The sequence below is a fragment of the Lolium rigidum genome, chromosome 4 (assembly GCF_022539505.1).
Source record: "Lolium rigidum isolate FL_2022 chromosome 4, APGP_CSIRO_Lrig_0.1, whole genome shotgun sequence".
Taxonomy (NCBI): Eukaryota; Viridiplantae; Streptophyta; class Magnoliopsida; order Poales; family Poaceae; genus Lolium; species Lolium rigidum.
Window position 1 is genome coordinate 46775684 of NC_061511.1, and position 54364 is coordinate 46830047.

Sequence of the window (54364 nt, forward strand, 5' to 3'; positions counted from 1 at the left end):
GTCCTAATGCTAGTGCTATAAATTTGGCTTTTACACATCATATTACAAATGCTCTTATAAAAGCTAGAGAAGAGAAACTAGAGCGCGAAGCCTCTATTCCTAAAAAGTTAGAGGATGGTTGGGAGCCCATCATTAAGATGAAGATTAAAGATTTTGATTGTAATGCTTTATGTGATCTTGGTGCAAGTATTTCTGTTATGCCTAAGAAAATTTATAATATGCTTGACTTGCCACCGCTGAAAAATTGTTATTTGGATGTTAATCTTGCTGATCATTCTACAAAGAAACCTTTGGGGAAAGTTGATAATGTTCGCATTACCGTTAACAATAACCTTGTTCCCGTTGATTTTGTTGTCTTGGATATTGAATGCAATGCATCTTGTCCCATTATATTGGGAAGACCTTTTCTTCGAACTGTTGGTGCTTGTTATTGATATGAAGGAAGGTAATATAAAATATCAATTTCCTCTCAAGAAAGGTATGGAACACTTCCCTAGAAAGAGAATGAAGGTACCTTTTGACTCTATTATGAGAACAAATTATGATGTTGACACTTCGTCTCTTGATAATACTTGATACACACTTTTCGCGCCTAGCTGAAAGGCGTTAAAGAAAAGCGCTTATGGGAGACAACCCATGTTTTTACCTACAGTACTTTGTTTTTATTTTGTGTCTTGGAAGTTGTTTACTACTGTAGCAACCTCTCCTTATCTTAGTTTTGTGTTTTGTTGTGCCAAGTTAAGCCGTTGATAGAAAAGTAAGTACTAGATTTGGATTACTGCACAGTTCCAGATTTCTTTGCTGTCACGAATCTGGGTCCACCTCCCTGTAGGTAGCTCAGAAAATTAAGCCAATTTACGTGCATGATCCTCAGATATGTACGCAAATTTCATTCAATTTGAGCATTTTCATTTGAGCAAGTCTGGTGCCATTTTAAAATTCGTCAATACGAACTGTTCTGTTTTGACAGATTCTGCCTTTTATTTCGCATTGCCTCTTTCGCTATGTTGGATGAATTTCTTTGATCCATTAATGTCCAGTAGCATTATGCAATGTCCAGAAGTGTTAAGAATGATTGTGTCACCTCTGAATATGTCAATTTATATTGTGCACTAACCCTCTAATGAGTTGTTTCGAGTTTGGTGTGGAGGAAGTTTTCAAGGATCAAGAGAGGAGTATGATGCAACATGATCAAGGAGAGTGAAAGCTCTAAGCTTGGGGATGCACCCGGTGGTTCACCCCTGCATATATCAAGAAGACTCAAGCGTCTAAGCTTGGGGATGCCCAAGGCATCCCCTTCTTCATCGACAACATTATCAGGTTCCTCCCCTGAAACTATATTTTTATTCCATCACATCTTATGTTCTTTTTCTTGGAGCGTCGGTTTGTTTTTGTTTTTGTTTTGTTTGAATAAAATGGATCCTAGCATTCACTTTATGGGAGAGAGACACGCTCCGCTGTAGCATATGGACAAGTATGTCCTTGGTTTCTACTCATAGTATTCATGGCGAAGTTTCTCCTTCGTTAAATTGTTATATGGTTGGAATTGGAAAATGATACATGTAGTAATTGCTATAAATGTCTTGGGTAATGTGATACTTGGCAATTGTTGTGCTCATGTTTAAGCTCTTGCATCATATGCTTTGCACCCATTAATGAAGAAATACATAGAGCATGCTAAAATTTGGTTTGCATATTTGGTTTCTCTAAGGTCTAGATAATTTCTAGTATTGAGTTTGAACAACAAGGAAGACGGTGTAGAGTCTTATAATGTTTTCGATATGTCTTTTATGTGAGTTTTGCTGCACCGGTTCATCCTTGTGTTTGTTTCAAATAAGCCTTGCTAGCCTAAACCTTGTATCGAGAGGGAATACTTCTCATGCATCCAAAATACTTGAGCCAACCACTATGCCATTTGTGTCCACCATACCTACCTATACTACATGGTATTTTCCGCCATTCCAAAGTAAATTGCTTGAGTGCTACCTTTAAAATTCCATCATTCACCTTTGCAATATATAGCTCATGGGACAAATAGCTTAAAAACTATTGTGGTATTGAATATGTAATTATGCACTTTATCTCTTATTAAGTTGCTTGTTGTGCGATAACCATGTTCATCGGGGACGCCATCAACTTTTCGTTGTTGAATTTCATGTGAGTTGCTATGCATGTTCGTCTTGTCTCGAAGTAAGAGAGATCTACCACCATATGGTTAAGCATGCATATGTTAGAGAAGAACATTGGGCCGCTAACTAAAGCCATGATCCATGGTGGAAGTTTCAGTTTTGGACAACAATCCTCAAATCTCAAATGAGAAAATTATTAATTGTTGTTATATGCTTATGCATAAAAGAGGAGTCCATTATCTGTTGTCTATGTTGTCCCGGTATGGATGTCTAAGTTGAAGAATAATCAATAGCGAGAAATCCAATGCGAGCTTTCTCCTTAGACCTTTGTACAGGGCGGCATAGAGGTACCCCTTTGTGACACTTGGTAAAAACAATGCATTGTGATGACCCGGTAGTCCAAGCTAATTAGGACAAGGTGCGGGCACTATTAGTACGCTATGCATGAGGCTTGCAACTTATAAGATATAATTTACATGATGCATATGCTTTATTACTACCGTTGACAAAATTGTTTCATGTTTTCAAAATCAAAGCTCTAGCACAAATATAGCAATCGATGCTTTTCCTCTATGGAGGACCATTCTTTTACTTTCAATGTTGAGTCGGTTCACCTATCTCTCTCCACCTCAAGAAGCAAACACTTGTGTGAACTGTGCATTGATTCCTACATACTTGCTTATTGCACTTATTATATTACTCTATGTTGACAATATCCATGAGATATACATGTTACAAGTTGAAAGCAACCGCTGAAACTTAATCTTCTTTTGTGTTGCTTCAATATCTTTACTTTGAATTGTTGCTTTATGAGTTAACTCTTATGCAAGACTTATTGATGCTTGTCTTGAAGTGCTATTCATGAAAAGTCTTTGCTATATGATTCACTTGTTTACTCATGTCATAAACATTGTTTTGATCGCTGCATTCACTACATATGATTTACAAATAGTATGATCAAGATTATGATGGCATGTCACTCCAGAAATTATCTGTGTTATCGTTTTACCTGCTCGGGACGAGCAGAACTAAGCTTGGGGATGCTGATACGTCTCCGACGTATCGATAATTTCTTATGTTCCATGCCACATTATTGATGTTATCTACATGTTTTATGCACACTTTATGTCATATTCGTGCATTTTACTGGAACTAACCTATTAACAAGATGCCGAAGTGCCGATTCTTTGTTTTCTCGCTGTTTTTGGTTTCAGAAATCCTAGTAAGGAAATATTCTCGGAATTGGACGAAATCAAAGCCCGGGGGCCTATTTTCTCACGAAGCTTCCAGAAGTCCGAAGGAGAGACGAAGAGGGGCCACGGAGGGGCCACACCCTAGGGCGGCGCGGCCCCCCTTGGCCGCGCGGCCCTGTGGTGTGGGGCCCCCGTGCCGCCTCTTGACCTGCCCTTCCGCCTATAAAAAGTCTCCGTGACGAAACCCCCGCATCGAGAACCACGATACGGAAAACCTTCCGGAGACGCCGCCGCCGCCGATCCCATCTCGGGGGATCCAGGAGATCGCCTCCGGCACCCTGCCGGAGAGGGGAATCATCTCCCGGAGGACTCTACGCCGCCATGGTCGCCTCCGGTGTGATGTGTGAGTAGTCTACCCCTGGACTATGGGTCCATAGCAGTAGCTAGATGGTTGTCTTCTCCCCATTGTGCTATCATTGTCGGATCTTGTGAGCTGCCTAACATGATCAAGATCATCTATCCGTAATTCTATATGTTGCGTTTGTTGGGATCCGATGAATAGAGAATACTTGTTATGTTGATTATCAAAGTTATGCTTATGTGTTGTTTATGATCTTGCATGCTCTCCGTTACTAGTAGATGCTCGGCCAAGTAGATGCTTGTAACTCCAAGAGGGAGTACTTATGCTCGATAGTGGGTTCATGCTCGCATTGACACCGGGACGAGTGACGAAAGTTCTAAGGTTGTGTTGTGTCTGTTGCCACTAGGGATAAAACATTAGTGCTATGTTCAAGGATGTAGTCACTAGTTACATTACGCACCATACTTAATGCAATTGTCCGTTGTTTGCAACTTAATACTGGAGGGGTTCGGATGATAACTCTGAAGGTGGACTTTTTAGGCATAGATGCGGTTGGATGACGGTCTATGTACTTTGTCGTAATGCCCAATTAAATCTCACAATACTCATCATGATATGTATGTGCATGGTCATGCCCTCTTTATTTGTCAATTGCCCAACTCGTAATTTGTTCACCCAACATGCTGTTCGTCTTATGGGAGAGACACCTCTAGTGAACTGTGGACCCCGGTCCAATTCTCTTTACTGAAATACAATCTACTGCAATACTGTTCTACTGTTTTCTGCAAACAATCATCTTCCACACAATACGGTTAACTCTTTGTTACAGCAAGCCGGTGAGATTGACAACCTCACTGTTTCGTTGGGGCAAAGTACTTTGGTTGTGTTGTGCAGGTTCCACGTTGGCGCCGGAATCCCCGGTGTTGCGCCGCACTACATCCCGCCGCCATCAACCTTCAACGTGCTTCTTGGCTCCTCCTGGTTCGATAAACCTTGGTTTCTTTCTGAGGGAAAACTTGCTGCTGTGCGCATCATACCTTCCTCTTGGGGTTGCCCAACGAACGTGTGAAATACACGCCATCAAGGAGGTCAAGGGGGTACTAGGGGACATGGTGGCTAGGGTTGGAGGTGAGTGGAGAGAGGGGAGGCATGTCTATGGGAACATGGCCGGCATGGCTAGGGTTTGGCCATGCTTGCCCTCCTCCTAGGGTTGCTATGCGGGGGTTAGGGTTAGAGAGGACCGGGGAACATAGTAGACGCAAATGGTGAGTAGGGTTTGGCCAGCACTATTGAGAATAGTGAATTTGGTTTGAATTTGAATTGGATCACCAAGTTTTTGTCCAATTGCTTTGTGCATGTAAATTTGAAAAATGGTGATAGGGATGGATTGGACTTGCTTCAGATGATCCACAACACACATTGGTGGTGGTGGCAATCAAAAATAAAAAGAATTGCAAAATTGCAAAAGTCTTAGTTTGCCTTCAAAGTCTCATCTTGGCTTGAGCATAACTTTTGATCTAGGATGAATTGGTACTGGTGATCTTTACCAAAGTTGTTCACCTTGATGTGTACTTGGATGAGGTGCAAACATTTGGAATTGTTTGGTTTGAAAATCTCTAAATACAGAGGCTCAAAATAGTGATCAGATTACAAATGGCAGATTTGACCCTTATTGTATGTGAGCAAAATTTGATTTCAAAGTTGCTTTAATTTGAGTTTCTTTGATTCCAAAAGGGTTTATAAGTGTTTAGTAACATAATCCAACTAATGGCACAAGCCAAAGTGGCCTAGGTTAAAGTTTTGCAAAATGTCCATAAGCACATGTGTGTGTTGAATTGGATTTTTTCTTATTTTTCCATTTTGGTTCACTTGATCCAAATTGGGCATGGGTTAGGGTCTATTTAGGGTTGTATTGAGTTTGATAAAGGTTTTCAACTATTTGGGTAAGGTATGAGGGCATGGGTCAAGATTTGCCATTATGGCTAAGTGCCACATATGTCTCCATATCTAATTTTATTTTCCTTTTTGTTTCACCAAGGACTTGGTTGGTAAGTGGTGGGTTGGTTTTGTTGAGGTATTCCAAACCATCTACAAAAAGTAGACAAGGCAAAGTTTATTATTTGCAAGAATAGCCATAGGCTTACTTAGGCCTTTTCTTTTCTTTTTAATTTAATTTCTTTTATTTTGTTTTATCTTGGAGGGTAAAATGAAGAGTGAGGTTTAGGGTTTTGGAACATTGTAAAAGGGTACAAACACTCATCATGGCAATAACACAAAGATTAATTATGAGCACTATGCATAGCACATGATTTAATAAAAGTTTTTGTTGGTTCTCATTTTTTGGAAAAAGGAAATTCATTTTCTTCTTTGTTTGAAAATTTGGGATGTTACAAACCCTTCCCCCTTAAACAAATCTCGTCCCGAGATTTTAAGAAAAGTTAGGTTCCTAGGAGAGATTGAGCGATTGGATTGACAGGAAAACATACTCTGCATGGTCTGGGGTGCTTCCTGGGCTTCAGTGGCATTCATGTGGTAGAGACGGCCGTTGCGGTTGTTCGGGTTCCTTTTTGCTGCAAAGCGGCGTTGTTGCTGGGCAGGTGCAGCGGTGTTGGCGGCAATCTTGGCTAACCTTTTGGGGCACTCATTGGAGTAGTGTCCCACAATTCCACATTCATAACAAGTTATGGTTGACTTGTCCTTGGGGTTGACGGGAACTGCGTTGCTTCCAGTCCTTGGGGCAGTATTGGGGTTGTTATTGTTGCCATTCGGGTGGTTGTTGTTGTTGTTCTTATTGTTGTAGTTGCTGTTGTTGCCTCCGGGCTTCGGGGGTCCTCCGTGGTTGTTGGTGGGGTAGTTTGGGCGGTACGTCTGAGCAGGGGGTTTGTTGTATCTTGGGGCAAATCCCCCAGATGAATTATTGCGGTACTTCTGGGCACTGTTGGGTCCATGCTGGGGCATCATACGGCGCTTGCGGTTCTCGTTGGCTTGGTGAAGCTTCCCTTCCATCTGGATGGCTGAGTCCACCAGGGCTTCAAGGTCAGCAAAGGGAATGTTGACCAGCACGGTCTGCATCTCATCGTGTAGTCCATTCAGAAATCTCTCCTTCCGCTTCTCATTGGTGTCGGTTTCGTCCGGGGCGTACCTTGACAGAGTGAGGAATCTGTCGCGGTATTCCACTACCGACATCCTTCCTTGCTTGAGTTCGCGGAACTCGTCTCTCATCTTCTTGATCAGTCCTTGGGGTACATGGTATTTGCTGAACTTGAGTTTGAAATCCTCCCAGGTCATCATCTGTCCCGCATTCATTGCCCGGGCGCTTGTCCAACAGGCTCTTGCATGTCCTGACAGGTAGTGGGTGGCGAACAGTACTTTCTCTACGGCTTCGACTCTCGCAACTTCAAGGTTGTTCTCCATTGTCTGGAGCCAGTCATCTGCGTCGAGTGGCTCTTCGGTCTTGCTGAACATAGGAGGGTTGGTGTTACGAAAGTTCTTGAGTTTTGACCCTGGGTGATCATGGTTCCCATGGCCTTGATTGTTCTGAGCTATCTGTTGCAGTGCAGCTATGTTGGCTTGTCGTTCAGCTCTCTCGGCTTCGCGGTCTGCCATCATCATCTGGATCATTTGCATCATTGCGTCTTGGTTGGCGCTGCGGGTTGGTGGGGCCATCTGATCATTGAGGTAGATGATAAGATAAGAGGGAACTTTCTATGGTTTGTTTGGTTTAAAGTTTAGAAAGTTTCAAAACTTGAGTAGTGTTGAGGGGGTACAACCAACAACACGTTTTCATTCATACCAAACATCACACATTACAAAACTAACACACCGTTGGTTTTAAGAACTATTCCTTCGCTCTACGATACAAGGGGATCCTGATACAAACTCACCTACTCAAGTGATCAAGTGAAACTACTACTCATCATCACTCAGGAAGGCTGCTCCTCTTTGAATGTCTTCACCCTCTTCACGCTAGCTCCATCAGCTGGTCCTCTTGGGCCTTGACAGTTGCCTCCAAGGATACTATCTTTGCGCGGAGGTGCGCAATCGTAGCGTCCTTCTTGGCACGCTGCTGGCGGAGTGTCTTGCGCTCATGGGCAAGGATCCTGACGGTATCGGTCTGTTGTGCTAGGTGGGCGTGAGTCTGGTTGGCGTAGACGCGACAGTTGTCCAAATCCTTCTGGGTCTCGTGCAGCATCAAGTCCAGGTGTTCCACGAGATTCTTTAGCTCCGGGTGGGGTGACAGTGCCCTGGGTCCTCCGATGGAGTCATGCCTTGCAAGGTGAGCAAAGCGAGTCCCATAAAGCTCAGTCACATGCTGCCCACACAGCCGGGCAAGTGCTTCCTGCATGGCTCTAGCTAGTCCATCTAGCCAGTTGCTTTCCATGACAGAGAAATGGATCCTCATAGAAATAGGAGGCTCCTGCTTGCCTCTCAGGTCCGCAGTGATAACCCACTACAGTTCCCTTCCGGGCTGGTCGTCCATTTGAGTTCCGAGGAACTTAGGGTGCGGGCGTCCGAGATACTCAGACAAAGCGTCTAAGTCCTTCTCGAAGATCATGTTCCCACCATTCCCCAACCAGTAAAACTTGGTGTTGTGGGGCAACGCCATCTGAAAGAGAATTGGATAAGTAAGTTAGAGAAGTGCTAGTGTGGCAAATTTTATGTGTAATTTCAAGAAAAGTATAGCATGAGTTTCTCTTTTTTGAAAAAGATCTCAAAGGTAAGAGTGTGAATAGGTTTTCATAAATATTCACTTCATTGGTTTTGAAACTAAGTTTTTCAGACGTCCATTCTAACTAGGGTCTCCTAAGGTCAAACAATGGCTCTGATACCAACTTGTCAACACCCGGATTTTTAAGTCCAGATGCCTATTATGCCATACATCGCAATCCCAGGAAGATTGTTGTTGCGAGACATAATAGTTGAATATCATAAGTCATCATTCATTACAAACCATAATCGTCTTACAAAAGTAGATCACATGATCCAATATTACAACAATAGTTGATCTATTGATCAACGAACATCACAAATAGCGGAAGCGAAGTAGTAACGGACTTTCTAGTCCACAGGCCAACGCTTGACGTCAGGAGTAGTCCTAGTTGTCGTAGACGTCCTGCTGTCCATCATCTTGATACTGCTGCTCCTCTTCGTAGTCTGGCCATTTGAATTGGCAGGGACACAGCCGTGTGTACTTTTAAAGTACTCGCAAACTAATACTAATGTAAGTACTTATCAATTTTATTCAAGGGGTTCTAAGCTCTAGGTTTATTTGCATAAAGCCAATTTTAGTGCATAAGCATTTAGTAAGAGACTCATCAATTGCTAACTAGCTCAAGTGGGAACATTAGTGTCATTCCCACAACTTGGTTGTGATTCAATTCAAGTTCACCATTCATGTCACTATTCACCCTTCAGTTCATAAACATCTGACAACGGAACAATATGGCCTTTCCAATTGTCCGTAACCGTGGACACGGCTATTCGAATAGATTTACACTCTGCAGAGGTTATACACTTGTGCCACAACATTTGATTACATCCGTCAGGGGTAACCCTGAATAATCGTAACTCAGTACGCGGATCATCAACCATAACCTTTCACTGACATATCCTAGTATAGGCACCTCTCCCCATGAGCTTGGTCTCCCAGTAAAGACAAACCGTCAGCCTGGGAACTGCACAGGGCTTGGGCCGGACATTCACCTCATTTCACGTCATTTCACATCTTTTCACTTTCAACGGAGGCAGCCTCGGCATAACCCCTATGACGTTTGTTTAGAGGGAACCCATACTAAGACACATAAATTTCTAGTTAAGCCCTACCCATAATCAGGTATTGTGGGGGTACTTGTAAATTGCAAAGGTATCGCATTCAAACCCACCATCAGTTTTTATCAAATTCACCAAGTCATATTCACCTTCAAAACTTTCAAAGTCATTTCACTTCACCAGTTCCCATCTAGAGTAGTCAATTTTAGTTGTTAGCACTAGCCACTAGTCATGAGGGGTGCTACTTAACTCATAAGCTTTTTAGGCTAAGTTTGATACTCTTGCTCTATTCTATACTTAGACCAAAGTTAACTATAAAAGTAAGCTTTGATAAACAAAGTAAAAGATTGAAGGGTAAAACTTGGGATGGGATCATTGCACATAAAGTAAAGGAAATGGGCCTTGCTCAAGAGAGCTTTGCACTTGCAAGAATATTAGCTTGCCTTGGTTGGTGTACTAGTCAAAATGGTCCTCCTCCTCCTGGTAGTAGACCTCCTCCTCTTGGTACTCCTCGGTACTAGCGTCTAAAAACGGATAAGAGGTAACAATCACCAAACAAGCTTAAGATCTAGTCTAAGCACACAAAGAGGTTCACACCAACTATCCTAGCATCATCACATTGCTATTATGTTGGTTGACTTTGTTTTCTTCTTAAGAAAAAATAATTTCCTCTCATTACAAATATTGAATTAGGGTTTCTATTTAGTTCCTTGAGGAAATAATTTTCTCTGATTAAATCTTGTTATTTAATCTCCTCAAATGAATAACATATGAACCTATGTTGACCAAGGTCAACCATTCATAATCATCATTTGGGAAAAATGATTTAAATGAGGTATAGCACCTCATGCAATTTAACACTACCATACTTATGATTTAACATCACCAAATAATTCAATATGAGATTATATAGACCATGGTCACTACCTCATATTAAGTTACTTGGGACAAGATTTAGATGAGGGAAAACATCTCATATGATTTATTAAATAGTTTTGGACAATATCAATTGACTAGAAATAACCATAGAGCCCCTTTATTTCAACTAGGCCATGATCACACAAAGTAACCATGTCATATTTTTGCATAAACCTGTAGAGTATGTGAAATGTGATTTAGGAGAGTTGGAATCAACTCAAAAGCATTTTTGGTTTATTTTTAATAATTGTTTGAAGTTGCAAAAGTCCCTGTCTTGTTATTTTTGTCACATTAATTCTACAAAGAATTTCATGATGAGGCCAGTCTAATTGTGTAGATAATTTGATAAGCTTTCCAATTATATAAAATTTGTCAAATTTGGTTTGGTGGATTTTATTCTATTTAAATTTGAAAATAGCATCTGTGAGTAAATTGAATAATTCGAAAATTCGATTTTTGAATTAAACGGGCCTGGCGGGAAACGATACTGGGCTAACAGACGAAAAATTAAACGGGCCGGCCCAGCTAGCGTGTCTCGCACGCCGTGGGCCGCCTGACAGTGGGAGCCACATGTCAGTCTGTTTTAAAACCCGAAACGGTAAGTGCTATCGTGGACCGCACGATTAGATCGTGATCGAACGGCCGAGGGCCTTCGTCGTCGACAGTGAGAGAGAGAGGCTCTGGCGCGGCGACGGTGGGGGGTGGGAGGCTCACCGGCGGCGCGGCGATGGTCGGCGACGGGCTGCGGCAAGGTTGTCGACGACGGGGAAGCAGCTGGTACCGGCGGCGTCTCCAACAGTGGACGAAATCGGCGGCGCGCTTCTTAGCACCTCCGCGGGCTCCGGCGATGAAATTGGACGGCTCCGGTGGTGAATCGAGCAAGGGCAGTGGTCGAGGAGGTCGAGGGAGATTAGGGGAGTGAGATGGTGTGGAGAAACGAACGGGAGAGGGTCTTCTTTTATAGGGGCGGAAGGGGACTGAGGTGTTGCGGCAATGTCGACAGGGGCGCGGGCGTTCCAGCGAGCTAGCGAGCTAGGCGTGGGCGGCGTCCTGTTCCACACGTCATGGCGGTCCTCCTGGTGTCAACGGTGTGGCAGGGCGGTGCTTACATTGGTCGGGCGCGTGCGAGTACTGGCGCGGCCGTGGCGGACGGGTTCGTCCTCTCCGGCGACGGCGGGCGCGGGTAGGCGACCAAACAGTGTCTGGCGTGTCCGCGGTGCTGTGACGAGGCGCTAGGCGAGAGAGGGGGTCCGGGGGTGTGGCGATGCGGCGAGGCGATGCGTGCCCGTGGCGCGCGCGGCCGTGCACACGGCGACGTGGCCGTGAACGTCCTGTCGCGCAGGGCGTCATGGGCGCGCGCGTGTCTGGTGCGTGTCGTCGTCCTCTCGACCAACGGCGGGTACCAATGTGTTCAGGAGGTCAAGGGGGTACTGGGGGACATGGTGGCTAGGGTTGGAGGTGAGTGGAGAGAGGGGAGACATGTCTATGGGGACATGGCCGGCATGGCTAGGGTTTGGCCATGCTTGCCCTCCTCCTAGGGTTTCTATGCAGGGGTTAGGGATAGAGAGGACCAGGGAACATAGTAGAGGCAAATGGTGAGTAGGGTTTGGCCAGCACTATTGAGAATAGTGAATTTGGTTTGAATTTGAATTGGATCACCAAGTTTTTGTCCAATTGCTTTGTGCATGTAAATTTGAAAAATGGTGATAGGGATGGATTGGACTTGCTTCAGATGATCCACAACACACATTGGTGGTGGTGGCAATCAAAAATAAAAAGAATTGCAAAATTGCAAAAGGGGATGATCTTAGTTTTGCTTCAAAGTCTCATCTTGGCTTGAGAATAACTTTTGATCTAGGATGAATTGGTACTGGTGGTCTTTACCAAAGTTATTCACCTTGATGTGTACTTGGATGAGGTGCAAAGAGTTGGAATTTTTTTGTTTGAAAATCTCTAAATACAGAGGCTCAAAGTAGTGATCAGATTACAAATGGCAGATTTGACCCTTATTGTATGTGAGCAAAATTTGATTTCAAAGTTGCTTTAATTTGAGTTTCTTTGATTCCAAAAGGGTTTATAAGTGTTTAGTAACATAATCCAACTAATGGCACAAGCCAAAGTGGCCTAGGTTAAAGTTTTGCAAAATGTCCATAAGCACATGTGTGTGTTGAATTGGATTTTTTCTTATTTTTCCATTTTGGTTCACTTGATACAAATTGGGCATGGGTCAAGATTTGCCATTATGGCTAAGTGCCACATATGTCTCCATATCTAATTTTATTTTCCTTTTTGTTTCACCAAGGACTTGGTTGGTAAGTGGTGGGTTGGTTTTGTTGAGGTATGCCAAACCATCTACACAAAGTAGACAAGGCAAAGTTTATTATTTGCAAGAATAGCCATAGGCTTACTTAGGCCTTTTATTTTTAATTTAATTTCTTTTTATTTTGTTTTATCTTGGAGGGTAAAATGAAGAGTGAGGTTTAGGGTTTTGGAACATTGTAAAAGGGTACAAACACTCATCATGGCAATAACACAAAGATTAATTATGAGCACTATGCATAGCACATGATTTAATAAAAGTTTTTGTTGGTTCTCATTTTTGGAAAAAGGAAATTCATTTTCTTCTTTGTTTGAAAATTTTGGATGTTACACACTAAGGGAATTCCTCGAGGCGGAAATCGGGCCTTTACAAGGTTCTTGGGGCACACATCCACAATCAAATTGGAGGCTCCCAAATCTGTAACAACAAAAAGAACAAGAACAATATCAATTACAAACAACTAGGGTTTCTCAAAAGAGGAACACTAGCAAATGGGCCCTCAAGCATATGAGGGAGAAATGCAAATCGCTTCGGTGAAGATGTAGATCGGGGTCTTCTCCTTCGAATCTCCAAAGATCAAGAGCTTTGGTTGGGTGGAGGAGGAGATCTTGTGATTCTTCTGTTTCTTGTGGTGGATCTAATGGTGATGAACTTGTGGAATGATTGAGCAGGTTGGAAGGAGGAAGAAGGGGGGTATAAATACCCCCTTCCAAAATCCAGCCGTTGGCACTCTTCGAGGGCCGGATTATCCGGTGTAAGTTGGGGCTGGATTATCCGGTGTAAGTTGGGGCCGGATAATCCGCCCCCCCCCCCCCGAAAAATCCGGCCTTCGGGAAAATCCAGCCAAAAGTCCGGCCCCCTATCCAGGGGTTACTGAGCCGCATTGCCAAAAGTCCTTAGCCGATTTTGGGGGGCCGTATATTTTGCAAATATCCGGCCCGGAAAATCCGGCCTGGTGAAACACAACCTGCATCTTTTTGTCTCGTTTTTTCACACAAAACATCCATATACATGTATATATATATTCTCTGCACCACTTCATCAAACATTAGTGTATCACATATATTGACATCAAACAATCCAAAACATAATGTGAGAGATGTTCTTTCAAGTGCCTTATGGAGTAAATACACATGGTCGGGACGGCATGGGTCTTTGAAACCCGGGGGTTGAGCCACATATGCAGTTTCTTTTAGGGGACCATTCAAAAATGTACTTTTCACATCCATTTGGTATAAATTGAAATTATGAAAAGATGCAAATGCAAACAAAAGACGAATAGCCAAGCTCATGCGCCACTAACCGGCGCAAAGGTGTCCTCATAATCCATACCTTCTATTTGGGCAAACCCTTGCGCCACTAACCTTGCTTTATTTCTTATGACAATGTCATTCACATCTTGCTTGTTCTTGAACACCCATTTGGTCCCAATGACATTGATGCGATGATCTTTGGGTCTCTCAACTAGAGACCATACTTCATTGCGGGTGAAACTTTCCAATTCTTCTTGCATGGCAATTACCCAATCCGGATCAACCAAGGCTTCATGTACTTTGAGTGGATCAAAACTAGACACAAAAGCATGATGTTGACAATAAGTGATAAGTAATGCATGGTGTCTACGAGTTACCACTTCTCTTGAGATGCTACCAAGGACTTGATCTACTTTCATGTCACTTACCCTTGAAGCAGCCTTGATCTTCCGAATGGTTTCTGATACGTCCAAAACGTATCTACTTTCCCGATTTGCCCTTAAACTTGTGTGTTTTGAATGCAACTAACGCGGACTAACGCTGTTTTCAGCAGAATTTCCCTGGTGTATTGTTTTTGTGCAAAAAATCAACTTTTGGGAAGAATCCCAGAAATATACCCAAATGCCTTATTTTCCCGGGAACTCACGGAGCCGGAAGGTGAAGAGCAGGGGGCTCGGAGCCGGGAATACATGGCCCGAGCGCGGCCTAGGCTTGGCCGCGCCCGGGGGTGTATTCCCGACCCCTTCGTCGTTTCGGCCTCCCCTTTCGGCTATAAGATCCTCGTCACGAGAAAACCCCAGGGGGTTCGAAGTTATTCCAGAGAAAAGTCTGTAGCGCTGCCGCCTCGCGAAACCCTATTTCAGAGGCACGAACTCGTTCTAGCACCCTGCCGGGACGGGGAATTGGAGGAGATCGTCGCCATCGCCATCACCGACGCCTCTCCATTAACCATCCATGATTCCCCCATCCATGTGTGAGTAGTTCCCTCGCTGTAGGCTGAAGGGGATGGTCGGGATTGGATGAGTTCGTTAATGTAATAGCATTAGAATTGTTTCAATTCATTTCACCACGACGGGATGACTTTATTTCTCCAACAAAATTATATTTTAGTTAGTGATGTGTTTATTTAAGATTAGCATTTGTTTCAATTCATTTCACCACGACGGGATGACTTTAATAAGCAAGACAACACGAACTTCTTTTTTAGAATAGCATGAAGTATGAAAATGGTACGTACAAAAACTACACGCACACACAACACATATACCATCAGTAGGATGTTGATGGCCGTAGTGTTTTGGTTTTGGAGGGACGATAGCGTACACTCTTTCTCACTGTGGTCTTACTCTTATATTCCTCTCCTTATTTTCTGAAGGGACATGACATAGTAAAAAAGGAAGAGAGCAGTGCGAAATTGCATGGGTGAACCTGGGAGCAAGCGCACCCTATATGGAAAAAAAATATAATAATTCAGAAAAAGGTCAAAAAAATTCAAATGTTTTTGGGAATCAAAGATGATCATGTATTGTACTCACATACGAAAGATTCACCATGGAATAACTTCTCTTGTTTCCTGGGTGAAAATAACAGACTTGAAGGTCCTATATTAAAATACTATTCACGCTATATTCGTCATAGATTTGATTTTTTTTGCCTGAAGTCAATGTGAAACATTTTTTGGCCAAACAAATTTATACGAGTACAATACTTGATTATCTTTGATTCCCAAAAGGATTTGAATTTTTTTTAACTTTATTTGAAATTACTACATTTTTTAGATTATATAGGGTGCGCCTGCACCCGAGAGCCAAAAGTCCGGGTCAGAGAGCAGTGAGACATATGCTTTCCTCCTCGACTCCACGACCAAGGGAAAAAGTAATCGTCGTCACATTTGTGGCATGGGAGACACAGATCACGACACGATTTCAGTACCCAAGAAAACCCTCTACATGCTTCTAGATGTAGTCATCCATGTAAATTGTATGCACACCGATGAGTATATAGCATAAAACTACCACTTTCTATGCAAAATTTCGAAAAACTACTATTTTTCGTTCCAATCGCCATGAGAAAATTACAAAAACCCACCACAATTGCGGCTAGGGTTTTCAAAAAACCACCACCTTTCATATTTTTGACAGAAAACCACCGGTTTAGTGTAACAGCGTGACAAATACCCACCACTTCGTGAAATGAAGACGGTTTAGCGGGTTAAGCACCAAATTGATAGGTGGGGCCCACTATCAGGCTGATGTGGCAAGTGTTGGAGATCTCTGTACTGTAAAGTGGTGGTTTTCTGTCATCTCTGTACTGTAAAGTGGTGGTTTTCTGTCATCTTCGACACTTGCCACGTCAGCCTAACAATGGGCCCTACCTGTCAATTTGGTGCTTAACCCGCTAAACCGTCCTCATTTCACGAAGTGGTGGGTATTTGTCACGCTGTTACACCAAACCGGTAGTTTTCTGTCAAAAATATGAAAGGTGGTGGTTTTTTGAAACCCTAGCCACAATTGTGGTGGGTTTTTGTAATTAGAACTACCACATTTGATGGATGTTGTCTCACATAGCACTAATCCTGAATTGAACACGAATTGATAGCCGTTCCGACAACGCTGGCCCACTGGCAGGCATGACGTGGCACCCTAGAGTCCGTCGTTTTGTAGATAGGTCCTTAAGTTTTGAAGGCAAATTACGCAGGGTCCCTCGTGTCTCGCAGTTTTCAAATAATCACATATTTATTTTTGAAACCTTCATATCTTTTAAATACTAATTCAAATCGAAAAACTTTTAATATGAAAAGTGCTCAGAAATGTTTGAATATTTCAAATATAACTTTTTGAAACCTTCATATCTTTTGAATACTAATTCAAATGGAAAAACCTATAATACGAAAAGTGCTTAGAAATGTCTGAATATTTCAAATATAAACTTTATGAAACCTTCATATCTTTTAAATACTAATTCGAATCGAAAAACTTCTAATATGAAAAGTGCTCAGAAATGTTTGAATATTTCAAATATAACTTTTGAAACCTTCATATCTTTTGAGAATGTGGATTTTGTACACGCACACATGGGTATGGAAGTAATCTGTACCGTCCAGAACGTTGGTTGCTTTGAGATCTGGAAAAAAGAGAAGGAGGAGGATTTCATTCATGTGTTGCGTTGTTTGCTGCTTCCCCCGTCATGGCCCATCGTTCGCTCCGCTCGACACGGAGATTCTGTCCCGGACGGTCGGACCAGACAAGAGCGACTGCCCTCATCGCTCCTCAATTTTTTCATGTCCCCTCAAGATTTCTCACTCCAAATCCTCAGTCGTCACCGCTGGCGCGCCTCCTCTGTATCTTGTCTCCCAGCCTCGCGCCCCTTGTTCTGGCTGGCGCGGCTACTCCACCGGCACGCCCTCTCCGCCACCCATCCTCTCCGTCGAGCTGCTGGCCTTGGGCCGCTTGCAGGCAATGTACGGTGGGGCAAGTACAGGGAGAACCCCTCCCCCCCAGATCTTGGAAGGGGCCATATCCACCGATGATTTCTACCCGCTGCCCGAGTACGTGGCCTCCTTGATCCCCCTGCCGACCCGCGGGTATCCTTTGACCGGTTTGTGGCAGAGCATGGGGTTGGAGATGAACGGGAAGCCTCCTACATCGTCGGGCCCCAAGAAGGCAGCAACTTCGGCGTCGACGAAGGAGGCGACCAAGGGCTTGGAAGCAGCATGGAGGACGGCGGCGCAGACGAAAGGGCAGCACCGTCGACGATTGCTGCGCCCAGTTGGGAAGCGTCGCCGGCGGCGCAGACAATTTGGATAGCGGCTTCGGCAACGATGTCGCCCAAGAAGGGAGCCTCGGCGTCAGCGACGCTGGTGTCAGATACAAGAAAAGGTACGCTGGTGTCCAACTAGCTTTTGGAATATCGTCTTTCAATTATAATTACGATTGCCTCTTAGAGGGATGAAAAGTCTAATTTAGATGGTGGCATTGCCTCTCTCTCCAGTTCGTTTGGCCATTGTTGTTGCAAAACCAACCGATTCTATCTTGGTTCCTCTACTTGCTAGCCTGAATCCACTTGTTTTCTCCATACGTGGTGTGTAGGTTTAGAGGCCGGAAATGATCGGATGTTCGAGTTCGGCCGCCAAGGGAGTTAGGAGCAGTGGAATTAGCCTTGAGGAATTCGTCGACAAGGAAGACAAAATACATTTTGGAGCTAGTTGTTGGCACTTCTTTCGACTCTCCGGTGGAAGCCTATGAGTTCTACAACCTGTACTCATGGGAGGTCGGTGTTGGTATTAGATATAGGAAAAACTACACAAACGGGAAAAACTACCGGTCATCGCAAGAACTGATCTGTCAGTTGCAGGTAAACATTTTTGCTGCTCCATTAGTATTACATGTTTGCATTTACCGGAGAGTAGCAGGTGTTATTTGTCCACACAGTAAAGAAATCCAAACTTGATTTCCCTTTTTTGTTCAAAATGGAGGCTCATGGTTTCTTCTCTCCAGGGGTTTGACAAAAGGGACAAGAATGACTCCCCTCGTTGTGGATGCAAGGCGATGATTCGTCTGCACAAATCAGATGATCATGGCTGGTTTGTGGAGACGAACCGTCCTGATCACAACCACCTACTGTTCGACAATTATGGTGAGAAGATGTAGTGGAACTCACACAAGAAGATTGATCAGGCAATGAAGGATAATGTTCGCTACCTCAGAGAGAATAATGTGAGCCTAAGTAAGGTGCACCGCATTCTGGGCAGCATGCATCAGTCAGGTGACAGATTCCCCTTTACAAAGAAGTCGTTGCGCACAATCTTCCAACAGATAGCATTTGATCAGAAAAATGATGATATCAGAAAGATGGTGGATGCTACCCTGCTCCGCCATCTCTACCTCCCTGCAGATGAGTGCTTCACTCTTCAACTCCGGCCAGCTCCATCCGTGTGGCTGCAAGCTCCTTTTCTAGAATCTCCAAATATCTTTTCTGGAAATTGACAAACTGCTCAACATAGTCACGCACGAGATCAACCCATATCCATGTTTTGCATGAGTATGGCGCCTGGGGCAAGATAGATAAGAAAATGCGGGGGATTAAAACGAATTCAACCACAAAAACCAGATCGAAAAGGCCAATCTACAAAAAATGTAAACGAAAAAGACGCCGATCGAAACACAAAAATCGAAGTGGGAAAATCCTTACGTTTGTTCCTATTCTACTACAGGAGTAGTAATCTCGGTTAGGGTTCCTGGTGGTATTGGATCTTTTTTGGCATAGAGGGATTTTGCAGGCGCAGTGTAGCTGGGGTGGGGAGATCGGATCGGAGAGTTCTTCCTCCATACTGCGGGTCTAGGACCATGGGGAGCCGGAGCCACCGCTGCTGCGGCGATGGGCAGTACCACCGCTGCTACGCATGGACGCTTTGCTCGACATCGTCAGAAAATGGGGGAGAGAAATTATGGGAGGCGACTAGGCAAGAGATGACATAGAAAGGGGATGGAGGAAGGAGAAGACACGGGAGAAAAGAATGTCCCGGGAATCCCGTGTTCTTGCCTGCTGTCCAGGAATCTCCATGCCTACCTGCCTGCCTTTATGTCGTTTCCTACTCTTCTGCATTGCTGAGACAAATGCAAGAAAGGGACACGTAGGGATTCTTCCGCATGTTACCTTCTCCGGATCTCAAAGCAACTAGCTGTTCGGAACGGTGACGATAGCTTCCTTACCCATACCTACGTGTACAAAGTTATTTCCGTATCTTTTGAATACTAATTCAAATGGAAAAACTTATAATACGAAAAGTGCTCATAAATGTTTGAATATTTCAAATTTAAACTTTTTAAAATCTTCATAACTTTTGAATACCAATTCAAATGGAAAAACTTATAACATGAAAAGTGCTTAGAAATATTTGAATATTTCAAATATATAAATTCAGTTCACTATTTCAGATAATTAAAATTTACAAACAAATAAATTACTTCTATTCATAATGTAAACTTTGGAAATTCATAACTTCAATTCTATAACTCCAAATAATATAAATAATATGTCTAAATTTATTAGAAAAATCCAAGGAATCAATTTCTAACATCCATAACCTCAGATTGTGCTTCTCGTGCGCATGCGTCTTTGCTACACGTCAGTTACCTGAAGTACGTCGGTCCCTGTCGCAATTGTGGTTCCCCGTCAATGACAAGTGGAAGAGCCTTATTGCCGGCAGATCCGGGCAACACACAACCGCCCTCGCCGGGGTGGGCCGCTGCGCCACCGCCCGACCCGTCAAAGACATATTATTTATATTATTTGGTGTTATAGAATTGAAGTTATGAATTTCCAAAGTTTACATTATGAATAGAACTAATTTATTTGTTTGTAAATTTTAATTATCTGAAATAGTGAACTGAATTTATATATTTGAAATATTCAAACATTTCGAGCCCTTTTCATGTTATAACTTTTTCCATTTGAATTAGTATTTAAAAGATATGAAGGTTTCAAAAAGTTTAAATTTGAAATATTCAAACATTTCCGAGCACTTTTCGTATTATAAGTTTTTCCATTTGAATTAGTATTCAAAAGATATGAAGGTTTCAAAAAATTATATTTGAAATATTCAAACATTTCGAGCACTTTTCATATTATAAGTTTTTCCATTTGAATTAGTATTTAAAAGATATGAAGGTTTCAAAAAAATTATGTTTGAAATATTTAAACATTTCTGAGCACTTTTCGTATTATAACTTTTTCCATTTGAATTAGTATTCAAAAGATATGAATGTTTCAAAAAGTTATATTTGAAATATTCAAACATTTCTGAGCACTTTTCATATTAAAAGTTTTTCGATTTGAATTAGTATTTAAAAGATATGAAGGTTTCAAAAATAAATATGCGATTATTTCAAAACTGCGAGACATGAGGGACCCTGCGTAATTTGCCTTCAAAACTTAAGGACCTATCTTCAAAACGATGGACTCTAGGGTGCCACGTCATGCCTGCTAGTGGGCCAGCGTTGTCGGAACGGCTATCAATTCGTGTTCAATTCAGGATTAGTGCTATCCGAGACAACCTCCGTCAAATGTGGTAGTTCTATGCAATTGGAACGGAAAGTAGTAGTTTTCCGAAATTTTGCATAGAAAGTGGTAGTTTTATGCTATTACTCCACACGATAAATGAGATTTAGAAAATGAAAACAAGTAAGCATTTATAGTAGTGTGGATGACAACTATCTCGCGAGATGGTTTTCCTACGGAGGAAAACGTAACATTTTTCTTGGCCATATCCATCGTCGTTTTCAAACATGTGTATCCTTCTTATTGGCTTGCAGCGATGCTTACCTGCGTGAACTTGTGCCGAGCGTTTCTGTGTCTATTGACTTGCAGCGCCTCTAACTAGCACAACGCGATGAAAACATTCTACTACTACTACATCATTGTCGCCTTTTTAGTTGGTTTTAATGTTTCACTAGATGACCCGCTGCGCTATCGCGCAGGCATAATCAAGTCCGAATTTAAACCATAAGGATCATCTTATTGTAAGCTCGGAGCGAAGCTCTGCCCCTATCGTCGCCGCTATGGTGAAGGGAGGGCCGCTGGGTTGGCTGGCCATCCAGGCTGAGCTCCATTAGAATCCAACGGCATGCACTGGAGGAAATGTCCTCGACAGCACCTTTGCCCTCCTTTGGCTACTCCCTCTACCCCTATTCGACAGTTCCTTCCGCCTCTCGTACGTCGTCCTCTTCCTCTTCTGACCCCTTAGACCCACCCAATATCCTTACTGTTAGGGGTGTGGACCGAACATATATTAAGCAAACTAAAGAACATTTATTTGATACAAGCGAAAGAAATATTAAATAGAATAGCAAACATTTATCAAGCATAGTAACAAAACAGATGTCGATTTTATACATATACATTCAACCATTTTTCTTACTCAGTGAATAGTCGTGGCAGCAAGTACGAACTAATTTATACATAAATAAAGTAGACCAGCAATATCATGGGTACAAAACATTACTTAAGCATATTACTACCATAGGTACATTATAGAACTCAAATGATGGTACTTATGTGTGCATTCTCTGAAAATGTTCTCAAATTTATAATGGAACATTGAAACCCTTCTGGAACGATTCTGCAGGAATTTGCTAATCATCCACTTCCAGATTAACACATGTGTTGTAGCGTTCCATCACTGTGAGTGGCCCAAACTCTTCTGCCTCTGGATCCATCACCGGTTAACAAAAGGCTGGAGCTACATACAATAATAATTGAAGGAACAAATCTTTTTTGGTGAGTCCAAATAACACTTCTATACTCAACATCTGCCGATGATCCTGGATGGTAACCATCTGTATCAAACATGCCGAAAGGGGTAAGCAAATCTTCAAGCAGGCAAACAAAAAACTATATCCATCAACTTACGAAGATGGTTTGAGAAGGTGTCCCTTTAGCCCAGCATAAACTGACAGTAACATGTGTATCTAAACAGAGAAGTCATGTCCTAACCACTATAATATGTAATTCTATAGACAAAGAAATATGAAATACAAAACTAAGATATTTCATCTCAAATAGATGCTAAAACAATTCAAATAGTCAACATGATTTATAGTGCGCCTTGGCGCACGATCCCGTGAATCCCGTGTATAAGCGAGAAACTGTTAATAATCTTTTTATGTATTACAAATCATTGCGAACCGTAGTAAATTATAAACATAGAAACAAACCAACCAGGAAAATAGGAGAAATAGGTATTATAGCAATTAACTATTGTTTGTCTGTACGATAGCAACAAAAGCATGGAAGCAATGCTAAAATTTACAAATGTCTGTCTCCTAGGCTAGGCATGAGTCTACTAAAAGCTAGCTGCACACGGACAATACCCGCACAACTCAACAAAAGTGACACAATAATCTGCATAGTCATGGACATGGCAACATAGGAGAAACATCCAGGAAGAATCGGATAGCACAAAGACCGAATTTCCTATAAAATCGAGAGGTATATCATGTTATTATTGTGTTAGCCAAGAACAAACGAAGCATAAATTGTGTAAATAAATATTTATATGATACTACTACCATATTAAGAGGCCTACATCAGATACTATTGTAGAAAATAAGACATGAGCATTTGGATTTCAAATGGGTGGTAAAGCATATTGTCAATTGTCATTAGTACACTACTGATAATTGATAATTTATTATGTTTAAAGAGTCCAGTACCAAGAAAAAGTTCGTAAGCAGATCATGCATGCACATTCAAAATAAAAATAAGAGTAACATAAAACATGAATGAGAACCTGGCTTAGTCGGACAACTTTCAAGAATTTAATAGGACTCATATATGGCTACGGCCTAAGTGGAGAAGTGTAGTTCATGTCAATTTCACCATTGTAGCCAAGTAAATATCATTTTGCATCAGCATCTTGCAAATATATTTCATATTTCAACTAAGAAAGGACCAAAAAAGCTATCAAATAGGAATGCTTATATGTTTCGCTGCAACAATACCATTGCGGTCTGCTAGTTTCTTGAGTTCTGATCAGCCTAAGACATAAGGTTGCATCCAGTTCCACCATCCTGATATATCTGAAAAATGTACCTGTATTACAAAATTGACATTTTCTCAATGAACATATCTGTGTAGAATGGTAGACTTAGTTTAACCGTGCAAATTCGAGAAGCTAAAACATAGACTTAGTTTAACTATGCAAATGCGAGAAGCAAAGGGATACACTTGGAGTAAAAAATGCGAGACGAGATCTAAAAAGGGTGTAATGACATTTTCTAAAGGAACATATCTTGTGTAGAATGATAATCTCTAGTTTAACAGTTCAAATTCGAGAAGCAAAGGCATACACTTACAGTAAAATATACAGACCGGTCTAAAAGGGTGTTAGATGATTTTTCAAATGCTAGACCTGCATTGAAAGTACTGATATGTCCCCACACATGGATACTCATGGTTCGCCTAATTCTGTAGCTAATTCTCGTTTTGGAGAATCCTTTCACTAAATTTTGAGAGTGGCACAGGGAGTAGAGAAGTGCATATACATTTTTATTTTGCTCTCTCTGATTTACTTCCTGCAGTTCTACCATGCCATATTTTCTGGTACACTCAACATCTCTATGGAAGGGAATTTGATCACAGACCTTCTAAAAATCATCAATTGGTAATTGCAAACCACCAGTCCACCAAGAAGAGAATAACCCAACATGAAATATCAGAGTGTGAAGTCAATTGATATATTCAGTAAGGCGTGAAAAATTACTGATAATAAACAGAGCTAAGATGATAATAACTTCATCAAACCATGAAGTAAAATCAAAGCAAAATAATGCAAGAAATATACGCACACCCCCCTTGTCATTTGCTAAACTATTGAATTGTACACTCAGGCTGTAGCTAACCTTATCATTCAACTAAACATATATTAGCACCATGAGGCAGTTCTAATGTACCTGAAGATGAACTTTGGAATAGCGAAAAGAGATTGTATACCTGCAAATTTAAGCAAGAATATGAGCTGCAAAGAAGTGTTCATCAGCTCCAACAATATATGGAGAAACAAAGGGTGAACAAAACACCCAATACCTGTGTTTCATCAAATGGCAGTGGGCATTAGAAATGTCCCTCTGCTACTGGTCACTTTTTATCGAATAAAAAAATCCGCTGCGAAATTTTGCACCAAGGTAAATAACTTTCAATGTAAAACTAACTCAAATAGTCACAAAACCTGTCGTAATAGCATACTTTATTTTATAGGGATAAATCTTCTTCCGGTAATTGTTTCACAAAAATAGAATGCAGAAAAAACTTGAATAGACCAGAACCATCTCTCTTTCTTTGGTTAGTTAGTAGTAACCTCACCCTGAATACTGAAGTAATACATCTAGAATGCACGAATAACACAGTGAGAAGGACTGGAAACATGCATAGCTCAATTTTGAATCATCGTGGGGAAAATAATTCGTTACGCATATTATATATATAAGAAGGTTCCCTTTTTTCTCTAGCCGAAATTGTGTCACTTATACACTAACCACAATTTATTCATCTCCTGTGAAAGTCTACATTTATTTAGTTCCCTAGATCTATCTCAAAGTCTCACATTAACATGACACTACCTACTGCCACGGTCTGATGACACTATAACTGAAACCGTGTGAGCTCGTATGCCCATAATCTGAGAAGAGCGTGAACAATTGTCCATGAACACCTGATGAAAAATGATACTTGGACTAATAACTCCATTTCCTCATTCACATCACAAGGCAAATATATAATAGCAAAAATAGTCCATTCCTCACTGGACTCTTTTGGCTGCATCAGAGTCGTATACAAGAACTACATTAGTAACTCTATACAGAACTCGTACATAATCTAGAAGGCTACACTATTATGAGTAAACAGAGGAACCAACTATGAGAAAATATGATCCATGGTTAACCAAGAACATACACATGGTTATCCAAGAAAACGAACCTCGGAGAAAATATGAAGGATGCACTTTAGTGCTCAAAGGCTGGAATATTTCTACTTGGTAACAACAATGAACAAAAGGTAACTCAAAAAAGCAGGAGTCCAACAGAGGTGGACTCGATCAATCCATATATCATTTGTTGGCTGAACCATATAACTCAACATACTTCTTGTTGGCTGAAACATATAACTTTTGTCGAAACGGTTTAAAATATACCTTTAAACTAAGATATTTTTTTATGTCGAGGTTTTATCTGTCGACATTTCTCAATGGTAATTTTGATTGTCTGGCTTACAGACATAGTGATAATGTGTGAAAATAGATCTTTGTTTCACAAGCCATCCAAAAATATGGCAGAAGAAAAGAGCGATGCCTTCAGATTATTTAGTGTGTATTGCAATAACATAGATTGAAGAACTTCTCGAAGCAAATGTAATGGCAAACAACAGGTCAAGTGACAAACTGAAATTTGAGGAGCACAGGAATATTAGAGGTGCACATTTTATTTTAATAAGAGCAAAAGTGATAAACATCGAAACAAAGTGATTGAAATGATACTCACAAATAAGAGGCAAAGATAGCTCCGATAGATGCTCTGGATCATCACCGTCTTTCAAGGAACCTCCGCCGCACCACCTCGCCCTTGTCAATCAGCCTTTAAGGGGAAACAGAGAAAATAAGGAGCATCATAGATTCATCAGTAAAAGAATTTACCAAAGATATATAAACAACTCAATAGGCAGATAAGGATATATGTAATCTTTGTTGAATCAAAATCGGCACAAACCTTCCTCATAAACGACGGCCACCCTGGCTGGCGCAAGTGGTAGTGAAGAAGCCACGAAGGCAGAAGTCAAGGCCGTCGCTATTGGCCGCATCGCCACTGGAAGAGGAATCATGCACCCGTGTCGAGGGCATGGAAGAAAATCAGCATCTTGAAGAACACATGCGGTATCCTCGCCTGCCGCATCACGGCGTCGGCATCCTCTCCTCAGAGTCGCAACAGTCTCCGTTCTCCATGTCCCTCATCCACCCTTCGCTTCCTGCAACCATCGACAACACACATACCCTTGATCAGTCAAGGGACACTGACCAATTCCAGATACAATACCACGGCCTAATTAGATCATCATAGTAGTACCTTATTGTTGACCTGCAGCGATATCTGCGTGTACACTTCATACGCTGCAACGAACTGTTACCCAAAGAGAGATTTGTCCAGGATGTTGTAATATCCTGCATCTACATCCTGATGGCCTTCAAGGCCTCAAATACAACCACATTCAGGCTCAACTTCACGAAATCTTAGGTACAAACAAACCAAGGTAAACTCTGATGAATTATACCTCTGTTTTTTAGGGGGAAATCACCAAACTTGAGTCAGGTTGCTGCTCGTGCTCTTTCCTTCATTACCAGGCAAAAAATTCCACTATACTGCTGGGAGCAAAGCACAACGATTAGACACTCACTGATATCTGTATCATGACCCAAAAATCCGGCCATGTCTGGCCAAGTCATTAACCAATGCCACCATGGTGGTGCCACAAGAGTGAGACGAATACATAGATACTCCAACGGTTGTCTCCTATTTGTAGCCATCTGTAGAGGATAAAAGAGCTATGAAACAGAATGAAGAATAATTAAAGCATGAAGGTGGTAAGGATAAGCAACTACAAATAATAGGTTAAATACTGTGACAAAGAATGCGTATATTCTGTAGTCAATCTTAGATGGAAAGACTATCCGTAAGTAGGAATATCTACATGTAATTTGATTAAGGTCTTCTTATAAGATGTAGAATAACATGCGCATACAAGATAGAGGCAGAAATGCTATCACAAAACAGACTGCTAATAGAATAGTACAGAGATGAAACACAAATATCCAAAAATTAAATTCTTCCTAGCTTTGTAAGACTGCTAATAGCATAGTACAGAGATGAAACACAACTATCCAAAAATTAAATTCTTCCTAGCTTTGTAAGACATGTAAGATATGCAGGACCATAATTCCGTTCAAATTATAGAAGAAACTCTACCTTTTCCAAAGAATAACAACATACCTCTGAGGCCATTAAGTTTGTGTACATTTCTGCAGCATAGGAAGCACACATTCGTGGATTGGCATTATCTTTTCAATATCTATAATGCTTAAACCAACATAATTCCCTGGAACAAAAATACAGATTCTTCAGCTGATTCCCCACTAAACAGAACACACAAAGGTAATATACAGGTTTGTAGGAAATTAGCAGAGCATTAGGTATGAAACAACCATTTCTAATAACATGACATACCACAAAGTTCCCAAATAACCAAAAATACGAACCATTTATGTTGATTTGATAGACCTGCCATATATGCAGGTAAAGAGAACTGGCAACAAAACCCAATCGACAAGGTATCTGCTACAGGAAAAACAATTTCACTAAGCCAAAAAGAGAAAAGCAATCATATAAAAGTGAGCACTAAGGACTGGTCAAACTCAAAATAGGATGTACGTCGTGGAAGTACATTAAGAAGGCTAGGCTATCCTTATTTTTGTTTGTTGCATCTGTTATCCACGAACAGTAATAGACAGTACCAAAAGGATCTTTTATTCAATTTGAGTCTCTAGAGAGCGAAATCACATTGCTCCTATTTTAAAAAAAATAGTAAAACAGCGCTGAAGAGCCGGTACTCAGAATCTGGGTGCTCACCTAGGATTGGGAGAAGATCCATAGCATCCTCTCAAAGTTTCGGGCTATTCATCTATCCCAGTAACATCTGAACTGATCTCAAAGTTCCAAGCATCATCAAATATGTTAAGTCCCATGCTACAAAGTTGCAGGTTAAAGGGAGAAAGAACCGGTTAGAAAGAAGATTCAAATTGCTTGACAATATAATGTGCATGTTAAATAGAATATTGTTAGTGATATTGCTATAAATGCACTTATAAATTATTAGCCAGAGTATAAATTTAAGTAAGAGATCATCCAGAATACATGGAGCAACATTATCTGACAAAGGATTTAGAGCATCACGAATCTGAACTGTTTTGACGAATATACAACATATTTGAGAATTTTAAAATTATGGATATTCAGCTACACAATTAACAACAAGAGTATCATGTGAGGTCTCCATACCCAATAGTGTTTGCAAGACATATTTAGATGCAACTCTTGATACTGTTGCATATGCTCACCTTCATGTGAAATTGTCAAGGGTCAAATTTTCATCTATGTGATCCCCCGTAACTCATCAATGGACCAAGACCACCTAAATACCCTTCATGTTGCTGAATGCACCTTGCAATTTACTCTGTGACCTGGATGTCATACCTCAAATAGTAAGATTATTTCCATGGATGATAAAACAAGGGTAAAACATTAAATGATAAACCGCAAGGAGGTTTCTTTACAACCCTCTTGAGGGCCATAAACTGTCCCACTGACAAAAGCAACCATTGAGAGGAGGAGGAAGGCCGCAACCTTCAAGCTGAAAAAGAGCATGTCGTTGAAGCAAAGCTAAGCCGTGTATTTAAGGTTTTTAAGTCGCTGAGAAAAATCGAGTGACCGACCATGCAATTCAGCAATGAGTCTACGAAAGCCATTGTGTAATTGCCATAAGTCGTTGTACGATCGCAAGTATCCCCAATTTTGGAAAATTGGTTGAAGATTAGCCGGCGATTACATCGACATTCTAATCAGCGACTCAAAAATTACTGGTGCCTTGTTGTTGGCGAGCGAAGAGAGGCCTAGTTGGGAGGTAAAACAGTTTGCTATGGTTAAGGTACTGTCACAGCAGAGTAACTAACTGTCTTGCTACATTGATTTGAGATGGAGGTGGGGAAACCTGCAAGGGAAAGAGTGAGGATGAGTACCTGCAGCAGCCATGCAGGTCATGAACACAAATGGTGGTGCTCGCTATTAGTGAATCTGCTAGACATCCAACCGTAGCTGCAAAATAAAAATTAAACAAGGCAGAACGAGTAAAAATGTGGAGCTCGTGTGAGGAGGACAAACCGAGAAGAAAGAAGTGTGTAGTGCTCCGGCGGAGGCGCCATGCATGGTCATTGGAGTCGTCCTGGTCGCGCAGCTCCTCCTGCTCCTCTTTCTCTACCAGAGCAATGCGGCGGCGCGTCCAGACGGGTGGGAGGCACTGCAGCCTGTGGCTGAACGGGGGATGCCAAGCTTCTAGGCATCAAAACAAATCATGCTCGATTGAGACTTCTCCATAGATTTGCAAACAAATATGCACGAATTGAGAAAACAAGGTGATGCAAACGGATTTAACAAGACCCACCGGAGCTGCGGCGAGAGAAGGAGCTCGCAGTGGCGCTGCTGCTAGCCTCCTCCGTGTTGCTGCTGTGCATCGTGGCCTCCACCCACCTCCGTCCCTCTCCTCTTCACGAGCTTCGAGCCCGGTGCCGTGCTGCCTCCACCCGCCCCTTCTGTAGGGTCTCGCGTGCTGCTAGTGGGGAGAGAACTCCACCAAGGATCTTGGCGGGGAAGATGCAGACCACGCCGGGGAGAAACCCCAAGAACAGCGCGGCGGCGTCCTCGTCGGGTGCTGAGGCAGGGGAGGACGAGGCGGGGAAGGCGCCGTTTACCGGAAATCCCAAGCCCCGCCGGCGCGGAGATGGTGGCGGGTCGCCGCTGCCTGCGCCCGTGCGCTCGTGTGCATCGCCTCCTCGAGCATACCACCGTGGCCATCCCCGAACGGCTCCATGCCGGGGAGAGGCGGCGCAAGGCGGTGCGCCGCCGCCGCGCCTCCTCTGGCCCGCCACCGCGGCGCGCGACCTGGTGCTGCTGCTCGCCTCCACAAGCTCCTCCTGTTGCGGCCGCGCGGGCAACGGCGGCTGGACGAACTCGAGGGCGCACACGGCCACCTGGGCAGGCCGGCGCAGCTCCGCCTCCCTCTTCCTCCTGCACGCCATCGTCGCCGCCACAACCAGGCGGGGGATTTTTTCACCACGGATCCGATCTAGGGTTTTCACCCACCAGCACGCGCACAGGAAAAAAAAGGGAAGAAAGGCGACCTGAACGAGCGCTCTCGCTACCTCTGCTCGCCGACCCCACGCACGCAAGGGCCCATCCGTCATGGACTCCATGAAAAGCTGAACGAGTGAGAAAAAAAACTACCGATCGAACGGCTGTAGTGAAAAGTGGGATGTGGCTAGGCAAAACCAACGACCCAGATTCATTTGCCCCCTTCAGACCCCCTGGTTGAGAGGGTAGTCTAGGGACATTTATAGGAGAAATATATATGCAAATAAGTGTATACTAATGTTTTGATTCTTCTTTTTTTTAAGAATAATATTTTGATTCTTCTTTATTGTAGTATAATATAGTAGCTTAGTTTGACTCTCGTGAGAAAATAGCCGTGTTTTCATAATAATACTCCTATATGAATGTGGCGTGCGGAATCGCTAGACTCACACAGGCCCGTACACGCGTTGTGGGGAGGAGAGCGCGCACTCTGCCGGTTATTACTGTCTTTTTCCTTCATATTTCCCGAAGCGGCAGGCCGCAATAAAGAAGAACGAGAGCAGTGAGGGGAGCAGCCTTCCTCCTCAACTCCGGCCAAGGCATCCGGGCGAGCCCCACCGCCGCCACATCCGCCGCATGGGAGTGGGCGACACAGATCGGTAGCGTAGGTAAGCACCGCACTACTCCTCTATCCCCTTTCATCCCTGATTCGCGCGTGATCCGTGTTTTAAGTCAGGATTATTAAAGCAACTTGACTTGTTTGCTTGGGGCGGCAAGGTAAGCCAAGGCGAGGCGAGGTTGCTTGCAGTGAGGAAGAAGGTGGGATTTGTGTTGTGTAATTTGTGGGCTTGGAATCGCGTAGGCGCAGGCGCAGGCTGGCTTTGCCTTGCTCCTCAGCTTATCCCTCTCCTCGGGCTAGGCGAGGTTGGCTTACGGCGAGGGAGAAGCAACCGGCACGGCTGCTCCTCTCCTCCCTGCTTAGGTTAGCTCTCGTCTCATCCTATTTCAGGACTTCATATAAGCTTCTGCGTCTGCATGCTTACCCTCCACACCCACATTAGTCCAATCCCATCGACCCTACTCTGCTTTGGGTCTAGCTTCATCCCTCTTCTTGTTCTTGGTGGCAGGTGGTGGTGGTGAGTTGCTTTAATTCCCATTTCTTTTTCTTCTTCCTCCAGTCCGTGTCCGTCGTTTTCAATTATATTTCATGCCCAAATGTATCATCTCCCAAACTCTTTTCAAGGAAATATATTTGGGAACTAGAAGCATTTCAGGGGGGACTCTGTTCATCTTCTTGCTCGCAGTTTCTTCCTTGTTTCTCCCCCTTCCCCAGTCCGATTTGCGGCTTCTGTTTCTAATTTCCCATCTATGCCGGCGTCGGCCATGGACGGAGCAGCTCGTTATTTTACTCTCTCCGAGCCCGACCATGTTGTCTACAATTTGGGGATCTTTTGTCCATCTTACTCAGGGGACTAGTACTTGCTCAATCCTGTAATAAAGCTTCCTTAAAAATCTCTCCAGTAATAAAATAGTTGGACCTCTGGCTACCAGGCACAACAAGACGAGCATAATTTTATCGACCCTGTCTTGTTTTTTCCCCAAAAGCGACCGATTTTTTTTACGACTAATAAAGGGGGGAACTTTAATTTTGCTGTGGCGCCGCCACCGCTGCTGACCGACCCTTTTGGCCCTTTTCTCCCATCGAGCCTTTTCTCGCTAGACTAGATTGCGCCTAGAAAAGCATGGCGGTTTCCATTTCTTGAGGGAGGGAGCGGTTCCAGTTCTTGCTTCCCCTTTATTGGTTAGTAGGCCCTGCCCATCGATAGATTCAGAACTGTTTCCGTGGGTTTTTTCTGTTTGGGCCCTAAAATTTGAAAAAGAGAGGGGTTTATGTTTTACTTTCGGGTGAATTCAGATGCAAAAATGGTGCCCAATCCTTGTGTGATGTAGGTTAACAGCACCCTGATAGTTGAACACCAAACCAGTACCGCGTTTCTTCGCCCAATTTATTTCCTCGAAGCAACTGTGTTTTGCCCATCCAGATTTAAGCATGTCCAATAAACGTGCAGTTGCTGAAGTAGCCAGGCTTTCTGTTTCAGGGTACAGCATTCCCTACCTGTTTCTTTCACCTTACTGTTCACTAACTAATTCCTGATCAGGCAGTTGAGGTGAAGAAACAAGAACAAAGCAAGAAACAAGGATAAAAAAGTTCCGGCCCAGCACCGCCTATGGTGATAGCATCCGGGGTCATCGACAGGGGGCACCTGTCCCCGTTTGGCGGCGCGCCCGCGGACTCCTCGTCCTCGTTCTTCTCTGAGGATCTTGTTGTCCCACCAGAGGTTAGCAGATAAGGAAAAATAAAGAGATGCCGTTAGTCTGATTGATCACTGTTGATGACTAAATAATGTGGCATAGTAGTAGCAGTTGCACCACATGATTGGTTCTCCATGTTTTTTATCAATGCAGAGGCAGGTCGGGTTTTGGAAATCGGAGTCAATGGTGGATCCGAGAGGTGTGTATCATGTTCCTTCATTTGAATACTCTGTGATTATTGTTCATCTCGTGGCTGTTGCTTCTTGCATGTATGTAGTTAGGTGTCATCTTCGCAATTCATGCTGGCTGTAGCCTAATAAATTGTTCCAGTTTAACTTCATGCTCAGTGTTGGTAGTTGGTAGAGTGCTGGAATTATTGATGCTCTGATAAAATCCACTACTAAAACAGATAGGGATGCATGCCTAACTTGCCTTATCCAGCTCATGCTCTGGAGAACTGTCTGAAAACCGCTGTTTCATGTTGCTAGGGAGATATCCTGCCAGCAGTTCTTTGCGGCTATTCAAAGTAACTAGCTAAAACCAGAAGATAAGGCTGTTGTACCAATTTACTTCGGAAGTTTTTCTTTCCAAGGACTTCCAGTCTGAACTAGATAGGGTACCAAATTGTGTAAGCATCCAATTTTTAGTAAGCAAATAAGCATTTTCGTAGATAAAAGATATCAGTGGCACGACTGGGCAGAGAATGAGTGGGCACTTTTCTTACAGTGGAGTAGTTCTTATGGATTTTTTGCTGAAGACGGGTTGTTAGGAATTAGTTGGAAGGCTAACTAGACAGTTAGCAAATAAATGCCATGATCAACTTGCCATTCAACACATGCTCTGTAGCTTTGTAGCATGCTGATAGATTGGATGGCCCTTCAAGAACTGAGTGCTTCCATTGATGGCAGGGAGCAAGTCGGTTTTTGCTTCTCCACTTGAAAAGATCAATCCAATGGGAGCAAATCCTGAAGGCGGTCTGGGACGCCCACGAGGTCAAGGCTTCAAGGGCCTAGATATCCTTCGTGTCAGTAAATTGACGGGGCAAGGAAATGGTTCCACTTTACCGTCAATATCTTGGGGTGATATGATCACGGCTCCTGGATCTAGGCCTGGAGAGACAACCATTGCTGAATCAGCTAGTGGCAACTGTGAGTTTGCTTTGCTCTCAACTAGACCCTTTTTTCTTCCATGAAACCTGCTTCTGTTACTACATTTTGAAGGTACTATACATCCAAGAAGGTGTATGAATTATTTTTACCTTGATGACCTTTTTCCTTGCGGTTTTGCAGCGAAAATAATGGCAAGTGGCGTCCACAGTCAGTCTGCCGATACACTTGGCTTCATCTATGATGGAAATGAAGCTCTAGGGTCCATGGAAGAAGTTGAAGCTCAAACTATTGGAGATCTTCTACCAACCGACGATGATTTGATATCGGGCGTTGTCGATGGCTTTGATTTTGCTGGCCTGTCCATCAACCAAGATGATGCCGATGAAGATATATTCGGCACTGGAGGAGGGATGGAGCTTGAGAGTGACGATTCCATTAATAAAGGCACAAAAAATCTGGAAGGATCCTTGAAGTGCCAATTCTCTGGGGAGAACTATATCAATAAATGCCCTTCCAGAACTCTTTTTATCAGAAACGTTAACGCCAACATTGCTGATTCTGACCTAAGAGCTCTATTTCAGGTTTTCAACCTTTTTCCATTATTACATTTAAAGTTTGTTTACTTTATGAAACACTACCTTTAAACTCATATATTTTTGCTCCAGCAATATGGGGATGTGCATAAGCTTTATGCCTGCAAGGACCAGGGGTATGTGACAGTCTCTTACTATGACATAAGAGCTGCCCAAAACGCAATGAGAGCACTTCATAGCAAGCCTCTGGGCCTGATGAAGCTTGATGTGCAATTTTCCTTTCCTAAGGTAAACAGTTATCAGATATTCCCTGATGTCAATGTGTGCCTTTGATGTTACATGCTGGTTATGCAATGCTGTTCTCTCAAGCTAACTTCCACAAAGTCATTGGAACTGTTCATGTTTGTGTTGCTCATTTTATCTGTGAAATTACCCTGCTAGTATGCAAGAATCTATTTAATTACATGACATGTGCTGACAGTAACGTGGGGATTTTGATGTCTTTCACCTCAAAGTTAACTTGTTGCAATGTTCATTTGTAAGTCAAGAAACCTGATTATATGTCATATTATTGTAACTAAGTTGTTTGTAATTTCTGTATCTACTGTTTATATATCATAATCACCTTGTTGTCTAGAAATTGGTATAGAAGTTATTCTCATTTTCCTCGATTTGCTTAGCATCTTTGTGTGTTGTCCCCTTCAACATATGGTTAGGTGTCTGATTATATAGGAAATATGTGCATGCTTGATGTGGTGTTAATGTTGAAGATATGTGACTATTTTAGCACATGCTTAGTACTGCTATCATATGCTAGAAGATACCTAAAGTTCTATTCACTTTATGACTTGAATTTTCAGTTAGCACTGGACATCTATACAAATGTTTTTGATGCTGTTATGTCTGCTACTTCTCTAGGAAAATGTCTCAGATAATGATATGGACAGGGGGATTTTCAGTCCAGTTAGTCTGCAGTTTGATAGATCACCCCATGGCATCTGTACAAGTGGTCCTCAGAAGCTGTCGTCACCTATCAGAATAGAACCCGCGCGTCAGTACAATAATCAAGCTGCTATCAGCGAACTTGGTGGGTCACTTGGTCAAGGAAACTTTGGACGTGGAATGCAGATGTTCCACCCACACTCACTGCCGGAGTGTCACAACAGCATCTGTAATAGCTCCAAGTCGATGACATCAAGTGGCAGGAGCGCTAGCTTCAGAGGAGATGGAGTGGATTACAGTCATCCCCAGAAAGTGGGTTCCAGTAGCCTTCATGGTCATTCCTTCGATCCAAATAATGAAGGTAAAACTTCTTGGCTTGGACTGCTTTTTTATTATCCCCCATAAACCTTTGTTTTTACCTGTTCAGAGTGGATTTGTATAATCACTGCTTTCTATCTATAGTGACAGGTAGTTTTGTTACTTTTTGAAGACTTTTCATTTCTTTTTGAAAGTTCATAACATAAAATTTAACTTTGCAGCGTCTGGGGTTACTGGAGTTGGAAGCTTCCCCTTCATGGACAGCACTACAGTTGGAATAATTCAAATGCTTTTCCTCAAAGCCCCTCCTCTCCGATGATGTGGCCAAATGTGCAGCACCCACTGCGCACACACGGTGGTTATCTAGGTGTGTCACCTCACACACTGAACACCGGTGCTTATCCAATTGATCAACACCACATGGGTTCAGCTCCAAACAATGGAGGCGGTTTTGGAAATGTTCATCCAGGGTCCCTTGGAAGTGTAGGGTTCCCTGGTAGCCCTCGCCTGTATCCATCAGATCTCAGTGTCTTCCCACCTGCCAGAGGAAACTACAGGGAGACCATGTTCTCCCTGGTCAGCACTGCTGGATTTCCATCGCTGCGGCAGATGATCAACGGGAGGAACCCGATGGCCCAGGTCTCCGCCTCTTACGACGCTACGAATGATCGGATGAAGAGCCGCAAGCACGATGGAAACAATGTCCAGCCAGAGAACAAGAGGCAGTTTGAGCTTGACATTGAACGCATAGCAAGGGCGAAGACTCGCGCACGACACTGATGATCAAAAACATTCCTAACAAGTACGTTTGCACCTCTTTTTTTTCATTTTACCAAGGGATCTTTTTTCTTGTGGACTCAGCTGATGTGCTCAACAGGTATAATTGTAAGCTGCTTCTGGCCGTCATTGACGAGAACCACCGCGGAACCTATGATTTTGTCTACCTTCCGATTGACTTTAAGGTATGTTTATTTTTGTCTTAGTGTGAGGTTTAGAATTCGCGCAGAGTTTCTAGGCACTGACAAATGCGATGTATATTCTTTCTTCAGAACAAATGCAATGTGGGCTATGCTTTCATCAATATGACTGATCCACAGCACATAATTCCATTTTACAAGGTATATACCCCCTGACTTTACTAGCTAACAGTAAGAGTAATTTCCAGTTTTCCAATTTATTATACCTTCCAACAGACCATGACATCTTATACACTTGAACAATATTCTTAATTATTGCATAGTATTTAGCTCTGTGCATTTTTATGTCTTGCTTCTATCCTTTAGAGAAGATTTCCTACTTTCCCTTGCTCTTTCCAAATGAGAGTATGTTGACAACTAACTGAAGACAAACTTTTTATGCAGACGTTTAATGGCAAGAGGTGGGAGAAATTCAACAGCGAAAAGGTGGCATCGCTTGCATATGCCAGAATCCAGGGCAGGAGTGATTTGATCTCTCATTTCCGGAATTCTAGTCTGATGAACGAGGACAAATGGTGCCGTCCTATACTTTTCCACAAAGACGGTCCAAATGCAGGGGATCAGGTATGAACACAGCTTAATGTCTACAAACATGTTTTATGGATCTGTTCATGGTGTAGAATGACTGACATGGAGTTTCATCATTTTTGCCAGGAACCTTTCCCTGTTGGGAACAATATCCGGCCCAGGACTGGCCGCAACAGGCCGCTCCACAGCTCGGACACTAGAGGCGACGACGCGAGCCTGTCAACCTCGCCTAACCAGGAGAACTCTAACCACAGAGCGAACACTGTCGAGGGCGAGCACTCGATTTTCGTTCACTAACCGTGGACCGAGGAAAGCTGCAATAAACCGTCCCCAGTTTTGCTATTTATTTTTCTCCTCGGCAATGTCGATGGGCGTTTTTGCCTGTTAGTTTGGAGAATAGCGAGATGGTCGAAGACGCAGAGGTGACTTGTGTTTTGGGCGTGTTGGAACAAACTTGTACAGTGGAGTTGTGAGGGGTGTTTGAATGCTAATTGACTTGAATGTTTGGAAACTTGTTTGTTTTGCTCAGATTAGCTTGATCTTGTTCTGTATAATTGTCAACATTTTCTGCAATGAGTGTCTGAAAACTACTGTTGGTGACAAATGGTATGTCGGCAATGTTAACTACCTGCACCTAGTTGTAACTTCAGTTGTACTCGTAACTTATTAATAAAAGACCGTGTGCATCATCACGATGCAGAAGCCGGGGTTTTAATCCTCATTTCGAAAAAAACCCAGTTGTAACTTCAGTTTGTAATAAAACCCTCGTTAGCGGCAACAATATTTTCTCGCGAACGCAGTTTTTCTCCATACATGTGGGTGTTCCTAGCTTATCCTAAGGCTACAGTTGCTTCAATATTCGTGTTTGCACATTTACATCTACATCCTAGACATTGTGCATCTTCTCACCCTTATAGGAACCGAACTGGACATGTACACTTCATTTTCCATCTCGTGACTATCTGATAATGTCTCCCTCTGCCTCTCCTCATCCACCTCACATGCGCCGCCTCCAATGCCCCCGAGCTCGAGCCAATGACCCCTGGATGGCTCCGGTCGAGATCAGGGTGGAGCTGTTCTCCTCCGGCCGGACAACTAGCTCGCCGTCCATGGCCACCGTTGGCTACCTCGGCCAGGATATGTCCATGGAGGGCTATTTTGGTTTTCTTTTTTGTTTCGATTCGAATCCTATTGGATCAGATGTTCCAGATTTGTTTCCAATTCCTAAGTATGGAATTTTGTGTGATTCTTCCAAATATGTATGGATCTAGTCATGCGATTTGTTCCAGATTTGTTTCCAATTCCTATTCATAGTTGATTTGGTGTGGTTCTGGATGGGATTTGCTCCAAATTTGTTCCCTGATGGAAACGAAGTGGGATTCTGTGTATTCATAGTTGATTTGGTGTGGTTATGGATGGGATTTGCTCCAAACTTGTTCCCTGATGGAAACGAAGTGGGATTCTGTGTATTCATACTACGTGATTTGTTGCCTGATTGGTGGTCTGAATAAAAACTACAGTAGAAAGAATCAAGCCTAATTAGAAACGGAAGAACATGACATTACTCCTTAATCTCCCAACATAATTAACTTCCCACCATAATGACTTGATTCCCACCATAATAGAAGGAACAGATGCCTTGTTCTGTAAAAAAAGAAGGACCGACGGATCTCAGGCAAGGGTGTTATTTACAATGTGCCCAACTGCCTGCACGAATCACAAAGCTAAAGTGGACGTCCAGGATAAGCCCGAGACGCCCACATATATGTAGAGTTTGATTTCCGTGCACTTAGATATTGTCTTTTGAGTATTTTTGGTGATAGAGAAAATCATCTGCAGGGGGAAAATGTGTGGAGAAGGTCTACATAGAAATCACAATTATGTTTCCGAAGAACTCTGAAAAATAGCTTGCTATGTGTATGCTAATTTTCAAAAACAAACATGCTGAGATTTCCGAGGACCATAAACCTTCAACATGCCATCTTAGCTGAACTTGCAAAAAATCACAGATTATCCATAACAAAATTATTTTGAAAACCATAGCTGCAAACCAACCATCTTTATGGAAAAAATGTGTGGATTTGTTAGAAACCACACATAAACTTTTCAAGGTTTCAAAAGAATACCTTGGCTACATGTAAGGGCAAGGTATATATCTGCAGCAAATTTTCAAGAATAAACTTGCTAAGAGCATGTCTAACAGGTCCCTTACTTTTCTGCCCCGTAAAATGCGAGTATTTCGCCTCGTATAAAAAAAGTGCTCCTAGATAGATCGTTCAGTCTAGCGGGCCCCGTATTTCACCCCGTAAATTCGAAAAGTTAAAACCTCGGGAAACTTGTTCATATTCATAGTTCATAGATAGTCGATCATATATACGGATCAACATATGTACATACGGAATTGCGCAATCCTAAATGGATCGCGACTTCTAGTCGGAGAGGTCGACATGTTGGAGATATGCCCAAGAGGCAATAATAAAGTGGTTATTATAATATCTTTGTTTTTATGATAAATGTTTACATACCATGCTATAATTGTATTAACCGAAACATTGATACATGTGTGTTATGTAAACAACAAGGAGTCCCTAGTAAGCCTCTTGTATAACTAGCTTGTTGATTAATGGATGATCATGGTTTCGTGATCATGAACATTGGATGTTATTAATAACAAGGTTATGCCATTAGTTGAATGATATAATGGACACACACCCAAATGCGCATAGCATAAGATCAAGTCATTAAGTTCAAATTGCTATAAGCTTTCGATACATAGTTGCCTTAGTCCTTCGACCATGAGATCATGTAAATCACTTACACCGGAAGGGTACTTTGATTACATCAAACGCCATTGCGTAAATGGGTGGTTACAAAGCTGGGATTAAGTATTTGGAAAGTGTGAGTTGAGGCATATGGATCAATAGTGGGATTTGTCCATCCTGATGACGGATAGATATACTCTGGGCCCTCTCGGTGGAATGTCATCGATTAGCTTGCAAGCATATGATTTGATCATAAGAGATGACATACCGCGGTACGAGTAAAGAGTACTTGTCGGTAACGAGGTTGAACAAGGTATGGAGATACCGATGATCAAACCTCGGACAAGTAGAATATCGTGTGACAAAGGGAATTGGCATCGTATGTAAATGGTTCAATCGATCACTGAGTCATCGTTGAATATGTGGGAGCCATTATGGATCTCCAGATCCCGCTATTGGTTATTGCTCGGAGAGGAGTCTCGACCATGTCACGCATAGTTCGTGAACCGTAGGGTGATGCGCTTAAGGTTCGATGTCGCATAAGTAGATTTGAATATGGTATGGAGACGAAGTTTGTTCGGAGTCTCGGATGTGATCCAGGATGTCACGAGGAGGTCCGGAATAGTTCGGAGAATAAGATTCATATAAGGGAAGTTGATTTCTGGGTTTCGGAAAAGTTCGGGATTTTTCCGGTGATTGACTGGAAGGTTCTAGAAGGTTCCGGAGGGGTCCACCATGGGGCCCACGACCTAGGAGGGCTAGCTGTAGGAAAACGTAGCATAGAAAACAAAAAATTTCCTACCGCGAACACGAAATCCAAGCCAAGATGCAATCTAGAAGACGGTAGCAACGAGGGGATTGTCGAATCTCACCCTTGAAGAGATTCCAAAGCCTACAAGATGAGGCTCGTGTTGCTGCGGTAGACGTTCACTTGCCGCTTGCAAAAGCGCGTAGAAGATCTTGATCACGGCGCCACGAACGGGTAGCACCTCCGTACTCGGTCACACGTTCGGTTGTTGATGAAGACGACGTCCACCTCCCGTTCCGGCGGGCAGCGGAAGTAGTAGCTCCTCTTGAATCCGACAAGCACGACGGCGTGGTGTCGGTGGCGGTGGAGAACTCCGGCGGAGCTTCGCTAAAGCACGCGGGAGCTATGGAGGAGAGGAGGCGGCTAGGGTTTGGGAGGGGTGGCCGGCCACTTGGGGGGTGCGGCCGGGTGGTGGTCTTGAGGTGGCCGGCCCCCTCCCCTTGTCCCTCATTATATAGGTGGAAGCCCCAAGGGTTGGACTACAAGTCTCCGAATAAGACCCGAACCCAAAACCTTCCATATGATAGGAAAACCTACCCAAGCTAGGACTCCCACTAGAGGTGGGAGTTCCACCTTCCATGGAGGGGTGGCCGGCTCCCTTTGGGGGAGTCCACTTGGGACTCCTCCCCTCTAGGGTTGGCCGGCCATGGAGGTGGAGTCCCTCCGGGACTCCACCTTCCTTGGTGGTTTCTTCCGGACTTTTCTAGAACCTTCTAGAACCTTCCATAGAACCTTCCGCATCATTTTAAATCACATAAAATGACATCCTATATATGAATCTTATTCTCCGGACCATTTCGGAACTCCTCGTGATGTCCGGGATCTCATCCGGGACTCCGAACAAATATTCGAACTCCATTCCATATTCAAGTTCTACCATTTCAACATCCAACTTTAAGTGTGTCACCCTACGGTTCGCGAACTATGCGGACATGGTTGCGTACTTACTCCGACCAATAACTAATAGCGGGATCTGGAGATCCATAATAGCTCCCACATATTCAACGATGACTTTAGTGATCGAATGAACCATTCACATACGATACCAATTCCCTTTGTCACGCGATATTTTACTTGTCCGAGGTTTGATCATCGGTATCACTCTATACCTTGTTCAACCTCGTCTCCGACAAGTACTCTTTACTCGTACCGTGGTATGTGGTCCCTTATGAACTTATTCATATGCTTGCAAGACATTAGACGACATTCCACCGAGAGGGCCCAGAGTATATCTATCCGTCATCGGGATGGACAAATCCCACTATTGATCCATATGGCTCAACTCATACTTTCCGGATACTTAATCCCACCTTTATAACCACCCATTTACGCAGTGGCGTTTGATGTAATCAAAGTACCTTTCCGGCATAAGTGATTTATATGATCTCATGGTCATAAGGACTAGGTAACTATGTATTGAACGCTTATAGCAAATAACTTAATGACGTGATCTTATGCTACGCTTAATTGGGTGTGTCCATTACATCATTCATATAATGATATAACCTTGTCATTAATAACATCCAATGTTCATGATTATGAAACTAATCATCTATTAATCAACAAGCTAGTTAAGAGGCTTACTAGGGACTCATTTGTTTGTTTACATAACACACATGTATTAATGTTTCGGTTAATACAATTATAGCATGGTATATAAACATTTATCATAAACATAAAGATATATAATAACCAGTTTTATTATTGCCTCTTGGGCATATCTCCAACAGTCTCCCACTTGCACTAGAGTCAATAATCTAGATTACATTGTAAGGTACCTAACACCCATGGCATTCGGTGTTGGTCATGCTTTGCCCTAGGGAGAGCTTTAGTCAACGGATCTGCTACATTCGGATCGGTGTGTACTTTGCAAATGTTTACTTCTCCATCTTCGATGTATTCACGAATCGAATGATAACGCAGCTTGATATGCTTCAGCCTCTTGTGTGACCTTGGTTCTTGTGCATTGGCGATGGCACCCATGTTGTCACAATAGATGACTAGTGGGTCCAATGCACTAGGAACCACACAGAGCTTTATAATGAATCTCTTCATCCATACCGCTTCTGATGAAGCCTCTGAAGCCGCTATGTATTCCGATTCTGTTGAGGATTTCGCCACCGTGCACTGCTTCGAGCTTGCCCAGCTTACTGCAGCACCATTCAATATAAACACGTACCCGTGACCGTGACTTAGAGTCATCAGGATCAGTGTTCCAACTTGCATCGGTGTAACTTGTTACAACGAGCTTTTGGTCACCTCCATAACAAAGAAACATATCCTTAATTCTTTTCAATTACTTCAGGATATTCTTGACCGCTGTCCAGTGTTCCATTCCTGGATCACTTTGATATCTGCTAGTCAAACTAACAACATGTGCTATATCTGGTCTTGTACATAGCATGGCATACATGATAGAGCCTACTGCCGAGGCATAGGGGATCTGACTCATCCTTTCTCTTTCTTCTGCCGTAGCCGGACCTTGAGTCTTACTCAAGACCTTGCCTGGTAACATAGGTAAGAATCCTTTCTTACTTTCGTCCATTCTAAACTTCTTTAGAATCTTGTCCAGGTATGTACTCTATGATAGCCCTATTAGACGTCTTGATCTATCTCTATAAATCTTGATGCCTAATATATATGTGTTGCGGTCAGAAACCCACCGGCGAGCAGCGACGGGCAACACAGGAGAGCCGGGAGGCTCCCAGGACTGCGGCTGGCCCTGGTCCCTCCGAGCGACGGCCCGCAAAGACTCGGCACGCACGTCCGATGCTGGTGCAAGGGCGTGCCACCTGACCTATACCTGGTCAGGAAGGTGATGGAGATGCCTCGCTTAGTTTCTGCATGGCATACACGTAAACATTAAATACGAGCCTCGATCGGCTCTCGAGGTTGTCCCGTGAATCGGCTCAAAGAGCCGATCCACCCATGATTCGCATGAGGTGTACGAATATATGGTGGTCCCGCTTGATCGGAATAAAGCTAAAGCGATCTACTACGATTTAGGGTTTTCACCGCATAATCGGAACATCCTACTCGTGATTGAGCCTCGCGGCCACGCACGGTGTTCGTAAACCGACCCTAGGCAAGGCCTAAAAACCAACACGAGGTTGATCCCGGAACATCCTGTCTAGGGCTAGCAAACTACACCCTACGCGCCACCTGGATCCTTCAACCCGTTTGTAAGGCCTAACTATGCAGATATTAAACTAATCCTTGAAGAACAAGGAGCAACCATAACGGATCGGATCTACTAAGTAATGATCAAGCGGGGTGCCGCCCCTACACCTAAGATAGGCGTAGGGCGGCTAGACGTCTCGGGGTTGCACTACGACAGCATATGATACGAAGAACAATGCTAACCCTAACACGTCTAAGATAACTACGTTGCTCGCCATCAAAAAGGCTTCAGTACGAGCAACGCATGAACAACGAATAAACTTGTACTGCCTAGATCGCAAGATGTGATCTAGGCAGCATGATGCTTACCCGGAAGAAAACCCTCGAGACAAGGGAGTTGGCGATGCGCCTAGATTGGTTTGTGGTGAACGTGATTGTTGTTTATTTCATAAACCCTAGATACATATTTATAGTCCGTAGACTTCTAACGTGGGAATAATCCCAACCGTGCACGAGGCAAACTCTAACTAACCAACACGTATCCTACTATACTACAGATACACTGGCAAACTAGCCCAAACTTTGCATACAAGGCCGATTCACGTATCTTCTTCTATGTATATTCTTCAAGCCCATCTTGATCGTGGCCCACCTCTGACTCGGTCAAATTCTGGTGATAACACATGCCCCCCTGGTTTTGGAATTGATAATTCCAAAATCACTCTGCTTTTCTTCGTCGGGTCATGTCGTGGCAGAACCGTCGCAGTATCCTTCATCATGATGCCTTGCCTTCTCAACTTCTCCGCGTGACCTGGCAGTTTTTTTTTGTTAGGCACCACTTCCTCGGAAACTGCTGTGGCATTGAATTTCCACTATATCCCCTTTTATTTAACCGCTCAAACAGTTCGCTTCCGCATCCCCTTCGCATTAGCACTCCAAAAGCCCTCCTGTGCCACCATGTCTTCTTCCTCCTCTGCTTCATCGGATCTTTCCACCCAGTCCTCCTCTTCCCGCGAGCCGACGTCGGAGTGGAACCCGGAGGAGGCCCACGCGGCCAACATCCGCCGCGCCATCGAAGCCGGGGAGGAGTCTAGTCACGACTTCTCCATCTGGTCTGAGGACGACAAGTCCTCGACTGACGGGGAAAGTGACCTCCGCTTCCTCGCCGACGGGGAAACGGAGGAGGAGAGCGATGACGATCGCTTCTCCTGCGATGACTTCACCTCCCCCGAGGAGGAGGAGGAGGAGGAGAAGGAGGAGGAGGAGGATGACACCTCCTCCGACGAACCGCCGGCCAAGCGCTTCTGCCCCTGGCCGGGGAACCTCAGCGACTTCGACAGCGATGACGACGACGCTGACGAGGAGGACGAGGACAACGAAGGCCCGGCCGGCGGCCGCTGGAGCAGCGACGACGAGCCCGCCGGGAGTAGCGCCGACAGCGGCGACGACGGCGACGACGAGGGCAGCGACGGCCCATAGATAGGACCCTTAGCATAGGATCAGTAGTGGTAGATGGGGCAATGTATCCCCTAGTACTTCCTTTTGAGAGCAATCAGCTCTTTATGTAAGAAATCCTGCTTATCAATGAAGAACTTCCCCCAATTTGATTTTGCCGATTTCCCTTGAGCTAATTTAGCCGATTTCCCCTCATACTGATTTTGCCGATTTGTCCCCTTAGCCAATGCTTAATGAGCCGATAGCAACGCATCGGTCCTTCACAATCCATCCTTCAATTCTTCAACTGATGACTTTGAGATCTGGTGGATAATGTGGAGTCTTCAAGAGAGCCCTTAAATTCCTCCCACCAGGTCCAGTGATCCTCTTCTGCAAGAATTCACCATTTTTGAAGAAGGTTGCGACGAAGGATCAGCCGATGACACCCCAATCGGCTTCTAAAACAGAGCATCTACCAGACCAGCTGCCCCCCGAGCCTCAGTCAAGGCGAGAATATTGGTGAGGATGCCCAGATCAGACAAAGGGCTTTGAACTCAGGTAATTCCGAGACAGCCACCATGCCGAACCAGCCGAACTTGCTCCCATCGATCGCCTCTTCCTCCGTTGAAAGCCAATATTGTAGACGAAACACCAACGGCTTAATGAGCAAAAAGGGTGCCTTGCACGCCAAAACTGACTTCTGACAGTACTGCTGAACTGGCGCAAAGGGTTGGAAGTCCTTGACGAGAAGATTCGGGCACCACAATCGGCTCATTGCAGCTGAGAAAGCTCTCATTGTTCACCCCCTCGAGGAAGCAGAAGGCCTCACAGCTGAAGGTAGATCCTGTGTAATTGTACTAGAGTCGATGGCTGTGCATCGGCTTTGTTTCTTGGCTCTAAAGTCGATGTCCGTGCATCGGCTGTATACTATGAGAAAAAAAAATTTACTGGCCGATTTTTTCTATCGGCCCACAATATTTCACTGCACACATGTTCATCTGCATATGTTCATCTGTGTAGGTGCCCCCCGAGCCGAATCTGCCAGGTAACTGCGGATATCGGCTCTGTAGTTAGCAAAGGCACTGTATTTGAACATCGGCTCCGTTAGGACTAATGTTGACTCTCATCAGCCGACGTATAACCGCTGCCCATTAGATCGACGTTGAACACAGGCAGAATGTGTGGTGAGGATAATTTTGGCCGATTGCTGGAATCAGCCTCCACGTTGATCGAATCGCTCAATGAAGGTTTTGCAATATTCCTCCATAGATCTTTGGGGCCGATCCCAAGGATCGGCCTCGCCACGTTTGCCCATCGGTTCATTCTTGCTACACGGTCAGGCCGGTGGATAAGACCAGCCTAACCCCATCCTTTGTCACGTCGATGCGCTCGCAGTCGTCCAAATTGATGCCTGAGAGTGGCTCTTGGCCTGCTGTTTCCCAAGCGTTCATGCCAGCCGTTGAAATCTCGGCTGAGTCATTGATGGCGTGTATTTCACACGTTCTTTGGGCAACCCCAAGAGGAAGGTATGATGCGCACAGCAGCAAGTTTTCCCTCAGAAAGAAACCAAGGTTTATCGAACCAGGAGGAGCCAAGAAGCACGTTGAAGGTTGATGGCGGCGGGATGTAGTGCGGCGCAACACCAGGGATTCCGGCGCCAACGTGGAACCTGCACAACACAACCAAAGTACTTTGCCCCAACGAAACAGTGAGGTTGTCAATCTCACCGGCTTGCTGTAACAAAGAGTTAACCGTATTGTGTGGAAGATGATTGTTTGCGTAGAAAACAGTAGAACAAGTATTGCAGTAGATTGTATTTCAGTAAAGAGAATTGGACCGGGGTCCACAGTTCACTAGAGGTGTCTCTCCCATAAGACGAACAGCATGTTGGGTGAACAAATTACAGTTGGGCAATTGACAAATAGAGAGGGCATGACCATGCACATACATATCATGATGAGTATTGTGAGATTTAATTGGGCATTACGACAAAGTACATAGACCGTCATCCAACTGCATCTATGCCTAAAAAGTCCACCTTCAGGTTATCATCCGAACCCCTTCCAGTATTAAGTTGCAAACAACAGACAATTGCATTAAGTATGGTGCGTAATGTAACTAGTGACTACATCCTTGAACATAGCACTAATGTTTTATCCCTAGTGGCAACAGCACAACACAACCTTAGAACTTTCTGTCACTCGTCCCGGTGTCAATGCAGGCATGAACCCACTATCGAGCATAAGCACTCCCTCTTGGAGTTACAAGCATCTACTTGGCCAGAGCATCTACTAGTAACGGAGAGCATGCAAGATCATAAACAACACATAAGCATAACTTTGATAATCAACATAACAAGTATTCTCTATTCATCGGATCCCAACAAACGCAACATATAGAATTACGGATAGATGATCTTGATCATGTTAGGCAGCTCACAAGATCCGACAATGATAGCACAATGGGGAGAAGACAACCATCTAGCTACTGCTATGGACCCATAGTCCAGGGGTAGACTACTCACACATCACACCGGAGGCGACCATGGCGGCGTAGAGTCCTCCGGGAGATGATTCCCCTCTCCGGCAGGGTGCCGGAGGCGATCTCCTGGATCCCCCGAGATGGGATCGGCGGCGGCGGCGTCTCGGAAGGTTTTCCGTATCGTGGTTCTCGGTGCGGGGGTTTCGTCACGGAGACTTTTATAGGCGGAAGGGCAGGTCAAGAGGCGGCACGGGGGCCCCACACCACGGGGCCGCGCGGCCAAGGGGGGCCGCGCCGCCCTATGGTGTGGCCCCTCCGTGGCCCCTCTTCGTCTCTCCTTCGGACTTCGGAAGCTTCGTGAGAAAATAGGCCCCCGGCTTTGATTTCGTCCAATTCCGAGAATATTTCCTTACTAGGATTTCTGAAACCAAAAACAGCGAGAACAACAGAATCGGCACTTCGGCATCTTGTTAATAGGTTAGTTCCAGAAAATGCACGAATATGACATAAAGTGTGCATAAAACATGTAGATAACATCAATAATGTGGCATGGAACATAAGAAATTATCGATACGTCGGAGACGTATCAGTCATCTGCATGGACGACCTCTACCTCATCTCCATCCCACTGTATTACGCATTGGTGCATCGTGGATGGAATGCAACAGTTGGCGTGGATCCAATCTCTTCCTAGCAGAACAGCATAGGTGCTCTTGCTATCGACGATGAAGAACGTCGTAGGGATGGTTTTCCTTCCTACGGTCAGATCCACGTTCAGAACACCTTGCGCGTCAGACGCTTGGCCGTTGAAATCGCTCAATGTCACGTTGGTCTTGATCAGATCCGAGCTAGAGCGTCCCAACCGACGTAGCATGGAGTATGGCATAATGTTGACTGCCGCTCCGGTGTCCACCAGCATCTTGTTGACGAGGCCTCCCATCGATGTAACCTCGCAAGTACAGGGCCTTCAGATGTCTGTAGCTTCTTTCTCGTGGCTTCTCAAAGATAACTGGCCGTGGGCCGCAGTCAAGTTGTGCCACGGGTGCCTCGTCTAATCCTGGAGCACTAAACTCCGTCGGAAGGATGAACACCATATTCGTGCCAGCCGATGTTTCATCGTCGGCTTTCCTTTGCTTGGGGCGCCACTCCATTTTTTGTGGTCGACCCTCTTCATCCAGGGTTCGTTGAATTTTCGCGGCCAGGTCGGGCCGCGCCTTCCTTAGCGTGTGCAGGTATAACCTTTCGGCTTCCTCCAAGCCACGCAGTCGCTGAACCCTATGCTTTTGGGAACGGCTGAGTCCATCAGGGCACCACCTTGGCCGGTGGTACCTGTCTTCTCCTTCTTCATCATCGTCTTCCAAATCCTCGAGATCTTCCACCCGAGGGGACTCAGCGTGCTTGTTCCGAGGCGGGAGAGGCCCTAGACGTTTGAACACGGACACGTTAGCTGCATCCTTCCTCTTCTGTCTACACTCTGGGCAGCTGCCGATTGTAGGCAATCGGCTCATTCCTGAATCCCAGCAGTGTCTGAAGAAGGGGCAGTCCCAGTGCCTATCCTCGTCGCCTTGCTCCCTTGACTTTTCCTTGGCGTGGCGCTCATATCTCTCCTCGTCGCGATCATGCCGACGACGTCTCCTGGCGTCCCTAGCCAGACGATCTCTTTCGTCATCGTCGTTGGGTCGTCGGCGTTGGTCATATTGACTCACATACTTGTTGAGGAGGTGATCAGAGAGAGGTCGCTGATATCTCACGTTCCTTACTTCTCCCTCTGTGATGTAGCGCTTGCCATCGTGACGGAGCCGATCGCGTGGAGCGGCTTCCTCTGTGTCCTTGCTACGAGAGCAGCTGCCCTCGTCTCCGTCCTTACCAGAGTGGTGTCCAAGTCCTACCATGTTGATGTTGAACGAGAAACTTGGCTGGCACCCTCCAGGGTAAGTGCACTCCACCATGTTAACGGCGGGGAAGGGGTGAGTGTCGACTTTCATGGCGCACTGGTTGAAAATTAGACGTCCTTGTTCTATCGCCATTTGGGTCTGCTGACACCACACCCTGCAGTCGTTGGTGGTATGGGAGAACGAGTTATGCCATTTGCAGTATGGCTTTCTGTTCAGCTCCTGTACCGTGGGGATCTTGAGGCCTTCGGGTAACTTCAACTGCTTCTCCTTAAGTAAGAGGTCAAAAATTTGCTCAGTTTTCGTTACGTCGAAATCAAACCCTCTGGGCGGACCTGGTGGCTTAACCCATTTGCAGGACACGGGGGTTGCCCCCCGAGTCCATTCAGCCACTGCTACCTCTTGATCTCCCGCAGAGCCTTCGTCTTCATCCGCCTCAACCAGGACTACCGCACGCTTGAATTTGTCCTGGTACAAGTCCGGGTGGCGCTGTTCATATAACGACAGCTTCGAACCATGTGCGCCGGTGAAGGGTAGTCTGCTTGGGAGGCCATATCCTTGATTGGTGATGCAAGGCCCACCACTGCCAACTCGACTGCTTCTTTTTCAGTTACACGAGCCGAATAACATCGGTTCCTAACAAGTCTGAAGCGCTGGACATATTCTGCCACAGTTTCTCCACGCTTCTGATGTACTTGTGCTAGATCGGCAATGCCGGCCTCGGAAGCCTCTGAATGATACTGCATGTGGAACTGCTCTTCCAACTGCTTCCACGTCCAGATTGAGTCTGGTGGCAGCGATGTGTACCACCCGAAAGCCGATCCTGTGAGGGACTGTGCGAAGAACCTCACACGCAGTTCATCACGCTGCCGAGATCGTGCCCGAGCTGTGCCAAATATCGGCTCACATGCTCGATGGAGCTGGAACCATCCGATCCATTAAACTTGGAGAAATCAGGGAGCCGATATTTGGGTGGTAGCGGGATCAACTCGTACTCGTTGGGGTACGGCTTGGAATAGCCGATTGTCCTCCTTTTCGGCACCATGCCGAACTGGTCTCTCAGTATGGTACTGATTTGATCCGCGGTGCTGGCTGCAGGAGTCGAACTCTGAAGATTTGCCGGAGTGGCATACTTAGCCAGCCATGCTTGCTTTTCCAGCTCTGAGCCAACTGCAGGAGCTGAGCTCTGGAGGTTTGTCGGAGTGGCATACTTGGCTAGCCACGTCTGCTTCTCAAGATCCGTTCTCTGAAGTTCCTCCCGCTTTCCGGAAGTCCCCGCTGCTGCAGCTCTGGTTTGTGAGTGCCCAGTCACTGCGGTCCGGCACGTATGTGCACGTGTATCCGTGAGGGATCTCCTTAGGCGCCTCATGCAAGAACTGGTAGTCGCTAGGGTCACCACCAATCTTGTAGACGACGTATGCCGGTGAATTCGGCACTTCTGGTGCTGCCAACGCGAATGGCAGCGGTGGACGGGACTGGAGTGGCATCTCTCCTTGGTAAGTCCCGAGAGCTGGTCCCGACGGAGAGTACCGATGCCTCATGATTTCCTGGATCACCCGAAGAGCGACACGCTCCAAAGTGTTCACCGGGCTCTCGGAATGGCGGTGCAGCGAGTGAGCTACCATGTAGTTAATCTCCTCGACGCAGGGACACGGTGCGTTCTTCTAACGGGGCGGACAGGTCCACTCCATCGAGCGCGCTTCAGGTGAGAACCCTTTCCACCTGATGCCATGTGAGCGGGTTCTGTGAAAAGAGCCGATGAGGTTGGCTTCGAGGATTGCTTTGACCTCGTCATACTTCTTCTTGAGCTCCTCGGTCAGATCCTCGTATGTGACTGGGGTGCCGTCCGCCATCTCAGATGTAGATGGCGATGCGGTTGATGTCGAAGACCGTCCCACCGGGCGTGCCAGAATGTGTTGCGGTCAGAAACCCACCGGCGAGCAGCGACGGGCAACACAGGAGAGCCGGGAGGCTCCCGGGACTGCGGCTGGCCCCGGTCCCTCCGAGCGACGGCCCGCAAAGACTGCGGCACGCACGTCCGATGCCTGGTGCAAGGGCGTGCCACCCGACCTATACCCGGTCGGGAAGGTGATGGAGATGCCTCGCTTAGTTTCCTGCATGGCATACACGTAAACATTAAATACGAGCCTCGATCGGCTCTCAGGTTGTCCTGTGAATCGGCTCAAAGAGCTGATCCACCCATGATTCGCATGAGGTGTACGAATATATGGTGGTCCTGCTTGATCAGAATAAAGCTAAAGCGATCTACTACGATTTAGGGTTTTCACCGCATAATCGGAACATCCTACTCGTGATTGAGCCTCGCGGCCACGCACGGTGTTCGTAAACCGACCCTAGGCAAGGCCTAAAAACCAACACGAGGTTGATCCCCGGAACATCCTGTCTAGGGCTAGCAAACTACACCCTACGCGCCACTGGATCCTTCAACCCGTTTGTAAGGCCTAACTATGCAGATATTAAACTAATCCTTGAAGAACAAGGAGCAACCATAACGGATCGGATCTACTAAGTAATGATCAAGCGGGGTGCCGCCCCTACACCTAAGATAGGCGTAAGGGCGGCTAGACGTCTCAGGGTTGCACTACGACAGCATATGATACGAAGAACAATGCTAACCCTAAAACGTCTAAGATAACTACGTTGCTCGCCATCAAAAAGGCTTCAGTACGAGCAACGCATGAACAACGAATAAACTTGTACTGCCTAGATCGCAAGATGCGATCTAGGCAGCATGATGCTTACCCGGAAGAAAACCCTCGAGACAAGGGAGTTGGCGATGCGCCTAGATTGGTTTGTGGTGAACGTGATTGTTGTTTATTTCATAAACCCTAGATACATATTTATAGTCCGTAGACTTCTAACGTGGGAATAATCCCAACCGTGCACGAGGCAAACTCTAACTAACCGACACGTATCCTACTATATTACAGATACACAGGCAAACTAGCCCAAACTTTGCATACAAGGCCGATTCACGTATCTTCTTCTATGTATATTCTTCAAGCCCATCTTGATCGCGGCCCACCTCTGACTCGGTCAAATTCTGGTGATAACAATATGATGCTTCACCAAGGTCTTTCATTGAAAAACTATTATTCAAATAACCCTTTACACTGCTTAATAGTTCTATATCATTCCCAATCAATAATATGTCATCTACATATAATATCGGGAATGCTACTGAGCTCCCACTCACTTTCTTGTAAATACGAGGCCTCTCCATGACATCTGTATAAACCCGAAGTCTTTGATCACCTTATCAAAACGTCGGTTCCAACTTCTCGATGCTTGCTTCGAGTCCATAGATTGAACGCTGAAGTTTGCATACTTTGTCAGCAGTTTTAGGATCGACAAAACCTTTGGGTTGTACCATATACAACTCTTCCTCAATGTCTCCATTAAGGAACGCCGTTTTGACATCCATCTGCCAAATCTCATAATCGAAAAATGCAGCTATTGCTAACAAAATCCTCACAGATTTTAGCTTCGCTACAGGTGAGAAAGTCTCATCGTAGTCAACACCTTGAATTTGTCGGAAACCCTTTGCGACAAGTCGAGCTTTATAGACAGTAATATTACCATCAGCATCTGTTTTTCTCTTGAAGATCCATTTATTCTTGACAGCCTTTCGGCTATCAGGTAAGTCTACCAAAGTCCATACTTTGTTATCATACATGGATCCCATTTCGGATTTCATGGCTTCTTGCCATTTGTTGGAATCTGGGCTCATCATCGCTTCTTCATACGTCGCGGGGTCTTCATCATTGTTATCCACAATCATGACATTTAGACAAGGATCATACCAATCAGGAGTGGCACGTTCCCTTGTCCGGGGGTGAACTACTCACTCATCACTCACGGAGCGACCATGGCGGTGAAGAGTCCTCCGGGAGATGAATCCCCTCTCCGGCCCGGGGAGTGCGGAGGGAGATCTCCGAGAATCCCCAGAGATGGGATTGGCGGCGGCGGCATCTGCGGAAGGTTTTCCGTATCGTGGTTCTTCGTATTGGGGTTTTCGCGACGGAGGCTTTAAGTAGGCGGAAGGGCAACGTGGGGGGCCACACGAGGCCCCACACCACGAGGTCGACGCGGCCAGAGGCACAGGCCGCGCCGCCCTATGGTGGCGGCCCCTCGTGGCCCCACTTCGACTCCTCTTCGGTCTTCGGAAGCTTCGTGGCAAAATAGGACCCCAGGTTTTGATTTCGTCCAATTCGAGAATATTTCGTTACTAGGATTTCTGAAACCAAAAACAGCGAGAAAACAACAAGCTGGCTCTTCGGCATCTTGTTAATAGGTTAGTTCCGGAAAATGCACGAATATGACATAAAGTGTGCATAAAACATGTAGATATCATCAATAATATGGCATGGAACATAAGAAATTATCGATACGTCGGAGACGTATCGGTGAACCCACGGGGCATCCCCAAGCTTAGAGCTTTCACTCTCCTTGATCATATTGTATCATCTCCCTCTCTTGATCCTTGAAAACTTCCTCCACACCAAACTCGAAACAACTCATTAGAGGGTTAGTGCATAAGAAAAACTCACATGTTCAGAGGTGACATAATCATTCTTAACACTTCTGGACATTGCACAAAGCTCACTTGGACATTAATGGAACAAAGAAATTCATCCAGCATAGCAAAAGAGGCAATGCGAAATAAAAGGCGAGAATCTGTCAAAAATAGAACGATCTGTAAAGAAGGATTTTATTGAGGCACGAGACTTGCTCAAAT

General features: G+C 44.5%; 1 protein-coding gene and 1 long non-coding RNA gene across 2 annotated transcripts; one reads left to right on the top strand and one right to left on the bottom strand.

Annotated features, from left to right (window-relative positions):
• Nucleotides 1-22804: 22804 nt before the first annotated feature.
• On the bottom strand, nt 22805-24615 carry LOC124706712. Its single transcript, XR_007004543.1, has 5 exons — nt 24528-24615; nt 24395-24434; nt 24086-24088; nt 23444-23521; nt 22805-22916 (listed from the first exon to the last, which is right to left on the bottom strand). It is a non-coding gene; the product is annotated as an uncharacterized LOC124706712 (long non-coding RNA).
• A 6298-nt stretch (nt 24616-30913) lies between these two features.
• On the top strand, nt 30914-37829 carry LOC124708062 (protein MEI2-like 3). Its single transcript, XM_047239750.1, is given in 14 exon segments — nt 30914-31056; nt 32552-32727; nt 32855-32900; nt 33610-33849; nt 33991-34391; nt 34476-34631; nt 35262-35646; nt 35825-35848; nt 35851-36351; nt 36354-36405; nt 36481-36565; nt 36653-36721; nt 36965-37144; nt 37235-37829. Coding segments are annotated over 13 exon segments (2421 nt in total). The 5' UTR covers nt 30914-31056; nt 32552-32616; the 3' UTR covers nt 37406-37829.
• Nucleotides 37830-54364: the final 16535 nt, after the last annotated feature.